Here is a 72089-nt window from a genome sequence, read left to right as displayed (position 1 = left end):
TGGCACACATGGCCAGAAGTCAGAAGCAAATTCACACACCAGAATGTCCGAGCCCTTGAATATCACACCCGCAGCAGTCCACAGCTCTGGCACCAGGCTGCAGGGGCAGCTAGCCATCACCAGTCAATAGACGAGCTTTCCTGCCTTGTCCCCCATTTCATACACCTTACCCTGGGAAAGAAGCCAGCTCAGCTTCACAGAGTCAAAAGGTTATGGCAAAGGGCCAGGCAAGCCTGGTCTAACCCACGCTGCGTAGATTGAGATGGCGACACTGGCATCACCACTCAAGGCCTTTAATCTCATTCTCTAGTCAGAGTAACTCCTCCTCCTTACGCTTAGTACACCCACCTATGGACAAAAAAGCCAGTCCTCTGAGGAGTGCTTTGAACACCTCCCAGAGGGTAGTGAGAGAGGAAGCAGCTCTTTTATTGAGGGCTAAGTAGTCAGTGATGGCCTCCAGGATTTCCTCTGTGACATCTCCATGCTGAAACCACCAGGCATTTAGGGGCATATTTATATTTGCTTTGCACCAAATTTGCGTCATTTTTTTAAAACGCACATTCGGTGCAAAAATAACTCCATATTTATACTTTGGTGCTAGACCTGTCTAGTGCCAAATTTATGGAGTTAAAGTCATTTTTTGGACATGGATACCTACTTTGCATCAATGAGATGCAAAGTAGGCGTTCCTGTGCAAACAATGACTCCATGGCCTTAGCGCCATATTTATCCCTGTGCTAAAATCACACACAGGGGGGAGGAGGGGTTAAATAATGGTCCAAAGCTTGCTTTGCACCATTATTTAATGCCTGAGTCAGGGCAGGCGTTAGGGGACCTGTGAGCCTATTTCCATGGTGGAACCCCCTGGAATAAGCCCACAGGTGCCCTCCACATGCCCCAAGGACACCCACACCAATACCAGAGGGGCAGCAGAGGATGGGGGACCCTATCCCAGGTATGTATAGGTAAGTACAATAATTTTATTTTAAAGTGCCATTGGGGGCCCTGAAGTGGGCCCCCTACATGGCACTGGATGCAATGGCCATTCCCAGGGGACCCTGGCCACCTGTGCTGGCCATTTTTGGTGGTGGGCATGACTCCTGTCTTTTCAAGACAGAAGTCATGTGGTATGGATGGTTTGGCATCAGAAAATGACGCTAGGCTGGTTAGAGTAATTTTTTTACTCAAACCTGCCTAATATCATTTTTTGGTTCAAAACCCCCTTCTTCCACACCGCCAGGCCCACCTGGCTAATGTAATTTTATTTTTATGCTAGCCTACCCTTTGCACTGGTTTGCACCATTCCAGAAATATGGTTCCCGACTGATGCTCAGAAATGGTGTAAGCTGGTGCTAAACTTTTTGGTGCAAAACTGCGTTAATGCAGTTTTGCATCAAAAAGTATAAATCAGGACCTTAATGCCCCCAGACCTTCCTCACCCCAAACTTCTATCCCCAACTGCCAGCAATACCAAGGAGTGGTCCGTGAAACCCCGCATAGGATAAGGATGGGGGACTGTGTAACCAAATCAAAGTCTGAGGAGGGAACAAGAAATCAAGGTGCAAGGAGGTGCCATGAGGATGTGAGTAATATGTAAATTGTCAATCGGCCCACTGCTACATCAGCCAACCATCAACCATCCCTAAAGCCTCAGCCCAGGACCACAGGCATGTGGAGCAAATTATACCTGTGGAGGAGGTGGTAATCATCTCTGGGTCCATTACGAATTATAATCTCTCCCCAGGAATGCAAATCCAGACATAGCATCATAAGAAGGGCTACTGCCTCTAGTGTGGTGCTCACTATCTGAGTAGGAACATAGACCCTCCCCAACATCAAAGTTAGACTCTTGAGAGTCCTATGCATAACCTTAACTGCCAAAGGCTATCTGTATGCACTTCCTGCACAGTACTGGAAACATATTTTTGAGTGAAACAGTGACTCCACTAAACTCCCTTGTGTAACCTGAATGATAGACACTTACATACCCAAACCCCTAAAGAAAGGAGCAATTGGATCACAGGAGGTGCATATCATGAAGCATGAGAACAGCAGGATGGTATCGCCTGGCATATGCTATTACTGCTTCCCACTAAATTTTGTTGTTAAGGCCATTTACATTCCAAGTGACTATTGTATAGTCGTCTAATGGACCTGCCACTGTTTCCACAACCATAGTGGTTGACACTGCATCATAAACAAACTGGTAAGTGAGACCTGAGTGAGGCCCCATATCTCGTGTAAACCAAGATAACACATTTGCAAATCAAACAACCCTTTTGGACCCTGGCAACCAACAGGAATTAAACACTCTACACTCTCCCCGTTGAAGCATCTCTTGCCCTTGTAAACACATAACTAAACTTCCCAAACTAAACACTACCAGGGTTGAGTCTCCCATGGCCACCAGTGGGCTATAACTGTTCAATATGCTGTGTTTGCCATACCGCAGCCCTTAGAGCTCAGGGTGTTGCAAGCAGTCTTACTGTTCCACCTCTCTCTCAGGTCTGGGGGAGTCCTTCACAGATGCTGTTCGCATGAGCTGTAGGCGGTAGGCCTCACTTCGTCCTACCTATGTCACTATCTGTTTCCTCCATGGACTGTCAACCAAATCCTTACTGGGAGTGGAGAGTGACCCGCTCCTTCACCCAGGCACAGGCGCTCTACAGAGTGTCAAAGAAAAGTGGATCTGCTTGAGGCATGCTGGAAGTTGCAACATGTATGTGATCTGCTTGGCCCTAAGCCTAAAAAGTGCAATGCTGCTGGACCTTCAAATTATAGTTAGGAAAGAGCATGACCTTAGCCCTTCCACAGTGCAACTCGCCTGAATTCCGAGCCTCCTGGAGCAAAGCATCCCTCTCCACAAAATTTAGGATCTGGGCAATGATGGGTCTTGAGGGGTGCCCCAGGGTTGGCCTGGCAGCTATGGCGGCGCACTACACCACAAAACAGCTTGATAGTATCGTCATCGGAATCCATGAGCAGATCCAGTCCACAATAAAGGTGGTGGGTTGAGGCCCTCAGCCCCCTCTGGTACCCCCACTATATGGACATTATTCCGGCGACACCTGCCCTCAGCATTCTAGGTTATGGTCTCAAAGAGGTGCACTCTGCACTAAAGGGCATCCACTGAGGCCTTAAATGTCTTCATAGTGTCTTCCATCCTGAACAGCCTACCTCTGCCTCCAAAACTCTCTCCACTGTGTTGCAAAGATCTTAGTAGAGAATGGACAGGTCAATACTCAGTTCACCAGTTTTGTCCCCAGTAATATTCAGTAATAGCTTGGAGAATGGAGACTGAAGAGTCTGGTGGGGTGCTTCCCAGCACGATCCTGTCTCTGCTGCATTCCCTACAGGTCCACAGCAGGTCTGGTGAACTTGTCAATCTTCTCCTGGGGACGGTCTTTAGCTCTGTCCTCGCCCATTATGCTTTATCTACACACAACTGGGGTAATCAAGTGAGGCAACGCAGGAATCAGTTCACTGCCCTCAGAGCATGCAGGAAGGGGGCACCTCAGCACTACAATGCTGGTAGGCACATATCAAGAGCACCCAATTTGTGCAGTCCAGCAGCTGTCTCAGCAATCACCTCCTTACCTGTCTCAGCAATCACCTTCTCTTTTTCTGCACTCCAAAAACCCAGGAGGCACCACCTCATCAGTTCATGGTCCTAAGGTCTCCTGGAACCTAGCCACTGGTAAAGGGTTACTGTCTCCGATCGCACCATGCCTGCACAAGGCCTCCAAGCGAATGCTGCCAGCCCTGTGGGATCACTGCTGCACCTTCACCCCCAAGGCATGAAACCCACAGCGAGCGCTGCTCCTCACAGTTTTTTGTTTGGGAGCCCCCACTGTCCAGTTCCTCTACTACCACCCCAGAGCCCCTGGTCAGGACTCCACAGGCCTCACCCCTGCTTCACCTCTTGGCACCACTTTTGTGAGGCAGCATCCTGGTGTAACTGCATAGAGTCTCCTCACATAGCCCCAGGGGCGAGCCACTGCCTTCCTCCCATATACCACTGGCTGCTTCTTTCCACAAGGCCTTGCTGCTGTTGCTGACTCCTCCACCCCTCCTTTGACAGTTCAACCATCTGGGCCAGTGCAGACAGGCCCACCATGCCTGGCCGGGTCATGCAGGGGCCCCACTCCTGGACCTAACCTCCTAACCAGAACAGCGCTCAGTCACCACTGTCACCTGGCCTCTCACCTCAGGACTGGCACTTTCCAACAGCACAACACATCCTCACTTGTTCCGTGGGTCACCAAGTGGGCTGCAGTGACCTGCATGCCTGCCATCTCCTGCTGCTCACCACCTCGTCCCATGTGGCCTTGCCAATGTGAGTTCCACTGGTCCAGCAATAGCTTTGCTCTGCATGGGGGAGGTTAGAATCAGCACCATGTCTCGACTCCCAAGGGCGGGCTCACAGCATTGAATGGTGTCAAATTTATGCAACTGCCATCTTGGCCACTCACCCACCCAAACAACAACTTTTTATTTGAATGTTTTATTTGTTTGTTGGGCAGGGAATTCCACAGGAAATGTTTTTATTGTTTGAAACAATTGCTTTAGCTGCTTCTGTGGATTGCAAAAGTTCAACATTACTAATGACCTTTTAAAAGTCTGGGAAGGTTGTTGATCCTGTTTGAGAAATTGAGGTGTTGGTTAACTGGGCTGTGAGCCCTGATCAAGCAGCAAACACAATTGCTTGTAGGGTGAACCACAAAAAAGTCACTAAATTAACCTGTGATTAGCCCTGGTTAGTTTGGCACAAAAATCAGTCAGGCTCTACTTAGAGGAAATGTGTAAAGTATTTATGCAGCCCACAAACAGTAATACAGTGAAAACACAACATTAGTAAAACCCCAAACCAATATAGGAAAATATAGTACATTTTAATAAATTATTTGCAACACAAAAGGATGATAGACAGAGTACTGAACCATGCACTCACACCCAGTCACAGATCTGAGTTTAATCCATCATTCTTTTGCTCACTATGCCACACCAGTTTGGACCCGGCCATATGCAAATCAGTCTCGACCCTGTTTCTCATGGGAACAGTCCACCCCGAACTGCCAAGCCAGGTCCTCCCCAGACTGGAAACAAGCATCCTGGGACCAGTTTCATGATATCACCCTTCGTCAGCCAGACTGGCCTGAATCCAGTGACACAAATAGTGAATTGAAGAGTGGGTCTGAAGGTCCAATTAAATACCTTGGTGCCCCTCTCTGAAAGCTTCCAGAAAGGTTCTTTGAACTGAAGGGCTGCCTCCCCTGCCCATTGCTCCAAGCTGGCTGCAGTGACAATACAGGGTCATTAGGCCTATTGTAAAGTGACAGGTCATAGCCTATTCAGGTGCAAGTGGGGCTGTGATCGGCTCTGTCCCCCATCCTGCCAGTTGATGGTCCATTAAGGCAAACCTAATCCGACTATTGTGTGACTGTCTGGGAAGAATTTACAAAGTCTGTCAGCTACACCCAGTCATTTGACACTAGATTGGCTGCAAGCACAAAGGGAAAGGTTGGGAAAATACCAACTTTCTAAAAGTGGCATTTTCAAAATTGTAATGAGAAATGTTACTTTATCTTTAAAGAGGGTTTATCATTACAATTGCATAGGTACCAAACATGATATATCTTCCTCCTCTGTATTAGGAATTACAGCTTATTAAATGGAATGAGAAATCCCCAATGTTATCCAACGGGATCAGTAGGCCTCACAGTAGCCAAAGACTAAATTGGGAGTTTTTCACTAACAGTACATGTGAAACTTAAAAGTACATGTCATACTTTTAAATTTCACAGCTCCCTGTACTATGGGCGACCTGTGCCTACTTTAGGGGTGATATACCTCATTAAAAGGGAGTATACCTTTTGGCAAATAGGTTTAAATGCCACGTTGACATGGCAGTGTGACACTGCCTTCAAGCTGAAGTGGTAGGCCAGGGACAAGTTTTAGAGGACTACAGGTGGAGGCACAATAAGTTCTCCAGGCACAATGGTAGCATTTAATTTACAGACCCTAGGTATATGATATACTACTCTACAAGGGACTTTCAACTAAATTAAATATGCCAATTAAGTATATGCCAATCAAAACATGTTTAGTGGAGTGATCACAAGCACTTTATTACTGGTTAGCAGGGGTAAAGTACACAGAGTTCTAAGGCCAACAAAATTAATTCTGCAAAAAGTGGAGGGTAAAGACACAAAGGTTGGGGGTGACTTTACAGAGACTGTCATTTCCAACACACTTCCTTCATCTATTGTGAAAGAGGGAAGTGGTTATGTATTAAAAAAAAAAAGATGAGGCCCATCACAGAGGTGCCTTGTATGCATGTTAACATACACACACACCACCATCCATATAAAGTAATTGTTTTTAACCATTACTTATAGTATTTTGCTCATATGCCATAATTCCTTCCAGATATGAATTTCACCTAATGGAAAGCTTAGCTTCAGTGTAAGTTATATGCCTCGAACTAAAGAGTAGCTAAACTTGGCAATTCTGTTAGATAATAACAGACCCAAACCACAATGCTAAGCTTTACCATTGCCTTGCGCCTAATAGCTGTTGGACCAGGTCTTTTCTACAGGTCATCATCATAGATTTTTCCTTTGTTTGCTGAATCCATTTTTGTTTTCTTTTAGGACTCTGGACACCTTACTGCTTCTTACCAGTGGAAAGATTCTTGTGCTCTGTGTAGGAGGCTGGCCTAGTTTGTAGTGGTTACCAAACATACTTACAGCTTATACCAGGTCCAGTTATCCCTTATTAATGAAAGGTAGTTAGTGTCTAGAAGCCAGGCTGTGCAAGGGTAGCCAAGGCTTATCTAGGAGACATGCAAAGTTTGTGCAACACAGTACTTACACACATGAAAGAAAATACTCAGTGTTACAAAAATAAAGGTACTTTATTTCAGTGACACAAATGCCAAAATACCTTAGAGACTATACTCCCTTATGGGGTAAGTCATATTCACAGTATATGCACTAGAATGCAGTATTCACTGTAAAAACAGTTAGAAAACAGTGCAAATAGTGAAAATCACAATAGTTAGAAATGGGGGAGCACAAACCATTTACTAAAATAGTGGAATGCGAAATTCGAGTTTCCACCTAGGCAAGTGTAGTGTGCAGAGGGGTGCTGGGCGTGTAAGAAAACACCAAAGGTAAGTAATATAACCCCCACTAGAGCCCAGGAAAGCAGGAGTTAACCACAGTAACTTTCCCAGAACACACAAGAACACGTGATAAAAGATTATGGGGGTTATTCTAACTTTGGAGGAGTGTTAATCCGTCCCAAAAGTGACGGTAAAGTGACGGATATACCACCAGCCGTATTACGAGTTCCATAGGATATAATGGACTCGTAATACGGCTGGTGGTAAATCCGTCACTTTTCCGTCACTTTTGGGACGGATTAACACCTCCTCCAAAGTTAGAATAACCCCCTATGTATGAACCAGAAGAGACTGCAAAACACCAACTATGGATTCCTGGAGCTGAAGATCTGTGGAAGAAAGGGACCAAGTCCAAGAAGCACTGAAGAGTCCAGGGCGAACAGGAGCCCCTGCCCACCCGGATGAAGGTGCAAAAGAAGAACCACTGGGGAAGTAGAACAGTCAGTGATGCACCAATGAAGACGGATGCGGGTTCCTGGTTGGTGCAGATGTTGTCCCACACCGGATGGATGGTTGTAGTCTGGTTTGTGTCGCTGGATTCCTCCAACATGCCTTAGCACACGCAAAGCACGTGGTAAGAGAAAAATGGCACTGCCCGGGACCGGGAGGGACCTGGTGGCCTTTACTCAGGAGGGGGAGGCAGAGGGGGCTCTCAGCAACTCAGAGAACCCTCAGAAGACCATCCAGCACACACAGGAGTCCCACAGCACGGGGACAAAGAAGGTGCAAATGGAGGCCCATGCACTTCTACACAAAGGGATCCCAAGCTGCCACTCAGGAAGCTGCGAATCACAGGAAGGAGTGTTGGGGGCCGGAGCTGTGCTGTGCACGAATAACTTCATGGAAGCTCGTACACAAGCCTTGGCAACTGCAAAACATGCTGTGCATGGGGGTACTGTCTTGCATGGGTAGGTAAGCTTTTACCTCCACCAAAGTTGGACAGCTGGACCTTAGGACCGAAGGGACCACTTCTGTCCACCACCGGTGTTGCTGGATCCATGCACTTTGTCAGGAGAGGGGACCCACATCAGCTATCATCACTGCAGAGGGCTGCCTGCTGAAGCAGGGAAGTGACTCCTTCACTTTAAGGGAGATTCATTTGTTCTTCTGGTGCAGGCTAAAGACTGTGTGCCCTCTGAGTTGCTGGCAGGAGCTGAAGATACAATGTTGCAGAAGTTGTCTTGGCTTCTTTGTTGCAGTTTGTAGAGTTCCTGGAGGGTCCAGATGCAGTTTCGTTGGTAGAAGGTGAAGTAAAGGATGCAGAGGATTCCTTCTGAAGTCCTGCAATCGGAATCTGAGGAAACACTCAGAGGAGGGACCCTAAATAGCCCTGAAAGAGGTATTTGTCAGCTACACAGGTAAGCACCTATCAGGGGATGGCTCTGATGACACCAGCTGGCACTGGCCTCTCAAATGCTCCCAGAGTGCCCCACCACCTAGGAATCCAAGATGGCAAAACAAAGGCACACTCTGGAGGACCTCTGGGCACCACCCCCGGAGTGGTGATGGACAGGGGAGTGATCACTCCCCTTTCCTTTTTCCAGTCTCGTGCCAGAGCAGGGATTGGGGGTCCCTGACCCAGTTTAGACTGGATTATGCAAGGAGGGAACCATCTGTGACCTTCAAAGCATTTCCAGAGGCTCTGGGAGGCTACCCCTCCCATGCCTGTAACACCTATTTCCAAAGGGAGAGGCTGTAACACCCCTCTTCCTAGGGAAATGCTTTGTTCTGCCTTCCTGGGCTCAAACTGCTTGAGTAACAGGAAGGCAGAAACCTGTCTGTGAGGTGGCAGCAGCTGGGGCTGCCAGGAAAACCTCAGAAGGCTGGAATGGCAGTACTGGGGGTCCACTGCAGAGCCCCCAGAGTGCATTGAATCATACCACCAATACTAGAATCAGTATTGGGGTACAATTCCAAGATGTTAGACACCTTACATGGCCATATTCGGAGTTACCATTATGCAGCTAGACATAGATATAGATATAAAATGGCGTCCCCACACTCAGGAAGTCCTGGATGATGTGGGGGCACCTTTGCTAGTGCAGGGGTGCCCTCACACACACGTACTTTGCACCCAGCCTTCAGGGTAGGAAGGCCTGACATATAGGTGACTTTTAAGTTACCTGGTGCAGTGAAAATGGCAGTGAAAGGGTGCACCATTTTACATAGGCTACAATGGCAGTTGTGCAGAAGCCTATGCATGGGCTCCCTATGGGTGGCAAAAGTAATGCTGCAGCCCATAGGGATCCCCTGAAACCCCAATGTCCTGGGTACCTAAGTACCATATAGTAGTGACTTATAAGGGGTGACCCGTGTGCCAATTTGGGATGAAATACTGAGTTACCAGTATGCAGTGGCAAAATTGAGAGGAGAGAGGGCATAAGCACTGGGGTCCTGGTTAGCAGGATCCCAGTGACACAGTCAAACATACTGACATCAGGCAGAAATTGGTGGTAACATGCCAAAAAGAATACTTTCCTACACTCTGTAGCTTAAACATGGGGAAATTGGTGTACACCCAATTGACACACTTAATTCACTTATAGATTCCTAGTATAAGTATACTATATGTATCCATGGCCAGTAAATTAAATGCTACAAGTGACGGCACCCATTCTACCACACACCAAAGTAGCACTGTACCAAGTCTATCTCTCCGATAGACTAACACTGTGTTACCTTCTACACTTAATAATAAAGTTGAATTATAAGTGATTGTGTAAATGCCACTTCTAGAAACTTGGTATTGTTCTGCCTAAACCAAATGTGCCAGTGTTCTGGTATTATGACTGTGAATTGCTCTCCTGTGGTGTGTTCTATATTCCTTCCAGATGGGAACAACAGGGTCCTGGGTGTGTGCCAGGTGTCCCCCTCCTGAGCAGGAATGTCTGGGGGGTTGTCCTCAGCCCTTCTTGAATTTCCAACAGTACCCTGAGGTATGTGCCCATCGTTTTTCTGATTATAAGGCTGCCTGCCCCACCACTGACAAGTGCAACTCACACCTAGGCTTGCCTGCCTTCAGACAAAGGGGGCTTTCCCTACCCACAGATTTGGGATGGGTATCAGAACACCTCGTCAAAACACTCCTCGACCTGTGAAAAATTCCTAAGGACTGCCCTTCTGTCTAAAGTAGGAATACTGGACTTGCTTGTTGTTAATCCAGGCTCTCCAGATATGACTCCAAGAGTTAGTTGGCTGACATCCTGTTTGAGCTACAGGGTCACAACAGGCTTTAAGGGGACTTACCTGCAGCTGCCCAGCTTACCGCTACCAACTAGACATGCCTGAGCTCTGCTTCTGGTCTCTGCTGGAGTGAGTCCAGATCCCGAAGATGCCCCACCTCCAGGTCCTGGATACTTAACTGGTATTGGCGTGTACTCCTTCTGCCTCAAATCTGAACTCTATATCAAAATTTAGAGATTTGGGGCTCTTTGTGACCACAAGCAGGCTCCTCGCATTAGCAGTGAGCACTGCATCTCCCATCAAAGTGAAGAACAGAGGGTGACCTGTTCTTTGTGCCAAACAGCGACTGCCTGCATCATCTGCAAAGCGAAGCTCTAGCAATGACCTGCTCCTCACACAGTCAACCATCTCTTTGTGGCCCTCGCCAACGTAAACACAGAGGACACAGAGGGCCTGATTTGCAAAGGTAAACTTTGAGATGCAAAGTAGGCATTCCCGTGCAAACAATGACTCCAAGGCCATAGCGCCATATTTATCCCCCATGCTAAAATCACTCATGGGAGGGAGGATGGGTCAAAAAATGGGGCAAAGCTTGCTTTGCAGCATTATTTAATGCCTTGGTCAGGGCAGGTGTTAGGGGACCTGTGGGCCTATTTCCATGGAGGAACACCATGGAATAAGCCCACAGGTGCCATCGCCAGGCCCCAGGGACACCCCCACCCACACCAGAGGGACAGCGGAGGATGGGGGACCCCATCCCAGGTAAGTACAGGTAAGTATTTTTTTTAAAGTGCCAATGGGTACCCTGAAATGGGCCCCCCTACGTGACACTGGGTGCAATGGCCATGCCCAGGGGACCCTGGTCACCTGTGCTGGCCAGTGGAGTGGTGGGCATAACTCCTGCCTTTTCTAAGACAGGAGTCAAGTGGTATGGATAGTTGTGCATCAGAAAATGACTCTAGGCAGGTTAAAGTCATTTTTTTACTCTAACCTGCCTAATGTCATTTTTTGGTGCAAAACCCGCTTCCTCCATATCGCCAGCCTCACCCGACTAACGTCATTTTTCTTTACACTAGCCTACCCTTTGCACTGGCTTGCAGCATTTCATAAACATAGTGCACGGCTGGTGCACAGAAATGGTGCAAGCCGGTGCTAAACTTTTTGGTGCAAAACTGCGTTAGTGCAGTTTTGCACCAAAAAGTATAATTCAGCGCCTTAATTTGCATATGCTTTCTTATCTCATTTCCAATTAACAGAGTAGCTCAGTATGATGCTATCTACCGTCATTCTTGGCACAAGCAATAGTTCTCAAAAATGCATCTGACTACCTGTCACTAAAAATGCAGCTGTAGCTCATATAATATATGTATGCATCCTGTAACGAGCTCAGTTTCTTTTGATCTCCCCCTTGGAATTTTATCTGTGTTTTTTCCCTACACTGTTCCCATACTCTGAAGTTTTATGGCCTATCCTCTTCCCTCTGCCATCCTTGAGACTCACAAGAATCCTGTGTCTTTCTTTCAAATCTGCCATGATGTACCCCTCCTCCTAACACTCGTATCGGGACGTGGATTAGGCTCTCGTATGTGTGGCCTTCTAAATTATCTGTGGTATGCGAGGACCGGCTGCAACTACTCTGCCCTGCACCTGGCCTGTTCCTTCCTTTTACTTTCAACCTCTGTATTCCATTGTAACATGATACCCTGGTTTAGGCCTGTATTTATCTAGCACTGTATATGCTCCTGCATGTTTTCCTTTTAAGCCATGTGTTGACCAGAGTGGGCCTTCTCTCTTTCTTTTGAGGCCCATTACAATATACACTCACACACACACATATATATATATATATGCTCACAATTTAAAAAAACATATTTTAGTGAAGTTGTTTTTTAGATTGTTAGTTTGCAAATGCCACTTTTAAAAAGTGGGCATTTTCTTGCTTAAACCATTCTGTGGCTCTGCCTGCTTGTGTATTCCCAGTCTGGGTAAGACTGACAGTTGGGTTGTTTGTGAATCCTCTCTAGACAGTGACCCAAAGTGAGCTGGGGTGTAGCCTGCTTATCCTGATGAGCCATCTAGGCTAGAGTGGAGGGAGGAGTGGTCACTTACACCTGAAAGGTCTGTGCCTGCTCTCACACAATGCAGTCTCCAACCCCCTGGTGTGTGTTTGGGGCCTGACCTGGGCACGGCAAGATCTTGTGTTCAACAGAGACTTTCCTTTGAAGTTGGGCAGTAAGGGGGATAAGTATTGGACCCAAAACCCCAGACTTTTAGATCACTTCTGGTTTCAAGAGCAACATCTACCAAGGAGAAGAGCTGAAGAGCTGAGGAGGAGTGCTGCCCCTGCCTGTAATTGTGCTTTGTTGGGCTATCCTGCAGATGCTGCTTCTGCCTGTGAAAGGGGAAAAAGACTGGACTTTTCCTGCTTAAGAAGAATGCCCAATGGCTTGGACTGAGCTTGCCTCCTGTTTTGAAATCAAAGACTTTCTGTGCCAGCACTCGGACTCTGCTGAGACTACTAAGTGGTGCTCCATTCAGGACCTGGGCCCTTGAAAGGAGAAGCTGGTAGAAAAAGGACGGAAATCTGCACACAGGAAGCCATGTCGGGGAAAATGTTGGTGCACCACCTACAACTGGGCTGAAAAACAATGCGCCACCCGCTTCGCTGCTGAAATCGGCGCACCAATGCATCGTGAATTGAGAAACAATGCAACACCCGCTTGCGGCTACTGATAACTACGTAAACCCCACTCAGCGTGGTTTTCCAACGCTGTGCAACTGGATTTCTAATGCCTCGTTGATGGGCATCGAAGTCATCATGAACCTGAGTGGATTCAATGTGATCTGTCCGGAAATTGATGCATTGCTCTCTTGCAGGAGAGAAAAATGACGCAGAGCATACCCGACTGGAGAAGAAACAACACATGGCCTCATTTACGAGTAAGGAATCAACGCAACGCTGACTTTTCAAATGCACACTCGCCCATGCGACTTTATGTTTGACACAAACCAAGTACTTTGTGTAAAATCAACGTTTCCATTGTTTTCCATGGAGTAACACTCTTTACTTTGAAAATTCATATCTTGACTTGTGTGTGTTGGATTTGTGTTGTACTAGTCTTGTTTGATTTAGATCATTATTAGCTATTTTTCTAAACTGGTGTGTAATTCCTTACACACTGCCTTTGAGATAAGCCTGTCTGCTTGTGCCAAACTATCAAGTTGCTAAGCAGGGGTTATCTAAGTGCATCAACGAAATTGTCCCCTCCCTCCTCAGACTGCAGGCTGACGCACCTTCACTTGGCACACAAAAAATCCCAGTCTTACTCTTTGCCGATGACACTCTCTTGATATCTAAGACCCCTAGTGGTCTAAGGAAACTCCTTGCGTGCTTCGAGCATTTCTGTTCATCCCAGGGACTCGAAATCAACGCAACGAAAACCAAACTAATGACCCTTAATCCCCACAGATCTTTCAAAGGGAAATTTACTCTAGAGGGCTCCTCACTCGAGAAGGTGGGCATTTTCAGCTACCTGGGCATAACACTCACTGACAACATGTCCTGGAAGCCACACATAGGAAAACAAGCCCTTAAATTAAGACAAACAACTGGGGCTCTACTAAAAAACTTCCACCTCTCACACACAAAACCAATTCGCCCAGCATTACAATTATACGAAGCCCAGGCAGTTTCCTCAGCGCTCTACGGGGCTGAACTTTGGGGTTATACCAAAACCCAAGACCTAACCACCGCTGAAAACAACTTCTTAAGAAACCTTGTGTCCCTTCCGCTAAGCACCCCACTGTTCCCTCTTTTCAAGGACCTCGGCATCAAACGCATTGGTCACAAAGCCCGCCTGCGACCTCTGCTGTACTGGCGGCGTCTCTGGACCACTCCGGAACTTGTCATCTTCACCGAAGCTCTACAGGTCATCCTAAAAGCCGACCACCTGCACAGAATCCCCTGGCTACGATCCATCAAGGATTTACTCCACTCTATCGGGCTCGATGATCTCTGGAACTCACCAGCCACGTCAGTCTTTCCCTCGAAAAGCGAACTAAAGAAACTTTACTGGCAAAGGGCCAACAACGAAGACACTCGGGCTGCACTCCACACTACATTATCTTGTGACTTTGCCAACCTAAAAGAGTCATGCAAGTACGAAACTTTTTGGGACCTAATCACGGCCCCAAGGGAAAGGAAACTGTACTTCCAGCTCCGCATTGGAACACTCCCATTAAGACTTTTCACCAGCAGCTGGTCAAACAACGAATCCACTGCATGCCCTGCTTGCAAAGCCCCCGTGGAGAATCTCCCTCACCTCCTTTTTGCATGCCCCGCGTATACTGCCCCCCGTAGGAAATGGCTGGCCCCGGCATGCAGACTACTGGGAGCACGCTGCTCTGCGCTAGCTCTGCGAATCCTCAGATCAGACACCAGACCAACGCTAGTGATCGCTATCGCCAAATTCCTCGGAGCTAGTTGGCTTATTAGAGGGAAAACTCTCCTGGACAAAGACTCCAAATAAGACTGTCCCAACATCCTGCAGAGTGCATTTCACTTCATTTCATTTTTTCTAATTTCATTCCATTTTATTCTATCTCATTTTTATTCCATTTTTAATTTTTATTTATATTTCATTCCCTTTTATCACCATATTTACCTGCAATTTTATTTTATCATGTGCATTTATTTGTATTTATTACTGCTCGCGCTTTTTTGGCTCTTGTAGCCGCAATAAAGCTTCTTTGAATTGAAGTGTATATTTCCATGACTAGAGTGAGAGTCCCTGCTTGGATAGAGTGCAAACTGATTGTCAACCAGAGATCCCATTTCTCCATTTCTAATCTCTCTCTCTCTTTATATATATATATATATATATATATATATATATATATATATATATATATATATAAATATATATAACAAATGTCCCTATAACCATTGGTGTTTTCAGTAAATGTCGATTTTTTTTTTATGAATAGTAATTTGAATTGCTATACGTGAATTCAACCACCACTGCACACTGCCTTTGAATATGAGGTCATTCCCCTATAAGCTCTGAACCTTGCACCATCCACTGCCTTCTCCCATGCCCAGTAGGGGTTGCATGCAAGGGCTGGTCTGCAGCTAATCCCCAACCCAATGTTGTGCACAGCTTTTTGTCCATGCATGGCAGAAATTAGCCACAGCCTCTGTGGGTGTGAAAATAGGTGTGCAAGATTGTATCTGGGGGTAAGAGTGGCTGACAGAGTATTTGTCTGGGTGTGAGAGCCCATACATTAGTGTTCTAGTGGGTGCATCAGTATGTGTGTATAAGAGTGTCAATGGGTGTCTGAGTGGGTGTGTGATGGTTCGAGTGGGTGTGAGAGTGAGTGTGTAACTGTCTGAGTGGGTTTTAGTGGATGCATGAAGGTCCGACTGGGGCTGTGAGTGAGTGCATGAGGGTCTCAGCGGGTCTATAAGTGGCTACGTAAGAGTCTGAGTGATCTGTGAGTGGTGCACAAGTGTCCGAGTGGGAGAATTGATTGAAACAGGGACAGAGAGAGAGAAAGAAAGTGAGAGGGAGAGAGAGAAAGTTTTTAAGGCTTTGATGTGTGATATACTTAGAATGAGTTATTTGTCTCTGTTAGAAATGGGGTTTCTGGTTGGCTAGGGTATGCACCTCAGCCAGGCAGAACTTACCCACTCTAGTCAGGGCAAGGGAGTTACACGTCCAAGATAACCCCTGCTCACCCCCTTGGTAGCTTGGCACGAGCAGTCAGGCTTAACCCGGAGGCAATGCGTAAAGCGTTTGCACAACACACACATACATGTGACGCAATATCCCCACCACAAAGGAAACACAACACCAGATTATATGAAAATACACTGTATTGTACACCACGTAATTATTAGACCAACATCACATAACAGTACTATCCTGCTACCTTAGCAGTTGTCAGAACGTTACACATTAGTTACTCTGCAAACTAGCAGTAGTCACACATAACACACAGGTTACTCAGTATTCTGCAACATAAGCAGTAGTCAGGAAACACGTTATCACATTAGCACACTTGTCATAAGAATATCATAAAACGCCCATAGTAGGAACATTAGAAAACCTATGGCAAGTTAAGCAAACATATTAGCAAGTCATGCCCATAAAAGGAACATGTGCACACATATGTAAACACATCATAGGACAGGCAGGCAATATAACATAATTACAAAGTCTGTAAAAAGAACTTTAAATCAACGTTACATTAGTCCGTTTTAAAGTACCTGAAAAATGATGAAAAGGCACCTCCAGTGCCTAAAACGAATAATGGGGCGGCACTTCCAGTGCCTAAACAACCAATGGGGCCCCCGGCGCTCCTCTGCGCAAAACGGGGGCCTCCTGTGCATATTTGGGCCAAAGAGGGGCGGCACGCACCCTCTCAGCGTTCCTGACGGGCCCCTCCTGGGACCCGTAATCACTGGGGGCCCCCCGGGCCTCCACCGGCCCTCCTGTGGGGGGCCAAGGTCAGGGAAATCCTGAGGATCTGGAGGGGGGCGCCACGCACCCCCTCCACTCTGCGAACAGGCCCCTCTGGGGGCCCGCAAACTCCTGGGGTCTCCCGGGGCCTCCGCTGGCCCTTTCAGAGGGGAGACCCCTTCACAATTGCCCTGGGCCCACGAGGGGGCCCACCAGAAAGCCGGCGGCACGGGCGAGCCTCCGATAAGGCTGCTGCCCCGCCCGCACGCGCCGAGAGAGCCCTCCGGGGCTGGAGCAGGTGAGGGAGAGGCGTCCTCCTCTCCCTCCTGCTCGCACACAACGCCGGCACCCGGTCGGGCCGGCCGGTGCCCCGGGGGCGCTCCTCGGAGCGATCCCTACCCCGGGGGCACCGCTAGGAGCAGGCTTGCTCCTTGTCACGTCCCAGGTGGATTTCTTGTGCCCCGGGGGCACGGAACGGAGCGCGATCCTCGCGCTTTACAGAATTAAGTTCCCCGGGCTGCGGCGGTGATTTTCTTTCACGAAGCGCTTTTCACAGCGCTTCCGAAAATTATGCAGCCTGGGCTGCGGCGGTGATTTCCTCTCAGCAGAAACGCGCTCCAGGAAGCGCAAGGGCACAATTTAAAAGCCAGGGCTGCGGCGGTGATTTCTTTTAGGAAAAGAAAAGCGCTTTCCAAGCGCTATAGTGCATCAGCAGCCCAGCACTTAAAAGAATGCCTGTTTCTCCTCCAGCATCCTGTCAAAGATGTAGAAGATCGTTGCAGGGGTCAGGGGCCACAGCACCCTGCCCCTGGGAACAACTTAACAAGAGGGAGCACAGGGCTGGTGGGCTCAGCTACAGGCCAGCACAAAGGGTGCAGATGGTGGCAGTTCCTCCTAGTGACCAGGCAGGTCACAGGTCAGCACAGCAGCAGCAGTCCATGGCGGTTTCCTGGTGAGTCCATTCATCAGCGTTCTGTGTCCAGTTCCAAGTTCCAAGAATGTTCAAATTGTGGGGAAAATTCCCCTGTACTTATAGTCCATTTTTACAGTGTTTTACAATGCCAGGGAGAGGAGGTTCCAGCCAGTTACAACTGGTTCTGGGAGTGTCCCCTCTCTCCTTTCAGCACAGGCTCCAAACATCAGTGGGGGGTTAACGACCCTATTGTGTGAGGCCAGGGCACAGCCTTTACAAATGTAGGTGTGCCCCGCCTCTCCCTTCTCTCAGCCCAGGAAGACTATTCAGTATGCAGATGCACCTCGGTGACACCTCCACCCTTCCTGTGTACAGGCTGTCTGAAAAGTATGCACAAAGCCCCAACTGTCACTCTGCCCAGACGTGGATTGGAGTCAAGCTGCAAAACACCAGAATCATAAGCACAGATAAATGCGCACTTTCTAGAAGTGACATTTCTGTGATAGTAATAAAAAATACACCCACACCAGTAAGCAGTATTTATTATCACCATCACACCCATACCAAACACGCCTACGCTACCCCTCATAAATCAGACAATACCCTTTACACATAAGGCAGGGCATTTCTAATGCAATCCTATGAGAAGGCAGCACTCACAGCAGTGAGACACCAAGTTAGGCTGTTTGTCACTACCAGGACAGGCCATGCAATATGGCACATGTCCTGCCTTTCTACATACATGGCACCCTGCCCATAGGGCTAGCTAGGGCGTACTTTAGGGGTGACTTACATGTAGTAAAAGGGGAGTTCTGGGCCTGGCAAGTAAATTTAGATGCCAGGTCCCTGTGGCAGAAAACTGCGCACACAGGCCCTGCGCTAGCAGGCCTGAGACAGGTTTGAAAGTCTACTTCAGTGGGTGGCGCAAGCAGCGCTGTAGGCCCACTAGTAGTGTTTAATTTACAGGCCCTGGGTATAGAGATACCACTGTACAAGGGACTTATAGGTAAATTAAATATGCCAATTAGGTATAAGCCAAACATACCAACTTTAGATGGGAGAGCACCTGCACTTTAGCACTGGTCAGCAGTGAAAAAGTGCTCAGAGTCCTAGAGCCAACAGCGAGAGGTCAGAAAAACCAGGAGGAAGGAGGCAAAAAGACTAGGGATGACCATGCGTATGGCCAAAAGTCCAACACAACCCCCTACCAGCCAAAATCCAGGGGAGAACAATCAATACCTTGATGTACTTTCCTGATTGGGGCAATAGAACAAGGACCCAGGCCCACAACAGCAGGGGCATGTTCCAGTTCTACGCCTTCCTGACTCCACTGGGATCTCTCTGTCAATGCGTCCCAGGCAGCCTAGACCAACCCACGGGGATTCTCTAGCTGCCAATGGCCAGAACCAGGCCCCAGGCCATCTAGGAGCCTCTGGTCTCTGAAACCATAATGAGTGGGGGGCGGTAGCCCCAGGTGCAAAGCAACCTGTCTCCACTCCCTTTCCGATCAGTTCAGGGGCTCTACCCTGCCACTGATCCACCAACCTAGGGTCCGCACCCATAGGTTCTACAAGGGCTAGAGGCGAGGCTCTCCTCCCTCTACCCCTCCTTCTAGGATCCCGCCCTCCTCTCCTAGGAGGGGTATCACCAGAATCCACACTTGCCAGGGTGCTGGGTACCGCAGCCCTGCACAACTTTCTCGCCAGCCCAGGATCACTACCTGGCGACTGACCACCCAACCTAGGGACGACACCCTTGGGTTGCACCGGGGTGCGGGGCGGGCTTCCCCCTCCCTGAACCCCACTTCCAGAGTCCTGCGTCTCCCCACCTCGGGAGAAGCCACCAGAAGTTTCACACATGGGGGTGAGCACACTAACCGCCCCCCCAACCAGGTCAGAGTTTACCCCCTGAACCTGTCTATCTAGTCCAGGGACGACACCCTTAGACTGGACCATTGCCCAGCGAACCAGGACTTCCTTGGGAGCACACCTACCCCCTACCAGATCAGAGCTTACCCCCTGAATCTGGCAATCCAACCCAGAGTCACTACCCTGCGGTTGAACCACTGCCTGGCGCACCAGGACTTCCTTGGGAGCACACGTACTCCCCATCAGGTCAGAGTTTACCCCCTGAACCTGATCATCCAACCCAGAGTCACCACCCTGCGGTTGAATCATTGCCTGGCGCACCAGGACTTCCTGGGGGTACACCTACCCCCCACCAGGGAAACACTTTCCCCAAGGGCCACACAAGAGTCTGGCTGGCGCAGGTCTCCTGACCTCTGCCCATCGGACAGAGTCTGGATTCCCCCCAGCCCAGAAATGGTCTCACCAAGGTCATTCCTGGGGGGCTCTGCTCTCAGAGCTGACCCCTGACCCTCCAGGTTCTCCACTGGGGCCCGCAGCCCCCTCTCAACCCTATGCCTGGATTTCCGCCTCCTCCGCTGTAGAGCGAGACTACCAGACACCAGGACCGGCGGAACGCTATCACCAGCCACCCGCCTAAGTCCTAATGACAAAATGGGATCCTTCTGAACAGCTGGCCCTACGGCACAGGTTAGGCTCACCTCCTGGCGTTCACTCATGGAACCTTCAGGGGCCTGGGACGGGATCTCGGGCACCTTGGGCCTCAGCCCAGCCCCATTCCCTCTCCTCGGAGACGGGACATGGGGTCCCTCACCCACCCCAGTCCACTGGGACCTACCTGGGACACTCCATTCCTTTCCCACCACACCTTGTTGGGAAACACCTACACCACTCTCATTAGGAACACCCCCTAATGTCACACCAGACCCTCTGGTACGCAACCAGAAGTCTGCCTCCTTTGCGAGCTCCCTGGGGTCAGAGAGCTCACACACTGACAAGTGTTGGCGTAACTCTGAAAAACAACAACGAAACAGGTGCTCTCTGAGAATCAGATTAAACAGCCCTTCAAAATTGTTTACTGTGCTACCCTTCACCCATCCATCTAGTGCAATGCAGCAATCCTCCACAAACTCCTCCCAAGACTGGTGGGACAGTTTCTTACCACCCCTAAACCTTTTTCTGTATTCCTCAGGGGAAAAACCATACTTCACAATCAGTGCGTTCTTCACCGCGGAGTACCCCTCCCTGTCACTCTCTTCTAGAGTCAGTAGGGCATCCCTCCCCTCCTCAGGAATAAAACTCCCTAGGCCAGTTCCCCAATCCTTCTCAGGGATCCTGCGCTCTACCAGAGCCCTCTCATATTCCTTTAACCACTGACGTATGTCACCCCCCTCTTGGAACCTAGGTACCAGATCTATGGGTATGTGAGGAACATCTTTGCTACAGCACTGTACATTGCTGCCACCACTGGACTCCACCTGCAGCGCTGGTGAGTCCAGAACCTTCAGACTGCGCTCTAGAGCGAGTCTTTCTCTGGCAAAGGCCCTCTCTGCCTCTGCCATTCTCTCCTGTACTAAGGCCTTCTCTACCTCAGCCCTTCTCTCCTCAACAGCTAGGCGCGCTAACTGCAACTTCAGGTCCCTCTCTTCCCGCCTATCTCTTAGCTCATCAGGCATCAAGGAATGAGAGGTAGCCCTGCTTCTTACCCTGGACCCAGCAAGGGACTCCCTATCACTGGGGCCTTCCCTGTCAACTGGTGTCCCCAACCGGTCATTCTCACCCTCCTGATCAGTCTCTCTACCACTCTCTAGGGATGAGGTCTGGGAGCCCTCCCATTGGGAACCCTCGCTACACTCAGGATCCTCTGGGTGCCTCCTAAGCACACTCCCTCCCTGGGTAAATGTCACAAACCTTTCAAAGAAATTCAGAGATCTCCTGAGGTCCCCTTCTACAGGCAGCCCTCTCTCTCTACAGAACCCCTCTAATTCCCCCTGCGTGTAAAACGGCAGGTCCTCTAAATCAAAGGTAAGCCCCATCTTGAAAAGGTACAAATAACTCAACTGTGACAACCACAATACCCAAGCGTGAGAACTGAAAACAGGTAAAATGACCAAAGAGAGAAAGTTAAGAGAAGCCAAACATGTGATGGTCTAAACGCAATCCTTGTAGTGAAATAATGAGTCACAATGGTATTGTGCAAGCGCAAGTCCTATCCTCACCGCTGACTTCCAATGTTAGAAATGGGGTTTCTGGTTGGCTAGGGTATGCACCTCAGCCAGGCAGAACTTACCCACTCTAGTCAGGGCAAGGGAGTTACACGTCCAAGATAACCCCTGCTCACCCCCTTGGTAGCTTGGCACGAGCAGTCAGGCTTAACCCGGAGGCAATGCGTAAAGCGTTTGCACAACACACACATACATGTGACGCAATATCCCCACCACAAAGGAAACACAACACCAGATTATATGAAAATACACTGTATTGTACACCACGTAATTATTAGACCAACATCACATAACAGTACTATCCTGCTACCTTAGCAGTTGTCAGAACGTTACACATTAGTTACTCTGCAAACTAGCAGTAGTCACACATAACACACAGGTTACTCAGTATTCTGCAACATAAGCAGTAGTCAGGAAACACGTTATCACATTAGCACACTTGTCATAAGAATATCATAAAACGCCCATAGTAGGAACATTAGAAAACCTATGGCAAGTTAAGCAAACATATTAGCAAGTCATGCCCATAAAAGGAACATGTGCACACATATGTAAACACATCATAGGACAGGCAGGCAATATAACATAATTACAAAGTCTGTAAAAAGAACTTTAAATCAACGTTACATTAGTCCGTTTTAAAGTACCTGAAAAATGATGAAAAGGCACCTCCAGTGCCTAAAACGAATAATGGGGCGGCACTTCCAGTGCCTAAACAACCAATGGGGCCCCCGGCGCTCCTCTGCGCAAAACGGGGGCCTCCTGTGCATATTTGGGCCAAGGAGGGGCGGCACGCACCCTCTCAGCGTTCCTGACGGGCCCCTCCTGGGACCCGTAATCACTGGGGGCCCCCCGGGCCTCCACCGGCCCTCCTGTGGGGGGCCAAGGTCAGGGAAATCCTGAGGATCTGGAGGGGGGCGCCACGCACCCCCTCCACTCTGCGAACAGGCCCCTCTGGGGGCCCGCAAACTCCTGGGGTCTCCCGGGGCCTCCGCTGGCCCTTTCAGAGGGGAGACCCCTTCACAATTGCCCTGGGCCCACGAGGGGGCCCACCAGAAAGCCGGTGGCACGGGCGAGCCTCCGATGAGGCTGCTGCCCCGCCCGCACGCGCCGAGAGAGCCCTCCGGGGCTGGAGCAGGTGAGGGAGAGGCGTCCTCCTCTCCCTCCTGCTCGCACACAACGCCGGCACCCGGTCGGGCCGGCCGGTGCCCCGGGGGCGCTCCTCGGAGCGATCCCTACCCCGGGGGCACCGCTAGGAGCAGGCTTGCTCCTTGTCACGTCCCAGGTGGATTTCTTGTGCCCCGGGGGCACGGAACGGAGCGCGATCCTCGCGCTTTACAGAATTAAGTTCCCCGGGCTGCGGCGGTGATTTTCTTTCACGAAGCGCTTTTCACAGCGCTTCCGAAAATTATGCAGCCTGGGCTGCGGCGGTGATTTCCTCTCAGCAGAAACGCGCTCCAGGAAGCGCAAGGGCACAATTTAAAAGCCAGGGCTGCGGCGGTGATTTCTTTTAGGAAAAGAAAAGCGCTTTCCAAGCGCTATAGTGCATCAGCAGCCCAGCACTTAAAAGAATGCCTGTTTCTCCTCCAGCATCCTGTCAAAGATGTAGAAGATCGTTGCAGGGGTCAGGGGCCACAGCACCCTGCCCCTGGGAACAACTTAACAAGAGGGAGCACAGGGCTGGTGGGCTCAGCTACAGGCCAGCACAAAGGGTGCAGATGGTGGCAGTTCCTCCTAGTGACCAGGCAGGTCACAGGTCAGCACAGCAGCAGCAGTCCATGGCGGTTTCCTGGTGAGTCCATTCATCAGCGTTCTGTGTCCAGTTCCAAGTTCCAAGAATGTTCAAATTGTGGGGAAAATTCCCCTGTACTTATAGTCCATTTTTACAGTGTTTTACAATGCCAGGGAGAGGAGGTTCCAGCCAGTTACAACTGGTTCTGGGAGTGTCCCCTCTCTCCTTTCAGCACAGGCTCCAAACATCAGTGGGGGGTTAACGACCCTATTGTGTGAGGCCAGGGCACAGCCTTTACAAATGTAGGTGTGCCCCGCCTCTCCCTTCTCTCAGCCCAGGAAGACTATTCAGTATGCAGATGCACCTTGGTGACACCTCCACCCTTCCTGTGTACAGGCTGTCTGAAAAGTATGCACAAAGCCCCAACTGTCACTCTGCCCAGACGTGGATTGGAGTCAAGCTGCAAAACACCAGAATCATAAGCACAGATAAATGCGCACTTTCTAGAAGTGACATTTCTGTGATAGTAATAAAAAATACACCCACACCAGTAAGCAGTATTTATTATCACCATCACACCCATACCAAACACGCCTACGCTACCCCTCATAAATCAGACAATACCCTTAACACATAAGGCAGGGCATTTCTAATGCAATCCTATGAGAAGGCAGCACTCACAGCAGTGAGACACCAAGTTAGGCTGTTTGTCACTATCAGGACAGGCCATGCAATATGGCACATGTCCTGCCTTTCTACATACATGGCACCCTGCCCATAGGGCTAGCTAGGGCGTACTTTAGGGGTGACTTACATGTAGTAAAAGGGGAGTTCTGGGCCTGGCAAGTAAATTTAGATGCCAGGTCCCTGTGGCAGAAAACTGCGCACACAGGCCCTGCGCTAGCAGGCCTGAGACAGGTTTGAAAGTCTACTTCAGTGGGTGGCGCAAGCAGCGCTGCAGGCCCACTAGTAGTGTTTAATTTACAGGCCCTGGGTATAGAGATACCACTGTACAAGGGACTTATAGGTAAATTAAATATGCCAATTAGGTATAAGCCAAACATACCAACTTTAGATGGGAGAGCACCTGCACTTTAGCACTGGTCAGCAGTGAAAAAGTGCTCAGAGTCCTAGAGCCAACAGCGAGAGGTCAGAAAAACCAGGAGGAAGGAGGCAAAAAGACTAGGGATGACCATGCGTATGGCCAAAAGTCCAACAGTCTCCAATTTAAAATATAAAAAAGTTTTTATTTTTTATTTTAAACATTATATTTTTTTAAATAAAAAAAAATAGAAATGAGTCCAGCTGGACTCCGACCCCCAAAGCTTGGTGTGAAGGTCTGCAACCCTCACACTGAGCTATGGGGTTTCTATTTTCTTATTTTTTTCTAGTGCTTTATGCAATTTCATATTATTTATTTCAAATAAATAAAAATAATTAATCAAAAGCTCTTTAACACTTTCTCTGCCAGGCCTTTTCCCCTCCTGTGCCGAGCCTTTTTTTGGCTATAAGGGCAGTTCGCGTTTAGGCCCTCATAACTTTTTGTTCACATAAGCTACCCAGGCCAAATGTGTGTCCTTTTTTTCCAACATCCTAGAGATTCTAGATGTACCCAGACGTTGTGGGTTTCGCTGAAGGAGACCAAGAAATTAGCCAAAATACAGTGAAAATTTAGTTTTTTTCAAAAGAATGGGAAAAAAGGGCTGCAGAAGAAGGCTTGTGGTTTTTTTGCCTGAAAATGGCATCAACAAAGGGTTTGTGGTGGTAAAATCACCATCTTCCCAGCTTTCAGGAACAGGCAAAGTTGAATTAGAAAACCCTGTTTTTCAACACAATTTTGACATTTTACTGGGACATACCCAATTTTTACTATTTTTTGTGCTTTCAGCCCACTTCCAGTTAGTGACAGAAATGGGTGAGAAACAAATGCTGGATCTCAGAAAGCTAAACTTTTATGAAAAGTTCTGAATTCAGAAAGGGGTCATTTGTGTAGATAATACAAGTGTTTCCTACAACAATAATAGCTGAAATAAAATTGAAATTGAGGTGAACAAAAACAGCCATTTTTCTCCACGTTTTACTCTGTAACTTTTTCCTGCGATGTCAGATTTTTGAAAGCAATATACTGTTACTCAGCTGAACTCTTCTAGTTGTGGGGATATATAGGGCTTGTAGGTTCATCAATTACCCTAGGTACCCAGAGCCCATAAATGAGCTGCACCTTGCAATGGGGTTCCATTCTATACCGGGCATACAGCAATTAATTTGCTGAAATATAAAAAGTGAAAAATAGGTATCAAGAAAACCTTTGAATTTCCAAAATGGCCACAAGATAAGGTAGTGAGAAGCAGTGGTTATTTGCACATCTCTGAATTCCGGGGTGCCCTTACTAGCATGTGAATTACGGGGCATTTCTCAAATAGACGTCTTTTTTACACACTGTCTTACATTTGGAAGGAAAAAATGTAGAGAAAGAGAAGGGGCAACAACACTTGTTTTGCTCTTCTGTGTTCCCCCAGGCCTCCCGATAAAAATGGTACCTCACTTGCGTGGGTAGGCCTAGCGTCCGCTAACAAGAAAGCAGAGCTGTTTTTTGCAAAGTGCCTAGCTGTGGAATTTGGCCTCTAGCTCAGCTGGCACCTGGAAAAACCTAGCAAACCTGCTAATTTTTTTAAACTAGACTCATGTGGGAATCCAAGAAGGGGTGACTTGTGGGGCTCTGACTATGTTCTGTTACCCAGAATCCTCTGCAAAACTCAAACGTTGGACAAAAAAACACTTTTTCCTCTCATTTCGGTGACAGGAAGTCCTGGAATCTAAGAGAAGCCACACATTCCCTTCCAACCAGCGTTCCCTCAAGTCTCCCGATAAAAATGGTACCTCACTTGTGTGGGTAGGCCTAGTGCCCGCGGCAGGAATTGCCCCAAAACACAAAGTGGACACATCACATTTACTCAAAGAAAACAGAGGTGTTTTTGCAAAGAGCCTACCTAAGGATTTTGGCCTCTAGCTCAGCGGGCCCCTAGAGAAACCTACCAAACCTGCACATTTCTGAAAACTAAACAGCCAGGGGAATCGAGGAAGGGGTGACTTGTGGGGCTCTGACCAGGTTCTCTTACCCAGAATCCTTTGCAAACCTCAAAATGTGACCCAAAAAACACTTATTCCTCTCATTTCTGTGACAGAAAGTTCTGGAATTTGAGAGGAGCCACAAATTGCCCTCCAGCCAGCGTTCCCCCAAGTCTCCCAATAAAAATGGAACCTCACTTGTGTGGGTAGGCCTTGCGCCTGCGACAGGAAATGCCCCAAAACACAACGTGGACACACCACATTTTCAGAAAGAAAACAGAGCTGTTTTTTACACAGTGCCTAGCTGTGGATTTTGGCCTCTAGCTCAATCGCATCTGGGGAAACCTACCAAACCTGTAGATTTTTTTAAACTAGACACCTAGGGGAATCTAAGATGGGGTGACTTGTGGGGCTCTGACCAGGTTCTGTTATCCAGAATCCTCTGCAAACCTCATAATTCGGCCAAAAAAACACTTTTTCCACTCATTTTGGTGACTGAAAGTTCTGGAATCTGAAAGGAGCCAAAAATGCCCTTCCACCCAGCATTCCCCAAAGTCTCCCAATAAAAATTTGCCTCACTTGTGTGGGTAGGCCTAGCGCCCGCGACAAGAAATGCCCCAAAACACAACGTGGACACACCACATTTTCAGACAGAAGACAGAGTTGTTTTTTACAAAGTGCGTAGCTGTGGATTTTGGCCTCTAGCTCAGCCGGCCCTTGGGTAAACCTACCAAACCTGCACATTTTTTAAAACTAGAAAGCTAGGGGAATCAAAGATGGGGTGACCTGTGGGGCTCTGACCACGTTCTGTTATCCAGAATCCTCTGCAAACCTCAACATTTTCGGTGCCAGAAAGTTCTAGAATCTGAGAGGACCACAAATTTCCTTCCAGCCAGCGCTCCACCAAGTCTCCCTATAAAAATGGTACCTCACTTGTGTGGGTAGGCCTAGCACCCGCGACAGGAAATGCCCCAAAACACAACGTGGACTCATCACATTTTCAGAAAGAAAACAGAGCTGTTTTTTACAAAGTGCCTAGCTGTGGATTTTGGCCTCTAGCTCAGCCGGCACCTGGGGAAACCTACCAAACCTGTGCATTTTTTAAAACTAGACACCTAAGGGAATCTAAGATGGGGTGACTTGTGCGGCTCGGACCAGGTTCTGTTACCCAGAATCCTCTGCAAACCTCAAAATTCGGCCAAAAAAACACTTTTTCCACTCATTTTGGTGATAGAAAGTTCTGGAATCCGAGAGGAGCCACAAATTTCCTTCCACCCAGCATTCCCCAAAGTCTCTCAATAAAAATGGCACCTCACTTGTGTGGGTAGGCATTGCGCCCGCGACAAGAAATGCCCCAAAACACAACATGGACACACCACATTTTCAGAAAGAAGACAGAGCTGTTTTTTACAAATTGCCTAGCTGTGGATTTTGGCCACTATCTCAGCCGGCCCCTAGGGAAACCTACCAAACCTGCACATTTTTGAAAACTAGAAAGCTAGGGGAATCCAGATGGGGTGACTTGTGGGGCTCTGCCCAGGTTCTGTTACCCAGAATCCTCTGCAAACCTCAACATTTGGCAACAAAAACACTTTTTCCTCTCATTTCGGTGCCAGAAAGTTCTGAAATCTGAGAGGAGCCACAAATTTCCTTCCAGCCAGTGTTCCTCCAAGTCTCCCGATAAAAATGGTACCTCACTTGTGTGGGTAGGCCTAGCGCCCGCGACCAGAGATGCCCCAAAACACAGCGTGGACACACCACATTTTCAGAAAGAAAACAGAGCTGTTTTTTACAAAGTGCCTAGCTGTGGATTTTGGTCTCTAGCTCAGTCGGCACCTGGGTAAACCTACCAAACCTGTGCATTTTTTAAAACTAGACATCTAGGGGATTCCAAGATGGGGTGTCTTGTGGGGCTCTGACCAGGTTATGTTACCCAGAATCCTCTGCAAATCTCAAAATTCAGCCAACAAAAACACTTTTTTCTCTCATTTCGGTGACAGAAAGTTCTGGAATCTGAGAGAAGCCACGAATTTCTTTCCACCTAGCGTTCCTCCTTGTCTCCCGAAAAAAAATGGTACCTCACTTGTGTGAGTAGGCCTAGCTCCCGCGACAGGAAATACCCTTAAACACAACGTGAACACACCACATTTTCAGAAAGAAAACAGCTGTTTTTTACAAAGTGCCTAGCTGTGGCTTTTGGCCTCTTGCTCAGCCGGCACCTGGGGAAACCTAGCAACCCTGCACATGTTTGAAAACTAGACACCTAGGGGAGAACAAGATGGGGTGACTTGTGGGGCTCTGACCAGTTTCTGTTACCCAGAATCCTTTGGAACCCTCAACATTTGGCCCCAAAACACTTTTTCCTCTCATTTCAGTGACAGAAAGTTCTGATATCTGAGAGGAGCCACAAAATTTCCTTCTACCCAGCGTTCCCCCAATTCTCCCAATAAAAATGGTACCTCACTTGTGTGGGTAGCCCAGGAGCCTGCAACAGAAAAATACCAACAACCTGTAGAGATTGAAGGGATAGCACAGCGAGTTGATAAGCACATATTATTTTTTTATACATCTTTTAGGCTGACTCTGCTTTGGGGACCCATGCAAGTGAGGTATCATGTTTCTTGGGAGTCTCATGGGAATGCTGGGTGGTAGAAAATGTGTGCTGCAGAGGGGATCCTACAAAGAAAAGTGAGGAAAATATGATTTTTTAAGCAAATTTTGAGGTTTGCCTTGGAGTCTGGGTAAGAAAATGTTGGGGGATCCAGGCAAACAACACCTCCTTGGACTCCTTGGGGTGTCTATTTTTTAAACATGTCTGTGTTTGGTAGATTTCCCTAGACGAAGGCCGCAGCCCGGACCAAAAACATAGGTGCTTCTCCCCACCCAAAACACAGGTAGTTTTGCAATAGATCATTTTGGTGTGTCCATATACTTATGTGATGTTCCAAACACTAAAATTATGAAAAGAAATACTTAGGTTATGTTAAAAAGACCCCTCACCCACCAACCAAGTTGGTGGCATGCTTCATCATCGGGGTCCCACCCGAGACACCTAGTGTTTCACAGGTGTGCTGCAACGCCTGATTACAGCGGAGCAGGTTTTGCCATTTTTACCACACATACTGGTTGGATTTGGCACGAGGGTGAGTGATGGTTCAGTTGATCAAATTTGCGTGTGCAAGGCAAAGAGATGAAACTTTGGATTTTGACAGCGGGACCTGCTTTAAAGGCCCGCTGTCAAAACTGGAGGTGTTTGCTGTGGCTTGGCTGCAACTGCAGCGCTGCAGCCAAGCCACAGAAAACAGCTATGTCCAGGGGATGGGCACCCCGGAGCATAGCAGGAGCCGACCCTGGGGGGTGGCGGTCCCCAGGACCATCAGTGTCTCTACCAAGGGGGCTGTGCGGCCCGCCTCCAATGGACACAGCCCTGGGGGGTGCCCAGGGCGAGGGTCCCATAGGGACACACTTTCTTTTTTTTTAACGTTGCCGGGGGGGACCTAACTATACAGGTCCTGTGGCCAACCCCCACTGCGCAAGACTAAAGCCATGCACTGCAACTGTTTGTGTGGTTGTTATAGGGGTTGGCCACATGGTCTAGCCACACACGTATGTCGCAAGTGGCTGGAAGTTTATAGGGAGTTTACCCCCCACTGTGCACAGCTGTAGGCCATGCGTGGCAGTGGTTGGATTAACGTACTTTTATGTAAAAAAACAGAAATTCACTGAAAACACCAAAGGTTACAGGGAAGTTATTGTTAGCAAATAGAGTTTAAAAAACATAGAATTGCACTTAAAATATCAAAGATTATAGGGAGTTATATCTAGTTACAGATTTTACATGCACAAAACCAGAAAAATTCAGCTTTAAAGCTACAGTTATTTCAAGTAACTATACCTCCTGCCCTATTTTAACTTTAACTCATGCCCTCACCATGCACATTTTTTTCATCAATAATTCTACTGCAAATGTTACTGTTCATATTATCAATGATGTCATAGTAGATGTCATGAGTGATGTAATATCTTGGGTAATTAGCAGTGCATGGTGAGGGTTCAGTCTACAGATATTAATTTGCAGATCTGTAGTGTCACATCCTTTGAGGATAAAACATTTGAAAAATAATCATATCAATTTGAAACAGGATTTGTGGAGAATGTAAAAAGTGCGCAAGAGAGGCCGATACTGCTCCCAAAAGCAAAGAAAAAAAACTGCACCCATTTTTCTTGATAGATGAACAGATCGAAATTTAGATCTATAAATCTGTGAACATGCAGTTAGATCTCTGTCAACAGGTCAACGTGGAGGGCATACTGTGTTTAGCAGGGGTTGTCTTCTCTCAGGCCAGGTGGCCAACCCATACTGTGCATGGCCAAAGGTCATGCACAGTAGTGGTTGGCCTCTACTAGGTTTTTGTGACCATGACCTGTACTGCGGCCTGGCCAAGTGCTGTGTGCAACTGGGGTTGGTCAATCATTATGGGTTGGGCACAGGGACTAATGATATGCCAGTCCCTTGAGCCATCCCACGTTCCCCATTGTCTTCGGCAATGCACAGTGTGTTGGTCACAGGACCAGGCCATGGTACAGGCCCTGTTTCCAAACTCCTCTTGATTGCCAACCCCTACTGTGCACTACTGCAAATGGCCAACTGTCTTGTGAGAAGCCAACCATTGCTCACCACAAACTGCCCTTTTTGTCTTATTTTAATCAACATGGTGTTCGGTGCACCAAAACAGTAATTTGCCCACAGTTGAATGCTGTGCTCAGTGGGAGTTGGCTGCCTACATCACATTGGAGGCAGAATCAAGCCAAAAACCAAGCCTTGCGGCTGAAAGTAATGCAAAGTAAAGAAGGTGTTGCCTTATTAGAGATTAGAAACAGACTCATCAGAATACACAGATTCACCGCAAAAACTTAACATGTAATTACTGTTATGTTTGCTGATAACTCATAAAAGTATATTTAAAAATACCTCCCTAATTCACATAATAACCACTATAAAGGTAATTGAAATATGTGAAAACACTGAAATTTACCAATTATTGACTCTGATAACCCTCATTTGCACAACAACAATGAAAATGGTAACTTGCACATTAAATGTAATGCTTATGAACTCGCTCTTGACATAACAGATATAATTACCAATGGCATAAGTGCTCCTACAAGAGGGATCATGTATTACATTATTATTAATCTTTTTAATTAGACAATTGTGAATATATAGTTTTATTGACTGGTTTCAGTATGTGTTGTTATTTAATCATGTTTCATGTACGTGTTGTTACTTTTTGCTTTAAATTTCATTAGGTCATAAGCACTACATTTGGTGTGTGGGTATTGTTTACAATGCTGCTGTGCAAGTAACGATTTGAGGAGATAACCATAAGTCACAAATGTCAGTGTTTTTTCTGCTGTCATTTGTGATCATTGCTTTACTTCGACTGGTTTGTTTAATTGAATATGTTCAGTGATACAGTGTTGTTATGGTTAGGAAATAGAATTTAAAAAAAAACATAGAAATTCACTTAAAAGACCAAAGATTACAGGGACATTATAATGAAGTTCTGAATTCATTCACACAAAACCATAGAGATTCATCAGTCATAGGCTGGGCATATTTGACAGCCCCCAGCGCCACCTTAGCACTTAGCATAATTATTTTTATGGCAAGGTGGCACTAAAGTGGCTCTTTCCACATGCCATATTTACAAAACCGGTGCACCACATTATGCCTGCACCAGACATAATGAATGCAAGGGGGCGTTCTGGCGCTAGGAGGCCCACATAAATGGCGCAGTGAAATTTAACAGATTTCACTGCACCATTTTTGGTGTCATTTTGACGCTCACATAGAAACTATGGGCCTTCTTGCACTTTGATACACTAGCGGCAACATTTTTGATGCTCATATAGCAAAGCACTGTCGCGTAGGCTCTCATTATTTTAATGAAATTACTAGATTTTGAGCAGCAAGATCGTCCACGGTGTGGGAGACTGAGTCTGACCCACAGTAGGTGACACCTGTCGCTGCAAATCCGGGTTTTGCTCCGGCTAATTAGCAGTGCCTCATCTCTCCCAAAAGGTAGAGATGATTGGGCAGCCGAGCTCATGACATATCATACTTCTCAGGGAAGTCGTGGTCACTCAGGTTGCATCCGGTTCTCTCATTCGCAATTCAGTCTCATATATAAATGACAATAAAAGCAGTATGAGTTTTAAAGACTGGTTTAATAAAACAAATGCATTTTAGATAGCAAATAACCAGAATGACACAACATGACAATATTAAAATGGTGACGATGAGAGTGAAGCATAAGAATAACGCTATCATATTGCCACTAGAATCGATGGACTATTTTCTATCTGAGTCATAATTTGAGCACAGCATGTTAAGCTCTAGTTCTGCTTTCAGGGTCCCCCGGGAGGACATCGACCATCATACCTGAGCAAAGGCCTGTAGTCTGCCTTAGCATCTGCAGCAAAGCATTCAGCAATCAGCATAGAGTCATGGTTCCCTGGCTGGAATATCCATCTTAACGTGTAATGGGACTAGGCAGTGTTTTAATAATAACACAGCTAATGTTCTAAGAAAATTTCCCTACGTAAGGATGTGTATTTTCCACGAATGTTGGAGACTAAACTTCTACCACGTTCACCGACAATGTACCAAACTATAGCCTTGACTGAAGCACAAAGTGATCAAGAATGTCTTGTTTGAGAACACAGTGCTGGGCTAAGCAAAACAGTTAGATAGATGAAATTAAAACAAGACCGTAAAACTGCTTTTTGTAAAAATAACAATGCAAAGCTGAATAAAATATATCTAGGTCAAAGTGCACAGCGGCCTAATTTATTAAACTAACGTGCATGGAGCTATGGCTAAAATGGCTAAACAACAGCACCACAATAGCAGCAACTATTTTGATGCAATTGTGCTAACGACTGCCATGGTGAACCGTGTTGTAAGTACAGCACAATCATGGTGTTGTTAGGCGTTGTGTGGGGGGTGCAGAAAAAGTGACGCATCAGTACTGATGCACCACTTTTTCTTAAATAGGGGCCTTAGAGTTTTTTCAAGTAACTATAACTAGCAGCCTAAGGTAACTATAACTTGCTCCCCCGTCATGCACAGTTTTTTCTTCAATAATTGTTCTTCTAGTGTTTCATTGATATTTTTATTGATGTTATAAAAGTTGTCATGAGTGCTGTAATATCTGGGGTAAATAGCAGTGCATGGTGAGGGCACATGTTTTAGCAAGTCTATGCTAGGCCTGAGGAGGTGGGGGTCCCCAGAGCTCGAGTGGGTCCACAGATCCCCCCACTAGTACATTAAAAACATTTTGTCCCGGGGAGGTGGTGGTCCCTGTGGTACAGGGGGTGCGTGGCCCCTTTTATTTATAGAAAAAAAGCCCTAAGGAGGTGGTGGTTCCCGGTGCAGGAATAAGCCTAGGCGAGGGGCCCTGTGCGCCCACTCCTATATTTTAAACATGCCCCTGGGACTTGGCCCACCCACAGACTTTAATCAAACAGCATGGAATTTGCGACGTCGATGTGACTAAACCCTAAATAGTTTTTGAAACAGTGTTTTATGTCCTAGCAAGGTCCCTCTGGGACCCCAGCACCAGAGCTAAGGGGTCAGGGTGTCCCTAACCTGGCCCCTTTACATTGTTTTACTTTTTTTTTAGGAGTACCAAGATAGGTGCCAACACTTTCTGGTCGAAGTGTTGGCAGCCAATCAGAGCTCTGCAAAAACTACTGAACAGATTTACACCAAATAGCAAAAAGCACAATCTGTGGAACAAAGTCTAGCTTTCTGCCAAATTTAGTGTAATTCCGTCCAGCGCTTGGTGCTGTAGTCATGTTCAAAATTCCTACGGGAATTAACATGGGAAATGCATGTTTTTTAACCCCCTCCCCTTTTTCTCAGCTCCCTCTTGACAGATCACCTGGACACTTTCTGTGCACAACAAGAATCACTGGCACACTTTTTTGGGGTGAATTTCATGAAGAGTCATCAAACGATGCCAAAGTTCTAGGCATCACAAAATGATTTTCTATGGTCCTAACTTTATATAAATATATGTGCATAAATCACAATTAATGAGTTAGTGACGGCGGATTTCTCTGTATGAATCTTTCCAATCAAAGAGAGAAACACGTGGTCATGCCACAATTTACAGCGATTCATTCATGGGAAAAAGTAAATGGTAACCAAAACCTGCTGAACAGAATTACTCTTGGGAGCAAGCACAGACAGGTATGTGTTTTCAATAAATTACACACGCACACTGTAGTAGTCTACGAGTACTTTAAAACTGTAAACAATGTTTTTTCGTTTACTGATGTTGTTATTTTTAGTGGGGTCCATCATCTTGTTTTTTAATTCCAGGATTTTCATTTCCACATAGTAGGAGTAAAGGGAAATGCAAAATGCAGAGATGAGGTTAGTTCTAGTACTCAAAGTGGCATCTCTGTAGGAACATTTGCTGATGCACCTGTGGCCTATGACTTTTTTTACATTGTTCAATTAGGAATTTTTCAAGCTCCTTCTCGTGCTTTTCCTTAAGATACCTTTGCATGGTTGATGTGCCATAAGAACATTAACCACTTAGCTATTTGCTGACCTTTATGTCACGCAGTTTACATGTTACACTTTGGGCATTACCTTTCAAATCACAAACAATGGAGTCTTTGGTATTCCTCTACCTCTCCACAGTTTATGTTCAGATGACTTTTTTTCCTTCTTGTTGAGAAGCAGATGATGGCCCTGAAACCTACTTCTTTGTTGAGTCGATACGGGTATGAAATATAATACAGCAATGAGTCCCACTAACAACTGCTCTTCTCACTGAAAAAGTAGATTTGGCTCTTGTTGCTCAAAAAAAACAGAGGGGCTGATTTAAGAGCCCCTAGTATCCTCCTTGCCCCACATTACAGTATATTTTTTTAATGCTAATGTGGCCCATTGGGGCCAAAATTTACAAAGCGGAGCAATGCATGCATTGCACCACTTTGTAACCCTTTGCGCTACATTGTGCCTGCGCCAGGCACAATTGGGGGGGCTGAAAAAATGGCACAGAGCAGGCGTTCAAAGGAGGCATGCCATTGTTTTAAATGGGCCTCAATGGGCTTTGCATGATTAGTATAAAAAATGTTTACACTAATCCTGCAAAGTCCCAAACTAGCGTCAAAACATTTGATGCTACTTGCCCTATCTACCGCCATGGTGCGCAGCACACATGGTGGCGTTAGGGGGGGCGCTAAAGGGTGCAAGAAAGGTGGGGCTTCACTAGGTGCAGCGCCACTTTTCTTAAATCGGGGCCAGACACGTTTTGATGTGATTGAATTTTAAATGAAGCTTCAGCCCAAGAAAAACCCTAATATCTGGATGTCCCTCCTCTATGCTCCAAGACTTCAGAAGTCTTGACCTTGTTGCTAGGTGTGACAGGTCCGCTGACTCGACCAACAGGGCGTATTTAAAAAAAAACACATTAATTTCAGTTGATGAGTTACCACAGTCCACTCCTAAACCAAAAAATTTAGGACATATTGCATTGTTTACATTTAAACAGGGCCCATATGCGTCTAGAGTTTGCAAACTTTTAAGATCCACGACACACCCAAGTGAATAATATAGACTCTGAACTCTTTGTGAAGTCTACACTTTTCGACAGGGAAGTGATTTCCCTGTGGTAAATGCATGTAACAGAATGTGAGGGTTTACATATAAACTGATTGGGGAAACTGCAGTTCTATATAATTGTTTTCGGTGTGGTAACAGCAGGTGAAATTCAGAGGAAAAGGGTGACTTCTCTTATAAACCGCGGTCAGTCTGGAAGAAAACTGCATGTCCACGAAGGTTCATCCTCTTCGGTTTCAGCGTGTGAGAGCTAAAGAAAATTGCAGACTCGTGGTTTAGGCCGACTCAGGAAGAGTGTAGGTCCAGAGAACCATTCATACCATTTCATACTTACCAACATGTGGCGGTCTACTAAGTTAGGGGATGTTCGCATGGAAGGTAAGGAGCAAGAAAGGATGCACTGTAAGTTAAATGAAAATCAGTCACATTAAACATAGTGCAACACATGTGAGGATGTCTGGTTCTATTCACATTTCTTAGTTACCTTGTCTATTGATTATGTTTAGGAATTTTTATTCCATTAACTGATTGAAAATATTAACAAATCAATAACAACCAACCATCTGTCCAGCCCACACAAGATGAAAATGTACTACCATCCTACTTGCTTTGAAACTCTAAACCTTACCTGCATTAAACACTCAAAACATAACGCCAAAACATTTAACAAAGTGTAATCTTTCATTTGGGTATTTTATTATTTTTGTCTTTTTTGGGAGTGTTGCTTTAATGTTTTGCCTTTTCAGGGTTTATATTAATCGTTTTGCTGTGGGTTTCACTCAATAATACGTCTTGCAAAACACACTGAAAACTATGCTCAGCATCAAAGGGATGTATGACGGAACGCATGCACTTTCCAAACATGCCTTTACAACATGGTAAGTCCAACGCATTGTCATTGCCACACATGCACTTACCACTAACTGATTTTACTGCGCATATGCTTTTACCGCTCATGTCTTTACCACCAAAACTTTGTAGTAAAGGCATGGTTGGTAAAGGCATATGGTAAAAAGAAAAAGGAGAAGTAAGTATAACATATATATATATATATATATATATATATATATATATATATAAGCACGCCAAAGGAAAACGACGCGCACTCAGCTGGTGCGAGCAAAGAGGGTGGCTGAGCCCTTGATTAATTTGGTGAACAAAAGATAAATGCCACGCACTCCGTTCAGCTCCTCAAAAAATAAATCAGGTTTATTCAATGCAAAAAAAGGAGAAAACAACGCGTTTCGACTTTACAATCTTCTTCCTGGTTTTACAGTCCTTTCTCCATTCTCACTATTTATAGTGCTTCATTCCCAAAGTCATTACAATGCATTATGGTCTCAGTAGTTTTTTTATATACATATTATCATATAATTAACCTGAAAGGAATTCTTTAATAAATAACAAATGCATTGGGATAAAAAGAAATGTCTAAACAAAATACTATGGAGGAAGGAACAAATATTCACTTGCATAAATTAATAATTATCAAATTATATCATTTAGAAGGTTGGCAAGAAATAATAAACTTCTTCTGTACATGATTAATTAGAAAAACTTTTGAGGATTAGCCACAGTCATTATTATACAAAAAAAAAATTTGATTCACATTTTGACATTTATCTTAAATTGAAGTATTCTAATTCCTTAAGACATCATTAACATTGTAATTACCAATATTCAAAAATTGAAAGATGAACAAAAAGTTCCTCATCATTATTCAATCCCAAAGGGCTCTTTGTCCTCATTAAAATAATATATTTGGATTCAAGTTGACTGAGTTTTTTTACTCTATCTCCATCCCTCTCATGTTCAGGAATATGGTCAATTCCACAATACCGCAACAGTTTCCAATTGTTCACTTCATGTTGCTGAAAATGTTTAGCAATAGCATATGTAAAATCCTTGTGCAGAACCGCTCTGATATGTTCTAAAATTATTTTCTTTAGCATGCAAATTGTACTGCCTATGTATTTCAAACCACAATGACACTCAATCACTTAAACTGTGAATTTTGTATTACAAGTAATTCGATGTTTTATCTTCAATTTCATGTCATTCCATAATTTCACTTCTTTAGTTGATTTACCAATTTTGCATGCTTTACAACTATTTCACTTAATAAATCCAAATTGTTGTTCTGTCAACCAATTTTGTTGATTTTTTTATGGAGAAGTGACTACTTATAAGATAATCTTTTAATGAAGGTGCTTTCCTATATGTTATCAATGGAGCGAAACCAATTTTAGGACCCAAATCTTGATCTTTTCGTATAACATGCCAATGTTTACATAAAATTCTTCTAATTAGACCAGTTTCCTTTGTATAATCCAATATCATTCTGACTTTATTTGCACCAGAATTATCCTGTCTTGTCCTCGCTCGTTTCAGAACTAATGTTTCATCCAGAGGGATAGTTCGCACTCTTTCTAAATTATTTTGTAGAATCCTCTGATTATACCCTCTTTGTTTAAATCTTTGTATAGTATCTTGATATTTTAACTCAACTTCCTGATCATTGGAACAATTTCTGCGCATTCTAAGTAACTCCCCATACGGGATACTCTTTATAAGAGGTTTAGGGTGAAAGCTTTTACCATGCAGAATGCTATTTGTTGATGTTTTCTTACAGTATACTGTGGTTTCTAATTTATTATTTTCCACATAGATATTAATATCCCAAAAATTAATTGATGATTTACTCATTTCACATGTAAATTGTAAACCTAAATCATTGTTATTCAATTTGTTAAAATACGATTGAAAATCCTCCTGTGATCCCTGCCAAATTATAAATAAGTCACCAATAAAACGAACCCAAAGTGCGATTTTATCCATAAATAAATCATTATCCTTGCCCCAAGCAATTTCCCTTTCCCACCAACCCATTGTAAGGTTGGCATAATTCGGAGAAAGGGAAATGCCCATTGCCGTTCCGCACATTTGTTGGTAAATTTCATGATTGAAAATAAAGATGTTATTTTTAAGACATAATTCTATTATAGATAGTAACATTTTTGGATGCTCATACTCCACAATACTTCTCTGCCTTAAAAAATATTCACATGCTTTCAAGCCAATTTCATGATTAATAGATGTATATAACGACACAACATCAATTGTGACCAATAAATAGTAATCTGACCAATTTATATCCGATATAATTCGCAATAAATCTCCTGAATCTTTAATATATGAATTTAAGGTCATCACGATGGGTGCTAAATAATAATCCACATAATCTGAAATTCTCTCTTATAATAAATCACACGCCGAAACTATTGACCTCTCTGGTGGTGCTGTTAAAGATTTATGTATTTTAGGTAAGAAGTAAATTGTGGGTATGGTTGGATTTTCTTTTATCAAAAATTGATATTCTTCCTTTTTCAAAAGTGATTGTTCGTACCAGTCATCAAGTCTTGAATGTAATTGATGGATCATTCGATTGATGGGATTATGATTTAATTTTTTATAATTAGATTCATCATTCAGTTGTCTGTATGCCTCAAACATATAACTCTGTATGTTAAGAATCACAATATTTCCACCTTTACCCGCAGGTTTTATTATGATATTATTATTGTTAGTCAATTTCTTCAATGCCAATCGTTCATCTTTGGTTACATTTTCCCGTTGTCCATGATGTCTAGTCTTTTGTAATCTATTTAGATCCTCCATCACTAATTCAGAAAATATATCAATTTTGTTACCAGGTGATAAAACTCGACAAAACTTTGATCTTTCTTTAAAATTGCTAAATTGATGTTTATTAGTGTCCACTTCCAATTCTCGAAGGACTTCTAATTCAGTATACTCCTCATCCGGTAAATCATGATAGAAGTCAAATAAAGTTTTCAAATCTGCAATCTGATCAATTTGCAAATCTGTTGTTTTAGAATTGTCAGTTAATACCTCCTCATGATCTAGATCTGTATTATTGGAATATATAGAATAGTATTTTGCCAATTTAAATTTTCGAATACATTTATAAATGTCAATACGAGTATTTACATAATCAAAAATTTTCTCAGGGCAAAATGATAAACCTTTATTTAATAATTGAAGTTCAGATGAAGTTAACTCATAGTCTGAAAGATTTATCACCAAATTTGGCAGATCTAATGTTGTTTCTTCTGACTTCTGAGGGGATATTGTCTTTTTCCTGTTTCTTTTGGCTCTTCTGGTTTTTCTCTTCTGTTTACCATTTGGTCTGTCTTTCCTCCAGAGCCTCGATTGTAATTTTTTCCTCTGCCCCTCATTAATCGTTGATCCAGATATACTACTTGCATTTCCTCTAAAAAAGTATTCCTACTTGGAATTTCCATACGTTCTGAAGAGCTTTCCCCTTCACTTACATCTACATCCGATTCACTGGGAGTATCACCATTGCTAGGAACAGTTCTAAAGTTCTTTCGTCGCATGTCCAGTTTGAGGCTTTCAAATCTTCTTGCAAAAGTTAAAATCCTACCATATTTATAATCTTTTTCATCCCATAAAAATGTATTTTTCTTGCGTTCCTGTATTTCAACTTCATATTTCTCCAATGTACCTTCCATATTTTTTCTCAATAATATTTTGTCATCCTTTTCTTCACTATTCTCAATCTGTTCCTCCAATTTCTTAACTTGATTATAAATCTCTTCCAAATCAAGTTTAGCATATTTTATGAGAATCCTCATCATATTCAGTGAACACTGTGTATTGTTCTCTTCCCACTCCTTGAATAGTTCAGAATTTTCTCCTGAATATGTTGGTATGGTAAATATGCGTAGGCCTCTTGGTATTCTTTTCACTTCAATATATTTTTCTAATGATAATACTTCCCAGCTTTTACTAATTTCCTTCTTATAAATCTTTTCCAGTTGAAAAAATAAATGTTTTAATGATGTGTTCCTCTGCATTGGTGTGGTTTCTGATAAAGAGGTGGAGACATCCTCATCAAATAATTTAGTGGCCACTGCTAGCCGTTTCATATGCCTTGCTTCCATTTCAAAATATCACACTGTATTTGTCATTCATAAATAAAGCATCGAAAAATAATCACCAGCATTTCATTTCCAGAGACTGAACCGCCCTTGCGTTAAAGGAAACAATTACTCTCTTTACGCAAGGGCCGCTTCGGCAGTAGCAAGTCTCAGTAGTCAAAACAGTGATACAATGTATCCAATATGTCCGTGTACACGGTCTTACCCCGTTTAGCAGCAGTTTGCTCGGAAGGCGCCCTCCGACTCCAATCCTCCCAGAACTGATTTCAGGGGCCGCATTTAGACGGAAAACTTGTATCCTGCCGGGAGCTGTCGCTTTGAAAAATAATGGTTCAGAACAAAGCATGCCAAAGGAAAACGACGCGCACTCAGCTGGTGCGAGGCAAAGAGGGTGGCTGAGCCCTCGATTCATTTTGTGAACAAAAGATAAATGCCACGCACTCCGTTCAGCTCCTCAAAAAATAAATCAGGTTTATTTGATGCAAAAAAAGGAGAAAACAACGCGTTTCGACTTTACAGTCTTCTTCCTGGTTTTACAGTCCTTTCTCCATTCTCACTATTTATAGTGCTTCATTCCCAAAGTCATTACAATGCATTATGGTCTCAGTAGTTTTTTTATATATATATTATCATATAATTAACCTGAAAGGAATTCTTTAATAAATAACACATGCATTGGGATTAAAAAAAAATATATATGTCTAAACAAAATACTATGGAGGAAGGAACAAATAATCATTTGCATAAATTAATAATTATCAAATTATATGATTTAGAAGGTTGGCAAGAAATAATGAACTTCTGTACATGATTAATTAGAAATACTTTTGAGGATTAGCCACAGTCATTATTATACAAAAAATGTTTTAGATTCACATTTTGACATTTATCTTAAATTGAAGTATTCTAATTCCATAAAGACATCATTAACATTGCAATTACCAATATTCAAAAATGTAAAGATTAACAAAAAGTTCCTCATCATTATTCCATCCCAAAGGGCTCTTTGTCCGCATTAAAATAATATATTTGAATTCAAGTTATCTGAGTTTTTTTACTCTATCTCCACTACTCTCAGGTTCAGGAATATGGTCAATTCCATAATACCGTAACAGTTTACTTCATGTTGCTGAAAATGTTTAGCAATAGCATATGTAAAATCCTTGTGCAGAACCGCTCTGATATGTTCTAAAATTCTTTTCTTTAGCATGCAAATTGTCCTGCCTATGTATTTCAAACCACAATGACACTCAATTACATAAACTGTAAATTTTGTATTACAAGAAATTCGATGTTTTATCTTCAATTTCATGTCATTCCACAATTTCACTTCTTTAGTTGATTTACCAATTTTACATGCTTTACAACTATTGCACTTAATAAATCCAAATTATTGTTCTGTCAACCAATTTTGTTGATTTTTTATGGTGAAGTGACTACTTATAAGATAATCTTTTAATGAAGGTGCTTTCCTATACGTTATCAATGGAGCGAAACCAATTTTAGGACCCAAATCTTGATCTTTTTGTATAACATGCCAATGTTTACATAGAATTCTTCTAATTAGACCACTTTCCTATGTATAATCCAATATCATTCTGACTTTATTTTCACCAGAATTATCCTGTCTTGTCCTCACTCGTTTCGGAACTAATGTTTCATCCCGAGGGATAGTTCGTACTCTTTCTAAATTCTTTTGTAGAATCCTCTGATTATACCCTTTTTGTTTAAATCACTGTATAGTATCTTGATATTTTAACTCAACTTCATGATCATTGGAACAATTTCTGCGCATTCTAAGTAACACCCCATATGGGATACTCTTTATAAGAGGTTTAGGGTGAAAGCTTTTACCGTGCAGAATGCTATTTGTTGAAGTTTGCTTACAATATACACATTTATATCCAAAAAGATTCATCACACTCCAGAAGGCTTCCAAAGCTTCAGCAACTACCAATGCGTTTCAACTCCAAAAGAGTTTTGGTCACGGTCAGTGAGTTCTTCTACTATTGCCCTTAAATAGTAGATAAGCCATCCTGCCCATAATGAGGCATTCTGGATATCATAGTCAATACAAAAACATGACTATGAGCAAGACTCTTCTGGAGTTGAAACACGTTGGTAATTGCTGAAGATTTGGAATAAAGACTACTGTTCGGCGGGAGCCTTCTGGAGTGCAATGCATCTTTTTGGATATAAATATTACTTCGAGGCTGGTCTCCTCCATCACCAGCACCGGCAACAGAGTGCGCCACTGAAACTTTACTCAGAGTGTTTGTTTAAAAAAATAAAATAAAAAATAATATATATATATATATATATATATATATATATACACGGACGCCTTTCCACACAAAAACCCTACCTACCCAAACCCTAAGAATTACCTACCACCCCATAACCCATACCCCACCCTAAGACCTAAACACCCTTTACCACCCTAAAACACATGCTCACCCTAAACCCTAAAAATGCCCTTACCACCCCAAATCCCATACCCACCCCAAAACCTAAAAATACCTTTACCACCCCAAATCCCATAACCACCCTTAAACCTAAAAACACTCCTTACCACCCCACATCCCATACACACCCTAAAACCAAAAAACAACCACCACAAATCCTATACCCATCCTAAAACCTAAAAATGCATATTCCCCCAAATACCCATCTCCACCCTAAAATCCCAAACTGCCCTTACAACCCCAAAATCCATACCATCCTAAAATCTAAAAATTCTCTTACTACCCCAAAACCCACACCAACCCTAAAACTTAAAAATGCCCTCAAAATTCATACCCTCCCTAAAACCTAAACTTGCTCTTACCACCGCAAATCCCATACCCACCCAAAAACCTAAACACCCCTTACCACTCCAAATCTCATGCCCACCCTAAAACCTAAGCATCCCTTACCACCCCAAATCCCGTACCATCTTCAAACCTAAAAATGCCCTTGCCACCCAAAACACATACCCACCCTAAAACCTAAAAATGCCCTTACCACCCAAAAAGCCATAACCACCCTAAAACCTAAAAACACCCTTACTACTCCAAAGCCCATACCCACCCTAAAATCTAAAAATGCCCTTACCACCCAAAAACCCATACCCACCCTAAAACCTAAACACCCCTTACCACTCCAAATCCCATTCCCAAATCTGGTGATTTCATCACACAGTAGGCAGATGTACCAAGCTGCTTGCCGGATTAGTGTTAGAGTCCATGTTGAATTATTCCATGCCACTTTCACTCTGAGATATTGATTCCCAGTGGCTTTCCTCTACAGTTTGTGGAAACAATACCATGTCTGCATGAACCAAAGGTTATAGGGCAAGTATGATGTTTGGTTAATACACCACCAACAGTATTGTCTGTGACAATGAGGTTATGCAGGATTCAGTGAGGGACCAGCAAACTGCTTCTAACAGAATTCCTCCCCGCGGTTATCCTTTGCCATGTGCCTCTGTTTGGTGGGGCTAAATACCCAGTAAATGGGAGGCAAAATGTTCCTCTTTATCCACCTCTGTCACTCAGCGCACACTGCTAATTTAGCATTATCAACTGGCAATCTCTCAGGAAACCTGGAATAATGACCTGTTCAAAAGGACGATGGTAGCAGAAGTGTTCTTTATTTTTCGGTTTTGGCATCCAGTAATCTGTAGAGTGTTTGGGGACATGACTACCATGCTCTTCCACCTGCATTTGAGTTGAATTGGACCACGAGGTTCCAACTGTGCCTTTTAGGCCTCAACAACTAACCTCCAGGTTACATTTAAATGTTGACATTTAAGCGCTTCCGCCTCCTCATTTGACCTCAAGCCACTTACCTTCCTGTTGCCTCTTTTGCTGGATTTGCTCCATTAGTTGCTCAACATCTAGCACCTCTTTCTCCCACCACTCCACACGCACCCACACCTTATGTTCCTTTCTAATGAATATTACTCGTCCACCACTTTTGTTTACACCATAGCAGTCGGCCCAGAAGTCACAATAAGGTTAAGGCTGCCAGCTGATAGAGTGAAACAACATCAATTCTTAAATCTAGGGCACCTCTTTCGTCCTGGGTTATGGCCCCAGACTGAGCAACCTGACTGACACTGCATTGAAAAGTGGTAGGACACTGAAAGTGCACCCTGACAGGGTAATCAGCAGAGGAGCTAGAGCTGGTGCTGCTAGCAAAATGATGCCCATTGAAACCTGATGCTATCATAGACTATTTTCTTTAGCTTGCCTGGGGCACACACACCCTAGATTCATAGTAGTGCAACTCAAAAGAGAAGGTTTGGTGCCACAAAAGAGACGTTTTTGTTGTCAGTGTGACATCACAAAACCACCAGACCCCAGAGGAAAGGTGATGCCTGTGGCTGGCACTTAGTGGGTGGAAGCAAGTCAGGAGATGCAAAGAGGCAGAAACAACTGTAGTAACGGCTGCCCACAGCTACTGAGTTCTGCAGGGGTTAAAAGTTCAGAGGGGTGACCCCTTTCTCTCACAGGACCTGTGTCAACCATGATACCTACAAATAAAGCAGTTGCAGACACAGAGAACTGGGTCCAGTTTAATTTGAAAAAACAGTCTTACAGTTAAGAAGAGGTTAGTGTATATGAGTGCAACAACTATCTGCTTTACACACCGAACAGACACCTCAAAGAAGCCATTTGGCTATTCCCAAGAATAGTGATCTGCAATGGGAAATAAATACATATCTCACAGTTACTGGGCTAGAATCCAGGTGTGGACACTGACTCTCCACCATCATGAGTTAAGTATATACTTGATTTGGCTAGCCATTTCAACTAGGAGTGATAACATTAAACATATGAGTTGCAGATATCTAGGAGTTGTGAGTGTTACCCTATAGAGAATTGGAAGAGACCCCTGGTCACATATTGTTGAACAAAGATACTATCATGTTGTGATGCAAGCTAGTATAAACATTAAACTGAATATATGAAATAAACCCTGGAGAAAGGCAGGAATATATTTTTGGTTGTCAGTTGGGCTGCCTAATTGCCTCACTGTTGGGTTGCTTCCAGTGTTGAACTAAGCAACTGGAAACTCTGAGTTACATGTGTTGATAAGAACACCGGATGTCTGAAATCTTGAATCCCCAGGGAACCTGGTGAACGTGATGGAAGGAACATACACAGATTGCTGCTGTGGTTGGCAGCTGGGAGTGAAACAGTCAGTGAAATAGTAGCATAGCAAGCCAACCAAGCCACAGCTCGAATATCAAACATCCATAATGACACACAAGTCTCCTCACACATATAACTCTAATGCTCCCAAAGTCCAGGGAAAGCTAGATTGCATCCTTGGTGCAGCCACAGAAACCAGGAAGGACTATCAGTTAAGATAGATGTGATTGCCCTAGACCTGGGATTCATGGGGGTGCTGACTGGAAGAAACTCACAGAGAAAGTAATAGAGACTATATAATAAAGAATAAAATTCCTTCTGCATTATGCTGAAATGTGTAAATTTGCTTATGAAGAAACATGAGGACCATAGAATTGCCCAAGAGGCTAAAGGTCCAACATGGAACTGTATCTTGAAGATTAATTTAGAAAACATGTTTCTCCAGAGATTCTTTCTAGAATCTCCATATAGATCAAGAACACAGGATCCTGTGCCTCCTCTGGCACCTGAGGTATCACCGCACCCAGTATTAGCTAGTTTAACTATAGAGACTGATATCTGCTATAACAAAGAGCCAGGCATAATAGTCTCCATAATTGGTAAAAGCATAGTCCTAATAATTGTAATTTACACTGTCGCCATTCAAAATAAGCACAATTCCTTTCTGGAAATGAAGGGAAATCTTTGTAGATTAGTTCTGAAATAGGTCCTGCAAATCCTTGCCAAGTTGAAAATACTTGATAGTGAAAAAGCTTTGTTCTCCAAAGAGCTGAGAAAAGTCTGGGCTTGGGAAGAGAAATGGGCTGTGAACAATGATGTGAGAGACTACCAAGAATTTCATTGGAAGCAGTGACAGAGACAGAATAAGCCAGACAGGAATGGTTAGGAAGCTGACGAGAAGTCATATTACAACAGTGAGACTGGCAGCAATGGCAGCAGTGGAAATACTGGGCGAGAGGGCACGTGCAGCCCTCCAAAATTATTCAGATCCAAATCTTCAAAGTTGGGCACAGACCTGGGCAGCTTGTAGACTGATGGGAAAATACTGTCATATGAAAATGCATGCCGTACTCAATTGGGATGATTTCTATTTCTCTGGGGTCACTTTGATTGGTTGGAGTCACCCAGAGGCTTTTGATGATGAAGCCTTTCCACAGATAAAATATAATGCACCAGGGCAGCCAAACCTAAGCCTAATGTCAAGAGAACTAAAATGAGACAATATAAACCCCTATGATATAAAATAACATTAAAACAGCAAAAAGAAAAATGAATACCAACATGCTGCTACATGTCAATATGTGCCATTTCAAACCACAAAAATCAAAATATCAAAATATTTCAGGTCACAATCAACATAAAAGTCAGACCTTAATTACACAACCGAAAACATAACAATTTCATCAAAAACCCTAATTGAAAAACATTTACATGACATAGTCCTGCTTCAAAAAAATAAAGTGGGGATCCTGGTCATTCTGATAAAATATGTAACTACCATAGTCAGAAATTGCTAACACTGAGAATGCAAGAACAACAGTAGATCAAGGGCTGCTCCTTTGCAATGGCAAAGGAATGTCGCCCCCCTGGCTAAGACAGGAGCTGAAAGATAAAACAATATTTTTTTTCACTGTTTTATCTTTCCTGTGAAGGGAGCAGCGGGCTCAGCCATGAGAGGTGGGAGGGGAGAGAAAGAGAGAGTGCACCTAAGTGTGCATGTGTGCTTGGCCAGCTGTCTCAAGCTTGCCAAACACACATGCGCACTTAGGTTTCTCGTGCTTGGTTGTGTTGAACAGCCAGGCTGGAGAAATTGCAAAGACCCCAACCTTGTGTCCGAGCAGCAGTCCAAGCTGGTCAGACCAATCCTGATGCTGCTTTCATGCTAGGTTTAACATGAAAGCAGTACCGAGATTGCTGGGGAGCCTGTGGTTGCATCCTAGTGAATGCTTGGACACTAGAAGATGGTCGAGGAGGCGGCGGCGATGGCAGGAGGTAAGTTATTTTAAATTATTTTTTATTCCTCCTCCACTCCAGCCCCCATGCCCCCCCTCCCCTTGAGGGTTGCGGTGGCCGCTGCTGCAGTAGATGAGCTAGTAAGATAAGATGGGTCCCTTATGGATAGTACCAAAGGACCTGACACTCAAGTTAGATTTGTAAGGACAGGAAACAAAGCGGAATTAAAGTTTGCTGAACATTTCCAAAAAATGGTGAGGTCGAGCAATTTGCACTTGTCTGGAACAATGCGTTCTATTGCTGTGCATACTTGTCTGTATTATGTTTTTGTGTGATTTGGACTATTTAAATAATAATTTGCTTGCATTTTTTTCATGGATATTTGTTGTTATCTGAATAAGCATACTTATAATGATCAGGGGCCTAGCTTGTTCAGTAAGATTGTGTTGGATGTCAATTTCAGATTACGCTGGCATATGATGTTAAAATACATTATATACATGCAGGCTGCATAAATGGGACTTAAGGGTCAGTGGAAAGGGAGAGGGATGCAGATTAATGGGAGTACTAAGTGAGAGAAACTAAATATTTTGAAAGAGAGTGTGCATGTGTATGTTTAGTGTATGTGTAAGGCAGCAGGCTTTCTGCAGGTGTCCCCTCACTGTAGCCTCCCATTGGACTATTACCTGCTGCTTTTTCAGCTCGAGTCCATGAGGCCTGCTGCCCAGACTCAGTATTTGTTTTCAATCCCTTTACAAAAGTTATGTTGAATTGGATACAACCAGTTGGCAAGGAATGTCTTACTTATAAGTCCCTAGTACATGGTACCCTGGGTATCCAGGGCATGTAAGGCAGACTGCCCACTCAGGGCTGCAGCACTGTTTATACCACCTTGTGTGTGACAAAGCACAAAATGGCTCTTAGTCTGCCACTGCAGCCTGGAAGGACAGTGTTTACACTGCCAGTTCCACTTTGCCATTCACATCAATGGCAAAATCACCCTACTGGCATACTGGCAGCTTTCTGACTACAAGGGAGATGTGTGAATAAGTCCCAGGAACAAAGGTAGTTGCCACCAAGTGAAGTGTTACCTCCTCTCCAGCAATGGCCAGTCAAGGGTGTTAGTCCAAAAGATGAGGTTCAAAGGGGAAGCCACCTTTGCAAGGGAAGTAGCCCTTAGGGCACTTTCCTGGGATGAATATGGCACCCCGTCCCCCTAAACCTCAGATCATTCTGTAATCAGAGAGAGAACTGAAGAAGGGCTGTTCAGCTGCCCTTGGACCAGTACTAAGAGAGGCTGCACCATCGGAAGGACTGCACCTGCTGCACTTTGTGCATGTAAAGTATATACTGTATCTGCGGCTCCTAGCTCAGGGAAAAGTTGATTCCCAGCTCCAACCAAAAGCAGTAACTCCAAGGATCAGTCAGCTGATCTCCTGGAACCAGCACTAGGGACACAAGAGCTGAAGAAACCAAAAAAGTTGATTGCAATTGCAGACATTTTGCTTCTTTCAGTCGCGGGGCACCCAAGATAAAATTTCAGATAGCCAAGATTTGTACCCAAGTTTGCCTGACCCATGGAGTGCAATCCAAGTCCTGATTTGTCGCACCTAAATGGCACTGTCCTTGACCTAAGGATGTTGAGACAGACCGACTAGAAGCCCAGTGATGTAATATAGATGACTTTGAGGGAGCCCGATTTCTGTGGCTAAGTTTACCCTCACTTCACCTGTGGACTGAAGAGCAACCACAAATACACCTCCTTTGACAGCGCCACAACCAGAGCATAATTTGATCATCTTTTGCCTGCATCCCTCATCATAGGGAACACTGCATTGATTTGAAAATGCTCTGGTGGCCAGGTAAGTGTCCAAAGCATCACATCTGGCCTCCTAGGCTTCTACCCTGCCAAAATGTATCACCCAACCCGGACCAGAGTAGCCAAACTAAGGCCCATATTTATACTTTTTTTTGCACCACATTTGCGTCATTTTTTTACACAAAGCGGTTCAAATTTACAAAATACAATTATATTTTGAAAATTTGCACTGCTTTTGAGTAAAAAAAATAAGCAAATGTGGCGCAAAAAAAGTATAAATATGGGCCTAACTGTTTTCAAACTTTTCAAAAAGTTTCTAAAGTATTTGTTGACCAATGCTTGTTTGCCCTTGCACTTAAAAGTGATACTATCTTTGAAAATCTGTATCTCCAGAACCCTCTGGTGGGTTTTGTACACTGAGGTCTCTAAAAATTCAGGAAAATATAATCTATGTTTATAAATTGGTGTCTTTCTTTCATATGTTGTGACTTTCTTATTTCTTATTAAATGCTTTACATTTAGTTCCTTTGTTAAGCCTTACTTCTCGCAACCACAGCTAGGCAGTGTTAAGCTTAAGGTTAAGTAAGTGAGCCTGACTGGACAAAAGACGGTATTTGGGAGTGTACTGCACGATAAGGCCCCGGAGCCATATCACAGAGTACAACCAAATCCTCACAGTTTGCACGCAGTGATCCCAGGTGAAATCCGACAGACTCCTAACCATACCCGACTGAAAGCACCCAACTATTCATTAGAAAATACATTTATCAGGGGGTGTAACCCACCTGAATCCACACCTCTGATACTGCTGAAAAATATTCCTACAAAAAGCAATTCAAGCTTTTCTTTCCCCAACATTATTTTACTAACAAAAAACATTGCCCACAACAAAAACATTGTCTCAAAAAATAAGAAAATCATGACAAAAAGAAGCTTTCCTTAAAAATAAGTACACAAAAGTGAAATTTCCCTTTAAAAAATGAAACTACTGCATACACAGAGGACAGCTGACACTCAGGCTGAAGATTATGTTTGTAGCTAAAGACACAGATCTCATTCAACGCAGAGGATTATTAGAGTTTTGTTTATTTATTTGTGTTTATTGTGTGCAACCAAAAATAAATTGGTTTTAGGCTCTTTCGAATAAAACATATAAAAATAAACACACCAGGCCAAGAATGGTCGGCTACTGAACAGACCTTCCATCAGGAAAATACAAATTTTAAGGTTCTTCTTAAAACATAGGCATGAAGATTTGTTCCTCACTTTCAAAGGTACAGTGACTCAGTCTTTTGGGTCATCAACAGAAAACCTCTGGTCGCTTTTCTAGAGGAAATGTGTTCCCAAAATTGTCAACAATTTGGGATCAAATGATCCCACAGGACAGAATTTTGTGTTTATTTATTGAGATACAAGAGAATACGATCATTAATAGTTTTATAGACAAACCAAAGCATTTTAAATGAGAACCATTTTATCTGGAAGCAAATTTAGGACCCCAGTTCCATTGACAATGCTATTTTTCTTCTTCATATTCTCAATCAACTAGGAGTCTGCTTTCTGTTCTACCTAGAGATGGGATTTTGATAGCTAAGAAGACCTTCCACGAAAGCAGTGCTATAGTCTAATTTAGAATTTACATGTGTCTTGGCATTCATTTTAGAATATTTTTCTCACTATGATGCATGGATTGTTTCAACTATCTTAGACAGAAGAATCTGGATTTAACACCAGAACCAAGTTGTATATTCACGTTCAACTGTGCATCCCAGATGACACCCAGATTATTTTCCTGCCATTGAAATTGTGTTGTCCATCTATACAACAACATCTCTCTAGTGGAGCAGTGAAGACAACGTCTGCCAGCTCCTCCATATAATCTTCAACTCCCTCGAGTTGGAGAAATGGCCAGATTCAGCACCCTCTAAATATCCAGGATGCCAGCATGGAACTCAGCCTTTGGAACTGGTATCCCTAGTCATGACTATTAGACCTGTCACACTCACGGTGATCTTCCCTCAAGCTTTTTGCCTTCTCTTGTTCTGTTTTTCTGAATTTATTTTTGTTGGCCTTACGACTCTGTGCATTTGCCATTGCTGACCAGTGCTAAAGGGCTTGTGCTCACTCTCTAAAACATGGAAACATTGGCTTACACTTGGTTGGCACATTTAGTTTACTTATCAGTCCCTAGTAAAGTGGTATACTATGTGCGCAGGGATGGTAAGTTAAATAGTATTAGAGGACCTGCAGGACTTGTGCTATCCACTTAAGTAGCCCCTTAAAACATGCCTCCGGCCTGCCATTGCTACCTGTGTGTAGTTTAAACTGGCTGTTTTAACTTGGAAATATAAACCTCTTGCTGTGCCTGAAACTCTCTTCGTAATACTCATAAGCCACCCAAAGGATGGGCCTTAAACAGCCCATAGATCAGTGTGTATTGTATTTAAAAAGTTGGACATGTTCTTTTAAGTTTTACATCTTCTGGTAACGAAAAACTCATAAATGTGTGTTTCAATGCTGTGAGGTCTACATCTCTAATAAGATAACATTGGATTATCCTATTATATTTATTAGGTGACAACTTTTATTTAGAAGCAGTTAGAATACTTGTTTGATGTCTAAGGTATTTGAATTTTAAAACATATTTAATTGTAAAGTTGGAGTTTAAGTCACAATGATGAAAATGGCACTTTTAGAAAGTTGGCATTTTCTTGTCCTAACCATTTGGTGCCTGCAGCCTTTTCTTGCTTACATGACTAGGTGTAGTTGGCCCATGTGTATTTCTCCCAGACAACTACACAATAGATGGACTAGGGGGTGGTGGCAGGATGGCCCATCCTAGCAGGATGGGGGTAGCGATACACAGCCCCACTTGCACTTCAAAGCAGTTGCCTCAGCATACACACAAATAACTTTGTACTTGCTTTTCATGCTCCCAGACAACCTGGGACCATGGCAGAGAGGCAGGAAATGTCAGACACATCTGTGGGGGCAAAACTCCAGAAGATTCTCCACTTCACAGCTGACACCAGGTATAAAATTAGGACCCTCTGACACACTCTGACAGTCACATCTGGACTGGCAGAGGACGCTCAAAGGACTGTCCTTTTTCTTGTGGCCTGCTGTGAGCATAGACCGGGCCTGTGTGTATCCAAACCCCCCTCCATCACAGTCGGCCATAACTTTCAACTTTGCTCCGGTCTTGCTCCACTAGATGTCTGTAGATGGTGCTTTGATCCTTTCTATTCTTTTTTTTCTAAATTGGTGTGGCATTTTTCTTGTATATTTTCGCTTTTTTACTGTTTAAGTGCATAAATACCTTACTTATTGCCTCTAAGCTAAGCCTGACTGCTTTTGTGCCAAGCTACCAGAGGGTTAAGCACAGGTTAATTTAGTGACATTTGTGGTTTATCCTCACAAGAATTGTGGATATTGCTTGGAATGGCTCACACCCCCCTCAACCAACAGCCCATTTTCTCACATCCATTAAAATAAAAACTCAAAGTAAATATGTGCAGCTGTGCAGAAAAATAAAAAGCAATGTCCAGGTAGGAATTAGCAGCTGCTGGGGTTTCAAAAAATGAACGTAAAATAAAGAACAGGGAATGGGACAGTGTTAGGTAGCATGGGGGAGCACCAAGAGGCAATAGACCAACTTCCTGAGGAAGGTTGAACAAATGGGAGTTGGGGGCCTATAATGAAATGCAAAAGTCTATAAAAATAAATTAACAGCAATGAGGGAGTAAACTATATTTTTTAAGTAGTTTGCTTAGGCAAACTAATTTAAATTATAGATTTCATAAGCAAAATGCCTTGGGCTAATACAGATGCTGATTGACAACCCCTTAAACCAATGCCAAAAACCACTGGAAACAACATTAGCCAATGGCTGAAAGAGGTGTTGCAAAAGCCTCTTTATCTGTATATGCATGTGTATGTTGTGTATATTAATGTTGTATGTCATGTTGCTGTCCGTTATGTGATGACATGAACTCTTAGCAGACAGCTAAAACTGTCCTCTGTGGGCGAGACTTAAACAGGGATCAGGTTTCATTTGAAATATCAGGTTTTATATACAAATGCTTACGTAGACTGTCCATTTTGGTTGCTGAAGAGAAAACATTGGAATACGTTCCCATGCTGTCACTGATGTCAGTGGACCTACAGTTGTGTTTGTTTGTGCTGGCCACGGATTTTAAATTTCAAGATGACTGGAAGTTCTTTAGGTGTTCATGGAGAAAGTGGATTTCTCTATAACAAAGTATTTGGTGCCTCAAACTTCAGAAAAATTATTATAACATCATAGCCTGGATTTAAGAGGGCCTAGCGTCATTTTAACGCCACATTAGCATCATTTTTGTTTACGCTAATGTGGCGTTAGAAGGCCAAAAACGTCATGCCATATTTACAAAGTGAAGCATTGCATGCATTAGGGGTGCAGAAAAAATGGCACAAAGAAATCTGACAGAGTTCTTTATGTCATTTTTTCCAGGATTTTTAATGCCTGCTCAGAGCAGGTGTTAAAAGGAGGCACCCCTTGGTTTTAATGGACCTCTGAGTGCTTTGCAGGAATAGCGTCAACATTTTTTACACTAATCCAGCAAAGCGCCGAACTAGCGTAAAAAATTCTGACTCAAGTTCTTTAATTACCACCATGGTGCGCCGTATATTAAATACGGCACACACATGGTGGCTTTAGGGGGACGCTAAGGGGTGCAAGAAAAGTGCCACTTTTCATAAATATGCCCCTGTGTATTTAACAATTCTTCACCCAGGTTGTTTAAGAATTGTTTTTCCAAACTTGGGGCCTGATTTAGAGTTTGGCAGACGAGGTCACTCCTTCACAAAAGTGATGGACATCCCGTCCACCATATTACAATTCCATTACAGCCTATGGAAGATGTAATACGGTGGATGGAATGTCTGTCAAAATTGTGACTGAGTACCCTAGGTTTACACTGTTTGCAACAAACCAGGAAAAACAGAAATTATGATTTCTTGGACAGTCAACCACTTAGAATACTTTTCCAATTAAAATCAAAACTTTGCTGTCGCTGCCTTAAACCTTGCGCTTGTTAGTCTGTACTCTTGACTGCAGTTGAACATCATGAGATTATGTGTTCTCAAAAAGTGCTGGGGTTCAGGACATGCCTTTGTCTATCCTGAGATATTGACACGAAAGCCCCTTATAAGCCCTTTCTGGAATCTACTTTTGGTGCATCTACTTAAGCAGACATTTTATTTCTTTCTTGACTCTCCTGTTATTATTAATAATGAACATTTCTAACATATACCTTTAACAATTATGGGATAACCTTATTTGTAAACAATCGAAATGATTATATTAACATAATACAGTTTTACGTCGTTTTGGTGGTTGCACTGATGTAACCTCTTGCTGTTAATATTTTAGGGAAAACATGGTGCAAATTCCAAATCACTTTAGTATTTGATTTAATTCCAGATAAACATATTAATATTAGCATAATCACGGATGAAAAAACACAAGCAATTCGGTAAACAGTGTTTAATTTCCCATAAAAGAAAAACGGAGAATTTAAAAAACCGGATCACATCTCAGACAGCATAGCCATTCTAATATATACATTTGAGTGGGATGCTCCATTTTCAGCATTAAATCTTGGAAGAAAGGATCCAGTACTTGAATATTATGGAAAGAATTATTCACTGAATTGAACATTAGAGCATGCAGCCATGAGGTGGGGGTTAATCGATAAACGTTACAACCCTTGCCAAACCTCTTTACTCAGCACCAGAACACGTAACAAGTACAATAAAATGCACTATTTGAAGTGTAGGAAATAACTTATTTGAAGTTTGTGTCCAGATAAATGTTTTTGCATCGAATGTGTTTTTCTGCTCTGGAGGAAGGTTATGCTCGCTGGATTTTCAAAGCTGTTTTTAAGAAATTCTTTTTTTGTTGTGCTCAGAGCTTATGTTGACGACTGCTGACGAATCCATTTAGAAGTAAATCAAATATTAATGTTCCCAAGAATGAATATGTTTTTCTTTTTTTCCTTGGTCCTGTACTTTGCCTACGTCTGCGTTTTCACCAGCAATTGTGCGATCTATAAATGTTTAACTGCTTTGATTAAAGGGGGTGGTGCCTTTTGATGACTGTCCCCTCACATTTGCTAATCCCCAACACAATGTGCTTTACTGCCGAAGACTCTGTTTAATTTCCACTTCTGCGTTTGCTCTTACATACACTACGATCGTTCACCTGTCTCTGCCATTCCCTTTTGAATGATGTTAAAATGCAGTTACCTGCTTTGCAACGCTTAAAAAAAGAATTATTTATCATGTCTTAATAAAAACGTATCCCACCCTTGCCCAACAGGATACCTGAAAGTGTACACAAAAGTGAATGCACCTTTTGGCAAACCATTGAGAGTCACGTGGCCAGCTGATGTGGTTTCACGATAATCGGATTGATAGTGTGTTCATGTAAATGTCCACTGTATGGTAATTGACAGGCATCTATGGCTCATCTCAGTTTGCGATGTGCTGTCTTCCGAAGAAAGCCTCTGGCTATCACATTCCCTTCCCGTGGAACAGCTGAGGATTAAAGCCCATGTTACAATTTGGTTGGAAATACCATGATCAGATGCAAACACAGTAACACAGTAATACGGCACCACTGTGTGTTTTCCCTGTGCATATTTTGTAAAGTATCTGCCAAAATCAGCACAAGGAAAACGTCGAAATCAAGGAAAACGTTACTGGTGTTACTACGCTTGTTCCTCATTTTATTCCTGAATCCGACCTCGGATCACCCTAAGTAAAATTGAAAGATGCAAATTTTTAGTTACCCAAGCAGATTCAACCATTCCATGACTCTGGTCCACTGGCAATGAGGGCTAAGTAGAAACTCTTGACTTACAAAATTTAGGGCCGGATATACAAAGGTTTTTTTCATGTCGCAAACGGCCTGATCCACAGATTTGGCCAGTTTGTGACAAGTAAAAAGCATTTCCCAAAGTACAAACCCAATTTTGTGATTCAGTCATCTATTTAAGGAATTGTGAGTCGCAATCAAGAAGAGCACTCCAAGGTCATCCCTCTCTAATAGCGACTTGCAGGCCCATGTATGATTGTTTTGAGACCATGAATGCAGTCGCAAAACAATCGCAGTAATCACCCATTTCAAACTGGTAACAACCCATTCACGAACAGGAATTGGTCCCCATGGGACCCCTTCCCCTTTGTGAATGGAAGCGAAAATATTTTTTCAGAGTAGTAGTGGTCCCACAAACCACTGCCTACTCTGAAAAAATAAAAATAAATGTTTTCCTTTTTTTGTTTGACATGCATCCCATTTTCCTTTAAGGAAAACGTGCTGCATTTAAAAAAAAAAACTGTTTTATTTAAAATGCTGTCACAGACATGGTGGTCTGCTTCCCCAGCAGGCCACCATCCCTGTGAGTGTGGCCATTCCAAATGGGGTTGCAAATTGCAACCTACCTCATGACTATTGATGAGGTAGGTCATTTGCGACCCCACTGGTAATCACAAACAGTGTACTTAACACTGTTGTACATTTTGTTTTGCGACTTGCAATTTGCGATTCCCAAAGGAATCGCCACTTGCGAGTCGCAAAACAAAAGGTTGTACATCTGGCCCATAGAGACTAGAAGACTGGATGGTCCTGGTGTGCAAGTCTTTCACATGGGCTTGGAGAATAAAGGAATTAAGATAAATTGAGAGGTGTAAAGAGGGTGGTTGGTGGAACTGACAAAGATAGTGGTAGCGTCAATGAAGTTTGGAATAGGGTTGGTTTAACATGAGCAGTAGGCCACTGGTCGCATTGATAAGGTTGCAGACAGGCTTCTACAGACAAGCCAGCATAGAAAGCAACAAACAGAATGACCAGTTGACGTACCAGTTGTGAATGTGCACAATCCCAATCACTTTTTAACATCCCTGATTCCATCAGTTCCTGTACTCCCTCATATTTTCAATCTTGGAAGGATTTTAACCGAAAAACGAGTCCCTAGTCTTTGTCACAGCGTGTGGGTGAACTCAGGCATTCTGTTAAAGTTACCCTGACATATTTACAGTAAGCTCTGTTTACAGCGTTTCATCCAGTATATTAACACATTTGTGCATATTTCCTCAGATGCTCTCCACAGTAGTTTACGTTCACATTTGGATAGTTGGCTGTCATTAAATGTGCTGGTTTTCCCAACACTATAACCCTATAACCCGCATCAGCCTCAAAGTATAAACAGTTCTGAGTTTTCTTTCAAATAGACATTTCGCAGATGTGATGTTCCTGCTGTGCTTGCTACCAGTAAGGGGTGATGAAGGATTATCATTTACGTATCCTGGATATGTAAAGAGTGTAAAGGCTGGAAATGGGAACATTGTGTCATGGAAATGTTGAAGCAGTGCAGGTGGTATCAACAGCATGGGGCATCATTGAGAAAGAGTTGACTGTCTGTGTAGAGTGCAGGGTTTTGGTTGTACACAAGTAGAATCTCTGGCTTTGAAGTTTTTTCTGACAGCTCTGTAGTACCACTTGTTTCAGTAAATTACGGGCCAGATTTATCATTGTATTGAGTTGCTCTTGTGTCACACATGGTGTCATAAGAGCAAAGCAATACTTAAGTCAGATTTACCAAGCAACCCAAGGCCATGCTTGGTAAATCTGGTGTAACACAAAGCATGCAAGTTGCTGCCTTGTGTTACTCTGCCCTGGAAAAGCATTAATTGGGTGGAGCATGGGTGTTACTACACATCCGCCCATCGATTTTGGTACATTCTCAGATTTACGAAGACTGGGAAACCTGGGAATGCATCAAAATGCTACCCCTTTCCGGGAGAAGTGCAACAAGGAGTAATATCTTTGTTATGGCCACATTGCTTCCTCTTTCTGAGTGTGCTGCATTCTGCAGCACACTCAGAAAGAGGAAGCAATGAGGCACCATGGTGCAATGATGCCTGCCTTGGAGCTAGTCAGCAGACTTTGCACCAGCATAGGTAGAGAGCAGGAATCCACCATATATTGGTAAATATGGCACATTCCTGCCCTCGCCCTTTCACACAGCGCAGCAAGTTGCCTTGCCTTGTTGCACTGCGTGAAATAATGATGAATATGTACCAAACTTTATAACTAATCTTGATTTATTAGCGTTGTTTTGGCAGATTAGTTCACTTTACAACATGAGCACTATCTTGGCTTATTTTAATTTCATCTGTTGATGTAATTACTTTGAAGAGCAGTATGTATAAACCCAGAATAAATAATTAATTTATCAATACATGTGTGAAATGTTTGTGGTAAGTAGTGTTGGTTTTTATTCACAGGTGTGGTTCATAGAACCTCTGATCCTCCCTTCAAAATGCTTCCTGAATATACCTGAGTACTAGACATGTTGGTGTAAGGATGAATGCACTAAGTTAATTGATACAATTGTCACGAATATCAGCATGTTTCGGTACATGATTGTTAGACTTGGCATCCTTGGTGTGGTCTCCCCTAACTTTTTGCCCCTGCTTCCCAGGTTGTTAATGTGTGCTGGACTCTGTTTTTGCTGTTTTTGGTACTCTGTGCACTTTACCACTGCTAACCAGTGCTAAAGTGCAAGTGCTCCTATGTAAAATGTATGTGTAATTGGCTTATCCATGACTGGCATATTTGATTTACTAGTAAGTCCCTAGGAAATTGCACTAGAGGTGCCCAGGGCCTGTAAATCAAATGCTACTAGTGGGCCTGCAGCACTGGTTGTACCACCCACATTGGTAGCCCTGTAAACATGGCTCAGACCTGCCACTGCAGTGTCTGTGTATAACAGTTTTGAAATGATTATTTGACTTGGCAAGTGTACCCACATGCCAGGCCTAAACCTTCCCTTTTTATACATGTATGCCACCCCTAAGGTAGGCCCAAGGTAGCCCCATGGGCAGAGTGCAGTGTATGATAAAGGTGGGACATGTACTGCTGTGTGTTACATGTCCTGACAGTGAAATACTGCTAAATTCAGTCTTCACTGTTGCACAGCCTATCTCTCTCATAGGTTAACATGGAGGCTGCCTATAAATATTATTAAAGTGCAGATTCCCTTTGAGAGCTGGAGGAAATGTGGAGTTTGGGGTCTCTGAACTCACAATTTACAAATATATCTTTTAGTAAAGTTGGCTTCTAGAATGTTAGTTTGAAAATGTCATTTTTAGAAAGTAGGCATTTTCTTGCTTAAACCATTCTGAGACTCTGCCTGTTTGTGGATTTCATGCCTGGGTCAGTTTGACAGTTGGGCTGTTTGTGAATCCCCTCTAGACAGTGAGACAAAGGGAGCTGAGGTGTAGTCTGCATATCCCGATGAGCCATCTGTGCTAGAGTGGAGGGAGGAGTGGTCACTTACACCTGAATGTGCTGTGCCTGCCCGCTCACAATGCATTCTCCAACCCCCTGGTGTGTTTCTGGGGCCTGGCTTGGACAAGGCAGGATCTTGTGAATAACAGAGACTTTCCTTTGAAGTAGGCCTTCTTCAAAGGCAGAAAGGAGTATGATTATTTGACCCCAAACCCCTGAAAATTACATCACTTCTTGTCGCCGAAGAGAAGAGCTGAAGAGCTGAGGAGAAGTGCTGCCCCTGCGTGATTGCGCTTTGTTTGGCTATCCTGCAGTTGCTTCTTCTGCCCATGAAAGGGGACAAAGACTAGACTTTGTGGTATATTCCTGATTGAGAAGAATCTCCAAGGGTTTGAACTTGAGCTGGCCTCCTGTTTTGAAGTCTCCAGGCCATCAAAGACTTCCTCTTCTAACACCTGGACTCTCTGCTGAGACTCCTACCCTGCCAAGTGGTGTCCTATTCAGTCCCTGGGCCCTGGAAAGGTGAAGTTGGCAATCAAGAGATGAAAATCTATGCACCGAATGCTTGCAGGGAAATATTCGATGCATCATCTGCATCATATACAACATGGCTGATAAACGACACGCCGCCGGCCTTGCTGCTGAAATCGACACTCACGGCCGGGAGAGCGACGTATCATGGCTGCAGAAGCGACACACAACACCCCGCTTGCAGCTGCTGAGAACAACGCAAACCCCATGCAGTGCCGTTTTCTAACACCATGTGACCGGATTTTCCAAGCATCATTCCTGGGCGTCAAAGTCAACCCAACTCTGCTCAGATCTGAGGTGCCCTGAATGGAAATTGATGCATCGCTCACTTGCGAGGGGGAAAAATGCTGCATCGCCGAATCTACCAGAAAAAAAATTATGCACGGCCTCCTTTGCGAGGAAGGAATTTACTCATTGCTGCCATTTCCGAAGCATGCTCACCCGTGCAGCTTTATTTCTGACGATAACCAGGTACTTCGTGTAAAATCAATGTTTCCATTGTTTCCCGTGGAGTAAAACTCTTATTCTTTTGAAAATTCATATTTTAACTTGTGTATGTTGGATTTTTGTCATTTTGGTTTTGTTTGATTTAGATAAACAATACCTATTTTTCTAAACTGGGGTGGTGTCCATTTTGTAGTATTTTCACTGTCTCACTGTGTGTGGTGTTACAAATACTTTACACATTGCTTCTGGGATAAGCCTGGCTGGTTGTGCCAAGCTACGAAGGAGGTAAGCAGGGTTTATCCATGTGTTTTTCTCTATTGCCCTGACTAGAGTGAGGATCCTTGCTTGGACAGGATGTAACCTGACTGCCAACCAAAGACCGCATTTCTAACAATGGTTGTCTTTTTTTCTTGGGAAATTCCAAATACTATGTTGCAAAAGAGTGGTATTTGTATATCTTTGTTGTTTACCATTTCAAAAATCATTTTCCCGATTTTTTAATTTTTTAGTAGTCGTCCATTTACATTTTATGATGCATAGCTTTGCCATTATGCAAAGTTGCTTTGAGAATCATTCTTTTTGTACTTTTTACCTGGCAACACACTTTGCTTTTTGGGCAGACACTATCTCTTGGTGTCAAAAGTTATCTTTATTGTTTCTAGTGACAGATCGTAGAATTATGGCCTTGACAATCAGTACAATGCCCATTAAACAAAGCAATGCTATTTCAAGGCTCAGGTTACATTTAAGATTGACGTTTTTAATGTCTGAGTGCAATAAAGTTTCAGTTTTCCTCTGCACTTCTCATTGGCCTCATCAAAAGCTGTGTTTGAACCAATGATGTTTCAGCTTTCCCGAGCAATTCCGAATGGAGTTAATCAGGTCTGCGTCTGTATTGCAACTAACAAAGTTTTACTTTTCTGTTACACTTCTGATTATTTCATCGATGCATGGGTTGAAACATATGAAATATCCGAATTTCTCTTTACAATTCTGTTTATTTGTATCTATCAGTGGACTGCAAGCAATGAGGTTTCAAGTTCTAGCCACAACACCTGGGGTGCCAAATGCAAAAACAACAAGGTGATGGAATGAGTGCTTGAATTAATCCTAGCCACTGGCAATTGCTTGAGGCCACATCTCCATCCATTGTTGTTTTGCCCACAATGCCACCTCTGTTTGGACCCAGCTGTATGAAAATCAGTCTTGATCCTGCTCCTCATGGGAACAGTCCAGCCAGAACGATCAGGCCAGGTCCTCCCTAAACCGGAACACAAGCAACCTAGCATTGGTTTTTGCCCTGGTTTGTGGTCAGAAAACATTGATCAGTTACCAATACCTCAAAGGAGGTGGCAAAAAATTCACTTTTAATAAATATTTTTCTTCACTAGTGTACTTTTAGTGGTGTCTTGTGACCTCGGGGGAGTAGGCAATCACCCTGCAGTTTTCTGAAACAGGATTTTTGTTTTGTAAGTAGCACTGTTTATTTTTAAGGAAGGTTGCTTTAAAAAAAAGATTCCCACATAGGAATTCAAACACCGCAATGGTTGTCTATTGTTCCTTGCCAGCCACCACCCAATATTTTTCAGTTTTACACAGGGAGTCGGCAACAGTGATCCCTATAACTGGAGATTTTGTGATGCGACCTTTTAGTATATAGGTCTTACAGCAAACGTGCTCTCAGAGAAAATCTGTGCAAAATGTGTGATCACATTTTATGACCTGTCTCTTGGTACATCTGGCAGTAGGTAGCTTGCAGACTTGTATATGTGGTCTAAGCAACACGAAAATTGAAAGCATGCATTGCACTGCAAAGCCTCATCAGGTGTAAGACCTCCAATGCACCCTTGGTATAGTGCTTCATGTAAAAAGGACAAGTGGCAAGTAATACTCACTTGCAAGATGTAGAATTTTTTTTTTTGTCAGCACAGTTTTATGATGGGTTTTAAATACTTAATTATTTTGATAGTACATCGATGAAAACATTCTACGCAATTGAATGTGGGCTCAAAGATCATTCAAAATGTACCCATTGAATGGTGTTCCAATGTGTTCATATTTGTAAAACAATAGAAAAATAAAAACAAGTACATAAAGCATGTATATCTGTGGGTGTATGCCATTATGTATGATCTACGGCATTGCTTTTCACTTGAAAACCACCTATACCTAAACATTCCACTATTAAATATAACAATATCATTTTGCATCTTTTGATGTCATAAGGAGCAATTTTTATTATGAACTGGAAAATTCTACTATTAGGCTATGTCCTGAACATGAATATATCTGATTTCAAATGTTGAATTTATACGATTTTCTTAGTGAAATGCAAATATATATGTTGCTGGAAAATGCAACCACTCACGTTGGCTGTTCATTTTATGGTGCCGACATGAGCAGTGTTTTGTACTTTTACTCTATGAGAAAAAAGACGTGTACATTGACTGTGATGGCAGTTGTTTCTATTTTGGTTTATTTATTACAATGATCTAAAATGGTTCTCTGCAATAGCAGGACTGCGTTGGCTGATATGTTTTTAATGAGCATCCACTTCCCTTTTCATTTTGATGGGATCGAGCCGACGCATTCATTTTGAAAATATTTTTGCGCCAGATAAACAAGCTTGGCTTCTTTTCTTCAGACATAGGAGCCTATTCACAAAGGTAAAATCGTATGTGTAAATTCACTCACATATAAATCTACACCTGTAACTCGGTGTAAATCTTACCTTTGTGGCATTCATAAGTTCCTAGTGTGCATTTGCATTTAGAAGTCGGCCTACATACCTCACACCCCTGAAATCGTCTTGGAAACATTTAAGTCTGAGTTTACATGCGAGTGGAGATCTTCGCCACTGGGGCAGACATCTCCCTTTGTGCCAGTCTAGGGACAATAAATAATGTTTATTAATAAAAAAAAAATATATTTTATATAAAATGTTAATATACAATCTCCTACCTACAAATAATTAAATAACGTTTTACAGCACATTAACAGTCAACATAAGATATTATTAAATGATTAAAATAATTCAATTTGCATGTTTTAATTTAGTTAATACCTACTTATTTTTTTGTAAAATTAAAAAAAAACTACCCTCACTGTCATGTTTATTTCTAATTGATATTTGGTACAGTTAATTGAACCTTAAGCATCAAATTAATGTAAATTAATATGTATATGTCTTTATAAAAAAATATAATTTTATTTTAAATAAATGAACTATTACATTTTAAAATATGTCTCCATGACTTTCGATGGGAGTGTGTTACAGTTCCTATGAGTGGCCATGAGTGATTTTCAAGGATGGTCTTGGATACATTTACACCTGTTTTGTAACCTGTAGGTCTGTAGTAACTTAAGAAGCATAGCTTGTGAATGGCAAATGCTTTACTCTTTTTGGGTGTGCATTTGAAGTTGCACATCCCTCTCTAAACCCCTACCATCTTTATGTATGCTTCACCAATTTCCTACCACTCCCCCAGTCCGCCCCATACTTGTAGCTGAGTTATATACTTATGAGTGTGTAGATTTCTGCCATATTGGTGGAGATCTCCATGTAGAAAAGATAAGCAAGGTGGAAGTGTCCACCAGCATCCTGTAGTATGTGATTAGTACTACAGTAAAACTACTTCAAGTACCCCAAAATCCAGTTGTAAATAGTTCCTTCAGCTTGTATAATTCTCTCACGAATATCATCTTTAAGTAAATATTATGGTTTTGGAAGGGGTACTCAGTTTTTTTGTTTCATGATAATTAGAAATTCCATTGTCAGGACTTCTAACAGTCAATGATAACCCAGTTTTTGTTTGATTTCTAAATTGCCTTATACCAGGCTTTTATTAAAGTCCAATCAATATAATCAACCCATTATTGTATTACTATCAGCCTCGCAGGCTACTGCAGTGCAAAGTCAATACACAGTGACCACCAGTGTAATTGACACAGGATACACAGCATGTGAGAGCAACTATGACAGTGAATTCTCTCAAATCAGAAGCATATTAATTTTAAATATGTTGGGAAAATATTCTGTTCCTCTTCATGAGCAGTTATAGTGTGTTTCTATTCACGTTGGTGCATGCAAAGGAAGAAAATACTCTTTCGCAAAATAAGTGGCTAAGGACCTGATTTAGAGTTTAGTAAATGGGTTACTCCATAACAAACGTGACGAATATCCTGTCTGCTGTATCACAATTCCCACAGGATAAAGGGCATGATTATGAGCACTGTGGTCCATAGGACTGCCATACCTGCTGTGGCAGTCAGACTGCGCATCCCTCATGGTCCACCCACCAGATTACAATGCTGGCAGTTAGACCACCACAACACCCCTGCCGTTCCCAGTATCAGAGATCATGATGGGTTGGCAGCAATGAACACCGTGGTCAGCAATGGCAGAGTTGAGTTCGACACTGCCGTGCTGATCACGACTTTCTTTTCCACCAGCATTTTCATGGTGAGGTCCCTGCCATGAAAAGGCTGGCGGAACGTCAAAGTTGGGACCACAAGGGGGCCTCTGGACTGACAAGGGCAATGTCATGGGCAGTGCCGGGGCTTCCCCTCTCAGGACTCTTGGAATGTGTACTGTCTGCTGTGTCTCTCTTTGGGAGCCAAGGCTAATGCGGGTGCACAGTTTCCACCAGTCAGCCTGGCAGAAACATTGTAATACGGTGGTGAGGAGGCCACTGGCTTGGTGGCTGCCTCCCCACTGCCTTATTGGAGTTCTGGGGATCTGATTGCTGAACTCATAATTAGGTCCATAGTGTGACCATAATACAGCAGATGGAATATCCATCACATTTGTGACTGAGTAACCCATCCACCAAACTCTAATTCAGGCCCATAATCTTGTTATCTGTCAGAGGTTGCTGAGTGCATAACATCAACTGTAACTTGGGAAAAGGTTGCAGGAGCAATGAACTTCAATCAAACAAAGGCTATAGGAAGAAGATGAAACTGAAAATACCTCATATATAATACTAACAAGGAGATCAAGCTATTTGTCATCAATATACTCACGAAAACAGTGGTGCAGGGAAAGCAATTTCTTATGGCTTTAAAGGGCAAATGTGTTTACACTTGGCTTGTGCGTTAATTTTGATGCATGTTTGCATTGAGGCTTCTTCTGTTAGATGGAGTGAAGTTCTAAAGTACAAGCAGAGATCAACTGTATAAAACAAATTTGTCATATGTATTTAGAACCTGTGCATAATGTATTTGGTGATGATTCCATAAAAAGAGTTAACAACTTTAATTTCATAAAGTTTTTTTCCAGTTTACATGCTATAAATATGACCAAAAACTCCAACAGTCTTGTCGCGAAGGTCAAATCTTCAGCTGTAAGCCGTTGTGTCTACAGTCATCTTTTCATATCAAATTAGGAAAGAAGCACGTCTAGTGATTCTACAAACAATGCTAGTAAAGTATTTTAAATAGAGATCAAGTAAATCAATGTAAAATGTTGCATTCTTCTAGGTGCTCAATTACAGTTTTTGTGCATATTATTAGCAAGGTAAAGCAGTGTTGGTAAGAGAGGTGCAGTCTCAACTGAAAGCACATATGCACTTCTATGAGGAAGAAGAGCTGAAGAAGGCTCAGTCAAGATACACAATTAGAAAGGTTTTTGATTTATTATTCTTGGTGTGACTTCATAGAAGGAGACTAGTTCAAAAGGAATGGAAGTGAATCATCTAGATGTAGGACCATAAACCTGGTCTTATTGGCTTTAAGAAAGAGGCAGTTTTGGATCATTTCAGTCACGAGACATGATAGCCTAATGTGTAGCACTGAAAGATATTTGCAAGTGGTGTTATGTAGATGTTGGGGAGAGCATTAGATGTCGGCCAAGCAAGACAGATTGTTCAGGCGTTTTGGACAAGACTGAGGAAAACCATGTAAATGATGTTTCTTAGACTTTGCTGTGGGTTATAAAAGCATACCCTGTGCACCTGTGTTGAACACAACATGAAGGCAGAGCGGAAGATAGTGCTTCTTTCAGGTGGCAAGTAATTGCTTTGGATGTTAATGATGGAGATCTTCATTCCAAACTTAAGGGGGAACCTGGATCAACAATCATTCTGAACATTGCACTTTTCCAGTTGAGATGACTGCTACATTTTCCCAAAGGCTTCAATATGTTGGATATTTGGGGAAGACAAGTTTTGTTTGTGTTCTAGCAAAGAGAGTTTGGTTTCAAAGTGGTTTTCTTCAGAAGTGGATTAAATCATATTGTGCTTGAGCAGTTGTGGACTGTCACTAACACTGAAGAGAAACATAGGGGGTCATTCCAACCCTGGCGGTCATCGACCGCCAGGGTGGATGACCACGGAAGCACCGCCAACAGGCTGGCGGTGATTCCTTTGGGATTCGGACCGCGGCTATAAAGCCGCGGTCGCCCAGCCGGGTCCGGCGGTTTACCGCCCGATTTCCCCCGGCTGGGAGAATCCTCCATGCCATGGGGATTCCGACCTCCTTCCCGCCAGCCTGTTTCTGGCGGTTTTTCCCGCCAGGAACAGGATGGCGGGAACGGGTGTTGTGGTGCCCCTGGGGGCCCCTGCACTGCCCATGCCACTGGCATTGTCAGTGCAGGGGCCCCCTAACAGGGCCCCAGCAAGATTTTCACTGTCTGCATTGCAGACAGTGAAAATCGCGACGGGTGCAACTGCACCCGTCGCACCCCTGCAACACCGCCGGCTCCATTCAGAGCCGGCTTCAATGTTGCAGGGCCTTTCCCGCTGGGGCGGCAGGCGCTCCTTTGGCGGGCACCCGCCGGCCCAGCGGGAAAGCCAGAATGGCCTCTGCGGTCTTTTGACCGCGGAGCGGCCAAATGGTGGTGACTGCCGCCCGCCGCGGTCAGAATGACAGCCATAGTCTACTAAAATTCCAAAAAGCAAGTGCAGATGGCTGAGTGGACTAAGACATTGACTTCAGGAATCAGTGAATGACCCCTGTTAGACCGGCATCCTTGGTGTGGTTTTCCCTATCTTTTTGCCTCTACTTCTTGTGTTTTTGACTGCATGCTGAACTTCGCATTTGCTGGTTTTGGTACTCTGGGCACTTTACCACTACTGACCAGTGCTAAACTGCAAGTGCTCTCTGTGCAAGCTGTATTTGTAGTTGACTTTTCCATGATTGGCATATTTGATTTACTAGTAAGTCCCTAGTAAAGTACACTAGAGGTGCTCAGGGCCTGTAAATCAAATGCTGCTAGTGGGCCTGCAGCACTGATTGTGCCTCTCACATGAGTAGCCCTGTGAACATGGCTCAGACCTGCCACTGCAATGTTTTTGCGTGCAGTTTTAAACTGCCAATTCCTCCTGGCAATGCCCAAACCTTTCCTTTTTGTACATGTAAGGCACTGGACACCTAAGGTAAGTCCTAGGTATCCCCATGTACAGGGTGCAGTGTATATTAAATGTAGGACATGTACTGATGTGTTTTATATGTCTTGATAGTGAAATACTGGCAAATTAATTTTTCACTTTTGCAAGGCCTATTTCTCCCATAGGTTAACCTCAGGACTACCTTTAAATAACTTTTAGGTGCAGTTTCCTATTGGGAGCTGAAAAAGATATGACGTTTGGGGTCTCTGAACTCACAATTTAAAAATACATCTTTTGGTACAGTTGGTTTTTAGATTGTAAGTTTGAAAATGGCACTTTTAGAGAGTGGGCTTTTTCTTGCTTAACCATTCTGTGCCTCTGCCTACCTGTGGAATCCAAGTCTGGGTCAGACTGACAGTTGGGCTGTTTCTGAATTCCATCTATACAGTGACACAAAGGGAGCTGAGGAGTGTTTTGCATATCCTGATAAGTCTCCTGGGCTACATTGTGGAGGGAGGAGCTGACACTTACACCTGAAAAGGCTATGTCTGTCCTCACACACTGCAGTCTCCAATCCCCTGATGTGTCTGGGCCCAGGCCTGGGCAAGACAGGATCTTGTGAACAACAGAGACTTTCCTTTGAAGTTTCCCTACTTCAAAGGCAAAAAGTAGTGGGCCCAAAACCCCAGACTTTTAGAATACTTCTCGATCAAGAGGAACCTCTGACAAGGAGAAGAGCTAAAAAGCTGGTGGAGGAGTAGTGCCCCTTTAGTGTGTGTGCTTTGCTGGCTTGGCCTGCAGTTGTTGCTTCTGCCTTAGAGAAGAAAAAGACTGGACTTTGCTGTGTATCCTGCTTGTGAAGATTCTCCAAGGGCTTGGACTGAGCTTTTCCCCCTCTTCTGAAGTCTCAGGGCCATCACAGACTTCATCTGCCAGTACATGGTCTCTCTTGCTTAAACCTCTACCCTGCTAAGTGGGGCCACATCCAGTTCCTAGTCACTTGAAAGGAGAAACTGGTGAACCCAAAGGTGAAAATCCATGCACTGGAGCCGAGCTGAAGAAAAATTGAAGCAGCGCCTGCACTGCAGCCAGAAAATTGAAGCAGCACTGGCAAAGTCGATGCATCGCCAGCCCAGCGCAAATTCATCACTGCTGTGCGTCTGGAATTTCCACACATCGTCCCTGGGCATCAAAACAGCAACATCACCCTACAGACCTGAGGCTGCTTATCTGGAAATCAACACACCTCTTCCCTGCGAGGAAAGAGTTGATGCATTGCTCCACGGCCGCGGAAAACCGCCACAGCTATTATGACCCACAGCACAGAATCTGCCAAAATTCAGACACCCACACAAGTCCGCCACACCAAAGGTCAGTGATAAACTGGCAAAAACAAAGCCTCCACCGTCATACCAACAGAAATAGGCCCACACTATCACGACCCACGAATCCACGCGGCGGTCTTTCAACCGCGGTATTCCATTGGCGGTACACACCGCCGCACTCAAAATAGACACACACTTACAAAACACAACCACATTGGACAATTCGAAATACACACACCTGATACACATACACACACCACTCCCACACAACCAATACAATATAAAACACACACCCACATCACCCACAAACCCCTACGACCAAAAATCATAAACGAAGGCCAGAGAGAGACACCACCATCAACAATGACATAGCAAAACACAAACGCTGTGGGATAGCGCAACAATACCAGCATCCACAGGCACACAACACCATCACCCACATAACTTCCACGTACCTTACACTACACACTACCACATATCAGCACACTTATCACCCCACACACCACCCCACACATCACCTACACCACCCCATGGCACGGCAAAGACACCTCAGGTTCTCGGAGGAGGAGCTCAGGGTCATGGTGGAGGAAATCGTCCGGGTAGAGCCACAGCTATTCGGATCACAGGTGCAGCACACCTCAATTGCAAGCAAGATGGAGCTATGGCGAAGAATAGTGGATAGGGTCAACGCAGTGGGACAGCACCCAAGAAATCAGGATGACATCAGGAAGATGTGGAACGACCTACGGGGGAAGGTGCGTTCCGTGGTCTCAAGACACCACCTGTTGGTTCAGCGGACTGGCAGCGGACTCCCACCTCCTCCCCGACAACTAACAACATGGGAGGAACAAGTCTTGGCGATTCTGCATTATGAGGGCCTTGCAGGAGTAGGTGGAGGAATGGACTCTGGTAAGTCAAATCTTAACTATTACATCCCCCACTCTACCTGCATGCCAGCACATACCCCCACCCTCACCCCCATCACTCCAACTCCTCACAAATGTCCCAATATCACAAACCACACATCCTAACCCCAAGCCCTGCATGCAACAACAAAGCATGGACACCCATCACTAAAGCTTGGCCACTGCACATATCCATACACCCCCCTAAACCATCATCACACAAGGTCCCACACAGGAATGCAAGCACTGGGGTACACGGTCACCCACCCATTGCACACCAGGGCACACACAGATGTAATAAACATCCTTTTATACCCCTGCAGGACCCCTACCCAACATCACCGGACAGGAGGGTCCACACGTTTCCACACCACCAACAGAAGAGGCCCACTGTGATGACAGCAGCTCTGTCCTACTGGATCTAGATGACCAGCCCGGCCCACCAGGGACCTCGGAACAGCTGGTTCCCCTCACCCAGTCACAGGCCACTACAGAGCTTTCCCCCTCTGGAAACACCTGCACAGCACCCACCCAGCGGGCCCATACCTCCGTCCCCAGGACACGTCAATCAGCTGTGTGTCCACCACTACAGGGAACCCAGGCTAACCCACCACCCCAACAACAACAGGGACCTGGGGGCAGTGGTAGTGGGCACACGACCCAGGAACACAGGGGAACTGGGAGGGCTGCTGTGCGACAGGGGGCGGCCAGGCCCAGGGAACCCACTCTCCACAAGGCCCTCTCCAACATCATGGGAGCATACCACCACTCCCAGGAGACAATGGCAACGGTACTGGCCAAGTTTCAGGAGACCCAGCGCCTGCAGGAGGAACAGTATTTGGGCTTCAGGGAGGAATTCAGATCCTTCAATTCCACCCTGGGCACCATCATAGGGGTGCTGTAGGAAGTACTCAACACCATGAGGGACACTGTGGCACTACAAGGGGCCCCTGACACTGCATGGACGATGAACAGCCCACCACCTCCGCGGGCACTAGTGGGCAGGAGGCACCGCCACAGGACCACCACACCAGCACCCCACCCC

Source organism: Pleurodeles waltl, chromosome 2_2 (genome assembly GCF_031143425.1).
Source record: "Pleurodeles waltl isolate 20211129_DDA chromosome 2_2, aPleWal1.hap1.20221129, whole genome shotgun sequence".
Lineage (NCBI taxonomy): Eukaryota > Metazoa > Chordata > Amphibia > Caudata > Salamandridae > Pleurodeles > Pleurodeles waltl.
This window is presented reverse-complemented; position numbering follows the sequence as displayed.